Source organism: Hyperoodon ampullatus (assembly GCF_949752795.1).
Source record: "Hyperoodon ampullatus genome assembly, chromosome: 2".
In the NCBI taxonomy this organism is placed as follows: domain Eukaryota; kingdom Metazoa; phylum Chordata; class Mammalia; order Artiodactyla; family Ziphiidae; genus Hyperoodon; species Hyperoodon ampullatus.
In genome coordinates this window covers 43,617,501-43,689,589 of record NC_136915.1, presented here as the reverse complement: position 1 = coordinate 43,689,589, position 72,089 = coordinate 43,617,501, and the positions used below count along the sequence as shown (strand labels likewise).

The 72,089-nt window shown below is 36.6% G+C and overlaps 1 protein-coding gene across 1 annotated transcript; it reads right to left on the bottom strand.

Annotated features, from left to right (window-relative positions):
* Window positions 1-33,090: 33,090 nt before the first annotated feature.
* Window positions 33,091-60,071, bottom strand: LOC307064287 (uncharacterized protein C1orf185 homolog; the record flags this gene model as incomplete). The annotated part of the gene is made up of 5 exons (XM_079720768.1): window positions 33,091-33,485; window positions 34,693-34,729; window positions 49,305-49,440; window positions 53,372-53,477; window positions 60,020-60,071. The coding sequence occupies 5 exons, from the start codon at window positions 60,069-60,071 to the stop codon at window positions 33,091-33,093; spliced, it is 726 nt and encodes a 241-aa protein (XP_079576894.1).
* Window positions 60,072-72,089: the final 12,018 nt, after the last annotated feature.

Genomic DNA, 72,089 nt, shown 5'->3' with positions numbered 1-72,089 from the left:
GCTCCTATGTTGGGTGCATAAATATTTACAATTGTTATATCTTCTTCTTGGATCGATCCCTTGATCATTAAGTAGTGTCCTTCTTTGTCTAATAGTCTTTATTTTAAAGTTTATCTTGTCTGATATGAGAATTGCTACTCCACCTTTCTTTTGGTTTCCATTTGCATGGAATATCTTTTTCCATCCCATTACTTTCAGTCTGTATGTGTCTCTAGGTCTGAAGTTGGTCTCTTGTAGATAGCATATATATGGGTCTTGTTTTTGTATCCATTCAGCCAGTCTGTGTCTTTTGGTGGGAGCATTTAATCCATTTACATTTAAGGTAATTATCGATATGTATGTTCCTATTCCCATTTTCTTAATTGTTTTGGTTTTGTTATTGTAGGTTTTTTCCTTCTCTTCTGTTTCCTGCCTAGAGAAGTTCCTTTAGCATTTGTTGTAAAGCTGGTTTGGTGGTGCTGAACTCTCTCAGCTTTTGCTTGTCTGTAAACATTTTAATTTCTCCATCAAACCTGAATGAGATCCTTGCTGGGTAGAGCAATCTTGGTTGTACGTTTTTCTCCTTCATCACTTTAAATATGTTCTGCCACTCCCTTCTGGCTTGCAGAGTTTCTGTTGAAAGATCAGCTTATGGGGATCCCCTTAAACTTATGGGGATTCCCTTGTGTGTTTGTTGTTTTTCCGTTGCTGCTTTTTTTTTTTTTTTTTTGCGGTACATGGGCCTCTCACTGTTGTGGCCTCTCCCATTATGGAGCACAGTCTCCGGACGCGCAGGCTCAGTGGCCATGGCTCACAGGCCCACTCACTCCATGGCATGTGGGATCTTCCCAGATCGGGGCACGAACCCATGTCCCCTGCATTGGCAGGCAGACTCTCAACCACTGCGCCACCAGGGAAGCCCCCTTGCTGCTTTTAATATATTTTCTTTGTATTTAATTTTTGATAGTTTGATTAATATGTGTCTTGACATGTTTCTCCTTGGATTTATCCTGTATGGGACTCTCTGTGCTTCCTGGACTTGATTAACTATTTCCTTTCCCATATTAGGGAAGTTTTCAACTATAATCTCTTCAAATATTTTCTCAATCCCTTTCTTTTACTCTTCTTCTTCTGGAACCCCTATAATTCGAATGTTGGTGCGTTTAATGTTGTCCCAGAGGTCTCTTAGACTGTCCTCAGTTCTTTTCATTCTTTTTTCTTTATTCTGCTCTGCAGTAGTTATTTCCACTATTTTATCTTCCAGGTCACTTATCTGTTCTCCTGCCTCAGTTATTTTTTGATCCCATCTAGAATATTTTTAATTTCATTTATTGTGTTGTTCATCATTGCTTGTTTCATCTTTAGTTCTTCTAGTTCCTTGTTAAATGTTTCTTGCATTTTCTCTATTCTATTTCCAAGATTTTGGATCATCTTTACTATCATTATTCTGAATTCTTTTTCAGGTAGACTGCCTATTTCCTCTTCATTTGTTAGCTCTGGTGGGTTTTTATCTTGCTCCTTCATCTGTTGTGTGTTTTTCTGTCTTCTCATTTTGCTTATCTTACTGTGTTTTGTGTCTCCTTTTTGCAGGCTGCTGGTTCGTAGTTTCCGTTGTTTTTGGTGTCTGTCCCCAGTGGCTTAAGTTGCTTCAGTGGGTTGTGTAGGCTTCCTGGTGGAGGGGACTAGTGCCTGTGTTCTGGTGGATGAGGCTGGATCTTGTCTTTCTGGTGGGCAGGTCCACGTCTGGTGGTGTGTTTTGGGGTGTCTGTGTACTTATTATGATTTTAGGCAGCCTTTCTGGTAATGGGTATGGTTGTGTTCCTGTCTTGCTAGTTGTTTGGCATAGGGTGTCCAGCACTGTAGCTTGCTGGTCTTTGAATGAAGCTGGGTGCTGGTGTTGAGATGGGGATCTCTGGAGATTTTTGCCATTTGATATTACGTGGAGCTGGGAGGTCTCTTGTGGACCAGTGTACTGAAGTTGGCTCTCCCACCTCAGAGGTACAGCACTGACTCCTGGCTGCAGACCAAGAGCCTTTCATCCACACGGCTCAGAATAAAAGGGAGAAAAAGAAGAAAGAAAGAAAGAAAGAAAGAAAGAAAGAAAGAAGAAAGAGAGAGAGAGAGAAAGAAAGAAAGGAAGGAAGGAAGAAAGAGGATAAAATAAAGTTAGTAAAATAAAAAATAATTATTAAGAAAAAAAATTTTTTTAAGAAAAAAAACAAAAAATGGCCTGATAGAACCCTAGGACAAATGGTGAAAGCAAAGCTATACAGACAAAATCTCACACAGAAGCATACACATACACAATCACAAAAAGAGGAAAAGGGGAAAAAATAATAAATCTTGCTCTCAAAGTCCACCTCCTCAATTGGGGATGATTCGTTGTCTATTCATGTATTCCACAGATGCAGGGTACATCAAGTTGATTGTGGATCTTTAATCCGCTGCTTCTGAGGCTGCTGGGGGAGATTTCCCTTTCTCTTCTTTGTTCGCACAGCTCCCGGGGCTCAACTTTGGATTTGGCCCCTCCTCTGCATGTAGGTTGCCGGAGGGCGTCTGTTCTTCGCTCAGACAGCACGGGGTTAAAAGAGCAGCTGCTGCAGGGGCTGTGGCTCACTCAGGCCGTGGGGAGGGAGGGGTGCAGATGCAGGGCGAGCCTGCGGCGGCGGAGGCCGGCGTGATGTTGCACGAGCCTGAGGCACGTCATGCGTTCTCCTGGGAAAGTTGTCCCTGGACCCCGGGACCCTGGCAGTGGCGGGCTGCACAGGCTCCCCGGAAGGGAGGCGTGGATAGTGACCTGTGCTCCCACACAGGCTTCTTGGTGGCGGCAGCGGCAGCCTTAGCATCTCATGCCCGTCTCTGGGGTCCGTGCTGTTAGCCGCGGCTCGCGCCCGTCTCTGGAGCTCCTTTAAGCAGCGCTCTTAATCCCCTCTCTCGCGCACCAGGAAACAGAGGTAAGAAAAAGTCTCTTGCCTCTTCGGCAGGGCCAGACTTTACCCCGGCCTCCCTCCCGGCCAGTCGTGGCGCACTAACCCCTTCAGGCTGTGTTCACGCAGCCAACCCCAGTCCTCTCCCTGCGCTCCGACCGAAGCCCGAGCCTCAGCTCCCAGCCCCACCCGCCCCGGCGGGTGAGCAGACAAGCCTCTCGAGTTGATGAGTGCCGGTCGGCACCGATCCTCTGTGCGGAAATCTCTCTGCTTTGCCCTCCGCACCCCTGTTGCTGCGCTCTCCTCCGCTACTCCGAAGCTTTACCCCTCCGCCACCCGCAGTCTCCGCCCGCGAAGGGGCTTCCTAGTGTGTGGAAACCTTTCTTCCTTCACAGCTCCCTCCCACTGGTGCAGGTTCCCTCCCTATTCTTTTCTCTCTGTTTATTCTTTTTTGTTTTGCCCTACCCAGGTACGTGGGGAGTTTCTTGCCTTTTGGGAGGTCTGAGGTCTTCTGCCAGCGTTCAGTAGGTGTTCTGTAGGAGTTGTTCCACGTGTAGATGTATTTCTGGTGTATCTGTGGGGAGGAAGGTGATCTCCACGTCTTACTCTTCCACCATCTTCCCCCTCTCCTGTAGTAGTTTTTTTAAAAAAGCAGTTTACATACTGCCAGAGTGATCCTTTATCTTTAAAGTACACAATTATATTACTCTCCTGCTTAAAACCCTCCAATGGCATCTTTATCATTCCTTTGACAAATCTAACCTTATGGGATTGTGAAGATTAAAGGAGATGATAAATAGCATAGTGCCTGGTACAATAAATTCTCATTAAATTTTTGGTATTATTTTTCACTACTGTGTCTTTTATTGTAGTGATCCTTCAGACTAGAATGTTTTCTGAACTGTCCTATTCTTACTCTAGATTTTGTCTTGTTAACTCCCTTCTTATCCTATAGGTTTCAGGATCCCAGTCATCTTGCCTCATTCACAGTCTGAATGCTCTTCTGTTACTTATCACACCATATTGTAGTAATCTGTTCACAAAGGTGTCTTTCTGACTTGAGAGCGGAGGTCAGATCTCATAAATTGTTCTGTCTCTAATGCATAGCAATAAGGTGTCCAACATTCTAGGTTTCCCTGGGACTGCTCCAGTTTTAGCACTGAAAGCCCCATGTCTGCGGAACCCCACATTTCCAGGCAAACTGAACAATTAGTCACTTTGCCACAGATCCTGAAACATAATGATATTCAATCAATTAATTTGTTTACCTAAGCAATTATCTTTGGTGAGTCACTTTTGCTTCATGGGCTTAAATTTCTCCAAATATAACTAAAAAGTTTAAACAAAATAATATTTAAGGCCCTTTTAAATGCTGACATTTTAGAATTGGATGTCACATTTATGGCCTGCCTACCTTCATCATTTTACGTTATTTACAATACTAAGGAAGTATTAACTAGGTACCCTCTATTTTTTTTTTAAAGCACTGCTAAAAATACTCATGATAAATTAAATGAAAAGAGTAAGATATGGGGCTTCCCTGGTGGCGCAGTGGTTGAGAGTCCGCCTGCCGATGCAGGGGACACGGGTTCGTGCCCCGGTCCGGGAGGATCCCACATGCCGCGGAGCGGCTGGGCCCGTGAGCCATGGCCGCTGAGCCTGCGCTCCGCGACGGGAGAGGCCACAGCAGTGAGAGGCCCGCATACCGCAAAAAAAAAAAAAAAAAAAAAAAAAAAAAGAGTAAGATATGTATGTTTTATACGTGGTGTGATCCCACTTTTGTAAAATGTGTATATTTTTATGCTTTAGAGAAGAAAAGGGAATAGAATTATGAATGCATTTTTTTTTTTTTTTTTTTTTTTTTTTTTGCGTTACACGGGCCCCTCACTGCTGTGGCCTCTTCCGTTGCGGAGCACAGGCTCCGGACGCGCAGGCTCAGCGGCCATGGCTCACGGGCCCAGCCGCTCCGCGGCATGTGGGATCTTCCCGGACCAAGGCACGAACCCGTGTCCCCTGCATCGGCAGGCGGACTCTCAACCACTGCGCCACCAGGGAAGCCCTGAATGCATTTTTTATTATGGAAAATTTTTCATACTTTTTGAATTTTTAAACATCTCTACAATGATCATTTGATTTTACAGTCAGCAAACAGTACGTACAAAACACCGGTGTTTTTGCTGATGGGGCAGTGGGTATACTTTAAATAATTATTTTTCAGAAAATTGTTACCTTTGTGTGAAGTTGTTGGCAAAAGTTAGGTAACTGATTACATGATTTCTTTAGGACAGTGCTTCTCAAACCTTAATGTAGGTCTGGGACGGGCCTGCGATTCTGCATTTCTAACAAACTTCCAGACGATGCCAGTGCTTCTGGTCTGTGGACCACATTTTCAGTAGCAGGCTCTAGTGTACATGAATTCTAATCCACATTTGACCATTAATTACAAAATTTTTACCATCCTGTGCCTTTGGTAGTGCTTCCCAAAATGATACACTGGGGTAAATATAGAAGGCTTCTCCTAATTCAGCTTTCTGAGAACTGGGGAAATCAATACTTTGGGAACCTCTGTGAACTCTGAAGTACAGTATAGTGGTTGGGAATTCCAGCCTGAGAGTTAGTTGTCTTTTGTAAACAAGAAGTCAAATGCAGCAAAACATATCAGACCAACCAAAATACCAGAGCACTATGTTGATAGATGCTACATTATTCAAAATAGATTAACTGCCCCCTCCTCTGTGTCCCTCACGGAGCTCCTAGTACAGTTGTGTTTGAAGGCAGAAATGAGTTTAAATATATAATAATAGCTAACATTTGAGTACTTTCTGTAGGTTTAAAGCACTGGTTCTCAAGTTTCAGTGTGTGTGAGACTTATCTGGAGAAGTAGCTGAAATGTAGATTCCTGAACTGTATCCTCAGAAATTCTGATTCTGGGCAGTGGAGTTGAAGAATCTGCATTTTTAACAGGCATCCTGATGATTCTAATGTAGATGTCTCTGGACAATATGTTAAGCAGCACCAGTTTTAAACGTAAGAAAAAAAATACTAGAACCTATAGTAAGAAATACACTTTACAGCATGATTTAGTTCACACACACATTTATATACATATATATCTGAAAAAAAATTTCATAAAATAATACTAACCCTCACTATGTGTTATATAGCTTGATATTTTCTATTTTATTCAATTTCATTACTAAAACATTGCCCATGACCAACTACATTGATTTCACATCATTTATCTCATTTGATCCTCACATCAGTGCTGTAAGGTAAACACCCTTAACTGCATGTTTTTTTTATCTGGAAACTTACTGTGCCCAATGTTACGCATCGGGTATATGGCAAAGGTGGAATTCAAATTCAGAATGCCTGGCCTTATATGGCCCTGACCTGCCCTCACCCTCACACAGACATTCTGAAAAAGCCCAGCAACCCTCTAATTTGGGAGTACATTCAGATAACCTCAGGTTTCCCCAGTTGAATCCTATCACCTTTGAATACGAATTTGAAATTTCTATGAGAAAAAGAATTTGTCTCAACTTGGACCAGGTGTGAACTCTGATCTGTTCTGCTGTAGTCAAAAGGATGCTGAGGAGGGGTCACCTAATACAGCCATTGCCAACAAACCCCTAAAGAAAGGGCTGAAGCTGGGTGAGATTTCAAAGAAGGGGCAAAGGGCTTGGCAGTCACATAGAAACACATTTACTGTACCTGCATTTCTCCTCCTTTGAAAAGGGGGATTTTCTGTCTCCCTCCCCAGAAAGGTTCTCACTGCAGTACCATACCACTATAATCCATGTCTCTGCCATCTCACAACCTCCTGCCAGATGTCTGCCCTCTTCATCTCCCCATACACAGCAGGGATAATACTGAAAGTTCTCACCTGAGGCAAAGGAGAATGTCAAAATGAAAAGGGCATCTTCTTCAGTCTTTGTGACTGAGGACAGTGATTGACTTTCTGTGTCAATAAATATCTTAGGATAATTCAACAGTAGCTGATTCCTCTCCATGTTTGAGATTGTCACTGTTGTCCCCTTCATATCTGGATCCAGCAGCAGGTTTTTGCCTAAGATTCTGAAAACTTGATACTGTTGACTACATCATTCAAACTTTGCATCCAAGACACTATTTTAACCTTTTGAAAAATGAAAAATTGCAAAATTTCTCTCAAAAGTTGTTGGATAAAGAAAAGAAACGTTATTAGCCTTCTTAAAAAGTATTCAAAATGGAAAATTAATGTGGCAGTTCTTTAACACATGTTCCTTTCTTCTGTTAATGTAGACACACACCTCTTATGAAGACCAGCTATGGAAGTTTGAACTATGAAACTAGAAACATAAGACTAAATAAATCAAAAGGTTATAGAAGCATATGGAATTTTTAAATGGCTAAATCCTTTTTGGACAAATCAAAGAGTGCTTTCATCTCAATCCTTTGTTTTCTTCCCACCCTGAAAGATCGACAGTTTCTTTGATTAAAAGAATTGATTGAAGTGTTTTTTAAAAGAATATTTTTAAGATTTTACTTTCTGTTATTTTCAGTATTCTTAAAAGTTTTAAAATATTTTCTGTCTTTAACATGGCAAAATAAAGATTGATCTTTAACTTGCCTTATAAATAGAATGTTAATAATGGTTATTTCTAATTAAACTCTAAAATTTTTTTAGAAATAAAAACGATCTCTAAATCCTAATTCAGCAAGCATTTTCCTTTTCTTCCCAATCTTTTCAAGGCTTTATATGCTATAATTTTGTATAATGATAATCCTGGTGAATATAAAATGTTAGATTGTATCTTTCCCCCTTGATGACAACAATAACAAAAACAATAATCTTGCTTTCTTTTGCAGAAGTTTATTTGCTTGGGCACAATCATTACAAATATTATTTCTAAGTGTTTCAGGTATTGCTATCATGACTCATACTCTTTCATATGGAAGCATTTTGATTTGTATTATTTAAGATGAGTATTATTTTAACAAACATTCGTTCGTTCATTATTATTCATATTTCCGTGAGTGAAGATAGCATCTACATGCTGCCAAAGTAATGCCAAAAGTCAACCCACAGTATTACTGTTACTTTAATAAATAAAAACTGGCATTTCTCTTAGGAAATAAATGCCTCAGGAAATAAAAGTTTCACACAAAAAATTAACAAATGAAACTCTTTTAGGAAGAAAGAGGTAAATATACATTTGAATCCTATCTTAATGGTAGATGTGGAGAGGGAATAATTGTATTTAAGGTTAAGCCTAAGCCAAAAATTGAATGTACTCAAAATTACCCTTTAAAATGCCAAGTCAAGTACTGTATACACCACTCTTTTTTTGTATACAATCCTATAGAATATCAATGTATAAGACACATATCAAATATGAAGAATATAATTCCAACAGGACTTGGAAATTTAAAAATTTAGGTACTCCACTGTTTGGAAGACTGCAAGTTAGTGAAGATTCCAACTTGTTGTTCTTCCTATAACTGATTTTATCAGTTCCTCTTTTCATCATCCAGGAAAGCATACAACTTATTTTCTTCTCTTTTTAAAAAAAATTATTTTATTTATTTTATTTTGGGCTGCGTTGGATCTTCGTTGCTGCGCGCAGGCTCTTCTCTGGTTGCGGCGAGCGGGGGCTACTCTTTGTTGTGGTGCACAGGCTTCTCATTGCAGTGGCTTCTCTTGTTGTGGAGCATGGGCTCTAGGCATGTGGGCTTCAGTAGTTGTGGCACACGGACTCAGTAGTTGTGGCTCGCGGGCTCCAGAACACAGGCTCAGTAGTTGTGGTGCATAAGCTAGTTGCTCCGCGGCATGTGGGATCTTCCCGGACCAGGGCTCAAACCCGTGTCCCCTGCATTGGCAGGCGGATTCTTAACCACTGCACCGCCAGGGAAGCCCACAACTTATTTTTAATGCAACTGCATATGCTACTATTTTGTTTGATTTCTATGGAAAAATTTGTTTTGTTACGTTTCAAAATCTCTTGTTTGCTTAATTTAGTAAGTTAAATGCCACTTTCATTGTATTTTTGTTGGTCTAGCTTTTGTATGTGTGTGTGTAAGAATAACACCAGAAAAGAGAGAAGCATGTTGGTAAAATCCTAATAAGAATAGTGTTGCCAAGACTGGAACAAAGACTCTTTTGTGTTTTTGAATAGAAGAGCTAAAAAATAAGAATCTAAAACAATAATTATTTTCCCTCGGAAATTAGAAACTCTGCAAATGAAGCATAATTCTAAAAATGCAGGAGTTACAAAAATAATCAGGGCTTCCCTGGTGGCGCAGAGGTTGAGAGTCCGCCTGCCGATGCAGGGGACGCGGGTTCGTGCCCCGGTCTGGGAGGATCCCACGTGCCGCGGAGCGGCTGGGCCCGTGAGCTATGGCCGCTGGGCCTGCGCGTCCGGAGCCTGTGCTCCGCAACGGGAGGGGCCACAACAGTGAGAGGCCCACATACCACAAAAAAAAAAAAAAAAAAAAAAAAAAAAAAAAAAAAAAATCAGATGTAACACTCAAAAATACATCTTTAGCAGTTTCCAAGAAAGGAACAAAATATTTTAATACTTGATAAACCTATCTGAGGAGACATAAACCAACGGGCAAGTTTAGATCTCCTTAAGAATATTGGCTTCCTGGGATTTTCTTTGTCACTTTGTTTTGTTAAAGCACACAATGTCATTTATGACAATCTAAATTTAGGAAAAGTGACAGGGAAATAGTATTTATCCTTTAAAATGAAAACTTTCTATATCTTGAATTTTAAAAATTTCAATTTTGACTTTGGGTATAGAAAAACTAGAAAAACATTTCAATACTCTTCTATTGTTTTCTTTCCAAAACATCTTTCTCTTTAAAAAAATATTTTATGTCACCTATTGCCTATAGAATCTTAGCATTCAAAGCTCTCCACAGTGTGGCTGCAATCTATTTTTCCAGTCTTATCTCCCATCATTCTGTCCCTTACCATACTCCGGCTCATGCCACATTAGACTACAACTTAATCTTCAAACAAGCTTCCTGTTCCCTTTGCTGCGTAATGTTGACTCTTCTGCCTGTGTTGCTCTTCTCCTACTTCACTGCCAAGTAAAACACTGGTCATAGATCAAGATTCAGCTCAGATTTCTTCTATTATACTAGAGCAAGTTCTTAAACGATTTCCCTGCAGTCCATCTTGCATATCACTTTTAAGCCAATCTTATTAAAACCATTGTTTTATCTTTTTTTTTTTTTTTTTGCGGTATGCGGGCCTCTCACCGTTGTGGCCTCTCCCGCTGCGGAGCACAGGCTCCGGACGCGCAGGCTCAGCGGCCATGGCTCACGGGCCCAGCTGCTCCGCAGCATGTAGGATCTTCCCAGGCTGGGGCACGAACCCGTGTCCCCTGCATAGGCAGGCGGACTCTCAACCACTGCGCCACCAGGGAAGCCCTGTTTCATCCTTTTATTATCAGCTACCAACTGGGGCTTCTAGTTCAAGATGGTAAACTAAACAATTATGTTATAGATGTGGGAAATACAGCATTCCTAAATACTTCAACATGTGACTCTTAAGCATGAGGACATTCTCTTACATTATCACAATAAAATTATCACACATGAAATTTAACATTGATACAATATTATTATCTTATAGTTTATATTCAAATTTCCCCAACTGTCCTGATAATATTCTTTATAGCTCTGTGTATGTGTTTATGTGTGTGTGATGTGTGTGTGTGCATGTGTGTGTGTGTGTGTGAGAGAGAGAGAGAGAGAGAGAGAGAGATCCAGGATCCAATCAGGTATCACGTTAGTTGACATGTTTCTTTATTCTCATTTAATAAAGAACAATTCCCTAGCCTTTCACTAGTCTTTCACGACATTGCCATTCTTGAAGAATACAGGCCAATTGTATTATAGACTATCCTTTAATTTGGATTTATTTTATTGTCTTCTCATGATTACACTCAGATTATTTTGGAGGGGCGTCAAGAATACTAAATAGGAATTGTTGTGTCCTCCTCTGTACAAACCTATCTGGAGGCAAACAATGTCAATTGGTCCCATTTTGGGTGATATAATTTTGATCACTTGGTTTGCTCATTTTTAGATTTTTTTCATTGTAAAAGTACTTTCTTCCCTTTTTATACATAATCTGTGAGTGATTCTTTGAGACTGCAAATCTCATGTTCTCAACGATATTAAACCTAATGTTTTAGTGTACATTGACTTGCTGCGTAAATCAATTATTGCTAAAAAGTTTGCAAAATGGTGATGTCCTAAGTTTATCATTCTTTCTGCATTTATTACTTGGCTTTCTGTCATGATCTCCTTTAAATTTTTAAAAAGTTATCAGTATGGACTCATGGATTCTTTTTTATTCAATATGTTATAGTCTATTATTATTCATTTTGATTTCAATTTTTCTTGAATTTGACCAGTGGGAGCCCCTACAAGCTGGCTCATGTATCCATTTGTCCTGGTCCCAACAATTTATGAGTACTTCATTACTTTAGGCACAAGAAAATGTTCCAGGTTCAGTTTTTACTTTCCTTGCCCCAGCCCTAGAATTAGCCACTTCTTCAAGGAATGTTGTTTCCATTGAGTGAGGAATAGTTTTTAGAAACCAATGTCTGGGCATTAACTGTGCTCGCTGTGCTTGGAATGAGGTATCAGTATTAACATATACAGTATGAACATATATAGTATGAATATGCTAATACTAATAATAGTATTAGAGGTATCAGTGTAAATAAATAAATACCCACACAAACACACAATACATATACATACATACAGATACCTCTAATTCTAACCCAATACCACACAACATGTTTTTTTTAATTTTCTTCTGTGGTCCTAACTTGCATGAAGATTAGCTAAGATCCCACTAAAGAAGTGATATTTGAAATGAAATCAGAATAATATTTAGAAGGCAGCCATGCAAAACTCTAGAAGCAGATCATTAAAAGCAGAGGGAACAACACAAAGGCCTTAGGCAGAAATGAGTGTGATATATTTGAGAAGCAGAATAGCCAGAGTGGCTGGAACATACTGAGCTACAGGAAGGTGGTTTGAAATGAAGTCAATGAGGTAGGCAGTAATAGTTGCTTCATATAAAGCCTTAAAGGATATGGTAAGGAGTTGGGAATTAATTTCAGCACAATTGAAAGACACCGAAAGTTTTTGAGAAGGTGATTGCGATAATCCGATTTATGTTTCAAAATATTACTCTGGATGTTGTATAGAGAATAAATTGTTCAAGGACAAGGGAAATAAAGCAGGGAGATATTTATAAGACTTGCAGTAATGTAGGCAAGATGAAATGATGAATTAGAGTAGCAACAGATTAAATAGAAGAGAATATCTTGAGATAAACTTTGAAGGTAGAACTAATTGGACTAATTCTGTATTCTCAAATGGTTATTATACATCTACTATGTGCTATGCATTGTGCTAAGTCCTGGGGATAGAAACACTAAAAAGAGATAAGCCCTACTTTTAATGAACTCATAATTTAGCAGTGGGGATAGATACACAAATAAATTGTTTGTATGTGTGATAAGAGATCAATTTTAGTTCTAGAACCTGAAGCCATACAAGGGTACACTTTATAAATGTCATGGGACTGTTGTACATGTTCAATAAAGTGACAGCTGTGCAATACCACTTAGTATCTCAAATCAGGAACATACTTTTGAATTGCCTAAATACAATCTGTAGAAGTAAAAACAAAATAATAAGCCATCCACAGTTAAATTGTCAAATAAAAGTTTTACACTTACTACTTGATACAACAGTAAATATCTAGAATGGGATATTGAAAGTGATTTCAGATTCTCATCCTGTTGTACTCTATTGGGAAGGTTTCTTGAGTAGTAGGTGACTGGCCAAATGTGGGTACAACCAGGACCAGAATAGCAAGTAAAGTTCTATCACAGTTTCTGTAGTTTTCACTTTTTTGTCTTTGTCAGTTAAAAATGAACAGTGGGAATTAAATATTTATATTTACATATACACAGGGTATGCTGTGAAAACATATTTGTTTACAAACATAAAAATACTTGTTAACTAGTTTAATAAGAAAATAATCTATAAAAGTATATAGCAAAAATATTAATAATCTCTGACCCTGGAAAGATCAATTCCATATTTAATATTACAAACAAAACCAGTTTTGGGTTTTTTGAATTCCTTATCTAGAAATGGTTGAAAAGAAAGGCAGAAAAAATTACTTTTAGTCTCAACATGGCTTTGAAAAGATTAAATTAAAAAACCAAGAACGGGACTTCCCTGGTGGCGCAGTGGTTAAGAATATGCCTGCTAACACAGGGGACACAGGTTTGATCCCTAGTCTGGGAAAATCCCACATGCCGCAGAGCAACTATGCCCATGTGCCACAACTACTGAAGCCCGTGTGCCTAGAGCCCGTGGTCTGCAACAAGAGAAGCCACCGCAATGAGAAGCCCGCTCACCACAATGAAGAGTGGCCCCTGCTCGCTGCAACTAGAGAAAGCCTGTGTGCAGCAACTAAGACCCAACGCAGCCAAAAATAAATAAATAAATAAATTTATTTTTAAAAAACAAGAACATTGAAACACCCAAGTCCAGAATGAGTCTAAATACTTGACCACACAGAATATTATCATCTTTAGGAGTAGGAGTAATAATAAAGGCCTTACAAGCAGTTTTTCATCTGCAAATACAGTAGACATTTTGGTATTTTGGCAACTGGCAAACAAAAGCTATAGCATCAGTGAAGTTTTGAGTTGCCTCACTTTTGTGGATTCAATTCGTGTATTTAAGGTTAACTAAAGTTGACATCAAAACTTTCAGACAGGCAAACATTCATATTTTATTTTTTTATTGGGGTATGGTTGTTTTACAATGCTGGGTTAGTTTCTATTGTACAGAGAAGTGGAGTTCCCTGTGCTATACAGCAGGTTCTCATTAGTTATCTATTTTATACATATTAGTGTATATATGTCAATCCCAATCTCCCAATTCATCTCACCCCCACTTTGCCCACTTAATGTCCATATGTTTGTTCTCTACATCTGTGTCTCTATTTCTGCCTTGCAAACCGGTTTACCTGCACCATTTTTCTATATTCCATATATATGCGTTAATATATGATATTTGTTTTTCTCTTTCTGACTTACAAAAAATCACATTTTAAATAAACTCCCTATGATTCTATTTAGAATAACAGTAGGCAATGATTTTAGAAGATAAAAGTTATTTCACAACCTATGACTTCAGCTTGGCAAACAGCTTAGGTTCCAAAACTGATCCATTTCTACTAAAATAAAAGCCCTTACAAAAGAATATGTTTGTGTATATAGAAACATATTTAAAAGGAATCAGATAACTTTAAAAATATTATATATATATTTATTTATTTTAATCAAGTTATATGTGACATACAATAATATATTAGTTTCAGATATAAAACAGTGTTTCAATATTTTTATACATTATGAAATAATCACCACAATAAGCCCAGTTACCATCTGTCACCATGCAAAGTTGTTACAATATTATTACCTATATTCCCTATGTGTACATTACATACTGTGACTTATTTATTTTATAGCTGGAATTTTGTACCTCTTAATATCCTTCACCTATTTCACCCATCCTTCCACTCCCTTCCCCTCTGGCAACCACCAGTTTTTCCTCTGTATCTATGAGTCTGTTTCTGTTTTGTTTCATTTGTTCATCTGTTTCATTTTTTAGATTCCACATATGAGTGAAATCATACAGTATCTGTCTTTCTCTGACTTATTTCACTAAACATAATACCCTCTAGGTCCATCCATATTGTCACAAATGGCAAGATTTCATTCTTTTTTATGGCTGAGTAGTATTCTATTACATATATATATATGCATGCCATATCTTCTTTACCTATTCATCTATTGATGTGCACTTAAGTTGCTTCTATATCTTCGCTATTGTAAATAATGTTGCAATGAACACTGCAGTTCATGTATCTTTTTGAATTGGCGTTTTTGTTTTCTTCAGATATATATCCAGGAGTGGAATTGCCGGATCATATGGTAGTTCTTTTCTTCGTTTTTTGAGAATCCTCCACTCTGTTTTCCATAGTGGTTACTCCAATTTACATTCCTACCAACCTTGCATGAGGGTGCCCTTTTCTCCACATCTTCACCAACACTTGTTGTTTCTTGTCCTTTTGATAACAGCCATTCTGATAGGTGTGAGGTGGTGTCTCATTGTGGTTTTGATTTGCATTTCCTGGATGATTAGTTTACCACTTTTTCAGGTGCTTGTTGGCCTTCTGTATGTCTCCTTTGAAAAATGCCTATTCAGGTCTTCTGCCCATTTTTTAATCAAATTGTTTGGGCTTTTTTGATACTGAGTTGCATGAGCTCTTTGCATATCAACCCCTTATGGGACATATCTTTTGAAAATATCTTCTCCCATTCATTAGGTTGCCTTTTCACTTTGTTGGTGGTTTCCTTTGATATGCAAAAGCTTTTTAGTTTGATGTAGTCCCACTTGTTTATTTTTCCTTTTGTTTCCCTTGCCTAAGGAGACATATCCAAAAAAAATATTGCTAAGACTGATGTCAAAGAGTGTACCACCTATATTTTCTTCTAGGACTTTTATGGTTTCAGGTCTTACATTTAAGTCTTCAATTCATTTGAGTTCATTTTATATATGGAATCAGGTAATTTTTGAAGCATCCTTAGTGTTTCCTTTAAATCTGTCTTGAAATGACCATAAGATTAGCTTCATGGAAAGGATTAACCAGCTTCTTGGTCTAAGGCTACCAGGATCATTTGTCTAAGGCTAGAAAGGTACCAACATGATGTAAACTGTAAGGAGAGAAGGAGAAGATGCAGGTTTTGCTGGCAGTGGGTAGCTAAAACTCAAATAATTCTTAGAAAATGACACGATGGCAGCTTTTCTTGTCATTTTCTTTCCTCGTTGGTGAAGAAAGACATTCCCACTCTTGAAATTTCCTTATAACCCAGACAAGTTCATGGAAACCTTTATCTACATTCATCCTAATCTTTGCTGACACCTCCACAGTATGTTACCTTAAGTTGTGGGCTAACTGCTATTCTTCCTATGTTACCTGTCTATGATGATCCAGGTCTGCTTTATTACCAATTATAATCATTGGAACTCATCATGATCCTTTACTCTGAGAGTCTGTCTTTGAAACTCACAGATTTCTTCAAAACTGCCTCTATGCACGTCTGAAAAGAGCAATAGGAAACCCTCATCAGTTCTCAGGAACTATTCTCTTATAGCTCCAAACTCCTTGTCCTATTGTACCCAGAACATCTAGCTGGGCTGCTCTGTCATCTATCACACACACACAAAGCAGATTGTTGGCTCACATCTGTTACAAAAGAGGACTGTATGAGTCGGATGGGGAGCGCCAACTTGCCCAAGCCACCCCACCATCCACCACCAACTGGTACTTCTGGCCAGAGCTGTTAGGTCAGTGCGCCACTGCCACCAGGATGCTCAGAGTCCAGCCTGGCCACTGAGCTGCCGCCTGACCTAGGTCTAGCTCTGGGGACATGTGGGGCCCGCAGGTGTCCAGGGTCTGGTGGCATTGCAGCACTCCTGGGGCTGACCAGTCAGGCCCAAGGGGTGGAGAAGCGGGGTGACCTCAGGGGCCAGGAGCGTCAGGGGCCAGGGTCTCACTCCTCTACACCTCTCTAGCATCCGCCCACAACTAATTTCAATATATGTGTGATGAACAGATAATAATAGAGTTAACAATAATAACAAGAACTGAATTCAGTACTAGATAAAATGTCGGTACAAAGGAAGAAGGAATTGACTGTGCCAGGTGCAGGGAGTGGTTATTGAAGTATTCATAAAGGGTACAGAGAGCTGTCCCTTTCTTTTTCCCATTGAGATATAATTGACATATTACATTGTGTAATATTAAGGTGTACAACATGTTGACTTGATACACTTCTATGTTGCAAAATGATTACCACCATGGCATTAGCTAATACCTCTGTCATCTCACATACTACCATTTCTTTTTTATTTATTTATTTATTTATTTATTTTTGGCTGCGTTGGGTCTTCGTTGCTGCACACGGGCTTTCTCTCCTTGCCAGGAGCGGGGACTGCTCTTTGTTGTGGTGCACGGGCTTCTCATTGCCATGGCTTTTCCTGTTGTGGAGCTTGGGCTATAGGCGCACAGGCTTCAGTAGTTGTGGCACTTCGACTTCAGTAGTTGTGGCTCGCAGGCTCAGTAGTTGTGGCACACTGGTTTAGTTGCTTTGCGGCATGTGGGATCTTCCCGGACCAGGGATTGAACCCGTGTCCCCTGCATTGGCAGGCAGATTCTTAACCACTGCGCCACCAGGGGAGTCCCTACCATTTCTTTTTTATGGTGAGAATGTTGACGATCTCTCTTAGCAACTTTCTTTTTTTTTTAAATTTTTATTAATATGTTTATTAGAAATAAGTTTACATAATGCTAACTATGAACATGGGATTGAATACATGAATTTTTTTTATTTGTTTCTGCTTTATAACAAAGTGAATCAGTCATACATATACATCTGATCCCACATCCCTTCCCTCTTGCGTTTCCCTCCCTCCCACCCTCCCTATCCCACCCCTCCAGGCGGTCACTCCTAGCAACTTTCAAGTATATAATACAAATTATTAACTATAATCATGTACATTAGATCCCCCAAACTTATTCTTCTTGTAACTGGAAGTTTTTACCCTCTGACCACAGACAGCTATCTTTTTTTTTTTTTCGGTACACGGGCCTCTCACTGTTGTGGCCTCTCCCATTGCGGAGCACAGGATCCGGACGCGCAGGCTCAGAGACCATGGCTCACGGGCCTGGCCGCTCCGCGGCATGTGGGATCTTCCTGGACCAGGGCATGAACCCTTATCCCCTGCATCGGCAGGCAGACTCTCAACCACTGCGCCACCAGGGAAGCCCGAGACCTATCTTTTAAAGGCTAAAGGAGTGGGGAGTAAAATAAGCACAGGTGCATGAAACAGCCTGATGAATTCCAGGACTGCTTAGCATGACAGGAACCTAGAGTTTAAGAATGGGATTAGTGTCAGGTGGAAGCAATTGAGGACTTTTAAGTGAGGAGAGATAATGTTATATTTGCATTTATGAAATATCACTCTGGCTTTATAAGGAAGAAGATAGATTTGAGGAATGCAAAACCAGAGTTAAGAGGGAGTTAACACTTTTAGCCCTGAGGCAGTAACAGGGACTAGATTTACCTTTCCACTTAACTAGAAAACCAGACAAAATATGTGAAACTATGTTTCAGACATTGGGCAACAGGCCTTGCAAGACTGTGAACCCTGAGAAATGGGAAATTAATGAAGCAAACCCCTTGATTTCCTCAACTTATTCCCTGGAGGAAGTTTCTACACTGCAGTGGAGGGAAGGGAAATTCAGAGTCTGGTGGTCTTGCTGAGTTGAGGAGATAGATACTGGAGTTTTTGGAGGTGAAGGCAGCTATTATTAGCCAAGCAGAGTGCCAGAGAGGAGGGAACTGCAGAAAGAAAGAGCTTTGGAGATCTGCAGAGCGTACCCCCTGAGTCTTTTGATGAGCATTAATTTGTGAATGCAAATGAGGACACTATATGAGGCTGGGGAAAGTCTGTTAGAAAGCAGTAGGCCAAACAATTCCCACATTCACCTAGGGCTGGGAATATTTTGTGTGCAAAGCTGGAGTGGGGAGGCATCATAAAACACAAGGCATCAGATAGAGTTCTCAGAAGAGGAATGTCTTAGTTGTGGAGCTTTATTAGGACTAGAGTAAAGGCTCATCTGGATGCAACCTAACAAATCTTTTTTTTTTTTTTTGAGAAAATATCAATATTTGTTTACTCTGGGAATTCACATATGACTTTTTATTATAATTTTTATGGTACTTTTCTGTATTTTAAAATACAAAAACAAGCAAACCAGATGAGATTGTTTTTCCCAAAGAACACAAGTTTGTTATCTTTTTTATTTTTTTAAATCTATAGGCTGCTGATGAAGATATTATCATGATATTCAATGAGCATCTAACAGTTTCTTGAAGCCATAGAATTTAATGGAACAGCTTTGGGAGATGTTTTGTTTCCAGCTTTATTGAATTGAATATATTATATATAATATATATATCATATACATGTAATATATATTATATATCATATTCAAATATAATAGAATATATTATAATTGAATATAATTATTGAAAACAATTTTAATATAATAAAATTGCATGTATTTAACAAAGAGCTTATGGAGCTCAATATCAAAAAAACAAGCACTCCCAACTAAAAAATGGGTGGAAGACCTAAATAGACATTTCACCAAAGAAGACATACAGATGGCCAACAAACACATGAAAAGATGCTCAACATCACCAATTATTAGAGAAATGAAAATCAAAACTACAATGAGATATCACCTAACACTGGTCAGAATGGCCATTATCAAAAAATCTAGAAACAATAAATGCTGGAAAGGGTGTGGTGAAAAGGGAACCCTCCTGCACTGTTGGTGGGAATGTAAATTGATACAACCACTATGGAGAACAGTATGGAGGTTCCTTAAAAATTTAAAAATAGAACTACCATATGACCCAGCAATCTCACTACTGGGCATATACCCTGAGAAAACCATAACTCTAAAAGAGAGACATGTACCACTATGGTCATTGCAGCACTATTTACAATAGCCGGGAGATGGAAGCAACCTAAATGTCCATCGACAGATGAATGGATAAAGTAGATGTGGCACATATATATAATGGAATATTACTCAGCCATAAAAAGAAATGAAACTGAGTTATTTGCAGGGAGATAGATGGACCTAGAGTCTGTCATACAGAGTGAAGTAAGTCAGAAAGAGAAAAACAAATACCATATGCTAACACATATATATGAAATCTAAAAAAAAATGGTACTGATGAACATAATGACAGGGCAGGAATAAAGACGTAGACATAGAGAATGGACTTGAGGACACAGAGTGGGGAGGGGGAAGCTGGGGTGAAGTGAGAGTAGCATCGACATATATACACTACCAAATGTAAAATAGCTAGTGGGAAGCAGCAGCATAGCACAGGGAGATCAGATTGGTGCTTTGTGACCGCCTAGAGGGTTGGGATAGGGAGGGTGGGAGCGAGGCTCAAGAGGGAGAGGATATGGGGATATATGTCTGCATATGGTTGATTCACTTTGTTGTAGAAACTAACACAGTATTGTGAAGCAATTATACTGCAGTAAAGATCTATTAGAAAACTGTATATATTTAAAGTGTATATGATAGATTTGACATATAAATATTGATACATTGTGAAATATTTACCACAATTAATTTAATCAACATGTCCATCACCTTAATAGTTACCCTTTTTTGAGTGTGTATGGTGAGAAAGCTTAAGATCTTCTCTCTTAGCAAATTTCAAGTATACAATACAGTATTATTAACTACAGTCACCATGCTGTACACTAGATTTTTAGAGCTTATTCACCTTATAACATAAGTTTGTACCTTTTGACCAACATCTCACCATTTCCCCAATCCTTGGCAACTGCCATTCTACTCTCTCTTTCTATAAATGTGACTTTTTTTTCTTTAGAGTCCAAGTATAAGTGATACCACATAGTAATTGGATTTCTCTACCTGGCTTATTTCACTTAGCATAATGGCCTCCAGGTTTATCCATGTTGTGGCAAATGGCAAGATTTTCTTATTTTTTGTAACTGAATAATATTCCATTATTGTGTGTGTGTGTGTGTGTGTGTGTATATATGTATATATACACCATATTTTCTTTGTCCATTCATTCATTAATGAGTACTTAGGTTGTTTCCATATCTTGGCTATTGTAAATAATGCTGCAATGAACATGGAGGCACAGATAGCTCTTCAAGACATTTATTTTTAGATATATATCCAGAATTGGGGTTGTTGGATCATGTGGTAGTTCTATTTTTAATTTTTTGAGGAAACTACATGCTGCTTTCCATAATGGCTGTAATAATTTACATTATTATTACTCTACCAACAGTGCACGAGTTCTCTATTCTCCATATCTCCACCAACATTTGTTTTGTGTTGTTTTTTTGATAATAGCCCTTCTAATAGGAGTGAGGTGATATCTCACTGTGGTTTTGACTTGCATTTTCCTGATGATAAGTTTTGCTGAGCATCTTTTCATGTAAGATTGGCCACTTGTGTGTCTTCCATTCCACAGGTTGCCTTTTCATTTTGTTATTGGTTTCTTTTGCTGTGCAAAATCCTGTTCGTTTGATGTAGTGTCACTTGTTTGCTTTTGCTTTTGTTGCCTGTGCTTTTGGTGTCAAATACAAAATACCATTGCCAAGACCAACATCAAGGAATTTTTTCCCTGTGTTTTCTTCTAGGAGTTTTGACAGTTTCCAGTCTTACATTAAGTCTTTAATCTTTGTGAGTGGTGTAAGATAGAGGTCTGGTTTCATTCTTTTGCATGTGAATATCCAGTTTTCCCAACACTATTCATTAAAGAGACTATCCTTTCCCCATTGTATGTTCTTTGTGCCCTTGTCAATGATTAGTTGGTGGGCTCATTTGTGGCTCCTCTATTTCATTCCATTGTTCTAAGTGTCTGTTTTTATGCCAGTACCATAGTGTCTTGATTACTATAGCCTTGTAATATAATTTGATATCAGGAAGTGTGATACCTCCACCTTTGTTTTCTTTCTTAAGATTGATTTGGTTATTTAGAGTCTTTTGTGGTTCCATATAAATTTTAGGGTTTTTTTTCTGTGTCTGTGAAAAATGCCATTGGAATTTTAATAAAGGTTACATTGAATCTATAGATCACTTTGGGGAGCATGGGTGTTTTATTGATATTAATTCTTCCAATCCATTTGTGTCTTGTTCAGTTTTTTTCATCAGTGTCTTACAGTTTTCAGTGTACAAGTCTTTCACCTCCTTGGTCATGTTTATTCCTAAGTATTTTATTGTCTTTAATGTGACTGTAAATGGAACTGCTTTCTTAATGTCTCTTTCAGATAGTTTGTCATTAGCATATCAAAATGCAAGTGACTTTTTTTTTTGAATGTTCATAGCAGTTTTATTCATAATAGTAAAAAACTGGAAACAAGTCAGATGTCCTTCAGTGGGTGAGCAGTTAAACAAACTGCAGTGCATCCATACCACAGAGCGCTGCTCAGCAATAAAAAGGAGCAACCTATTTATACAAGCAACAACTTGGATGAATCTCCAGGGAATTACAAGGAGTGAAAAAAGCCAATCTCAAAGGTTATATACTTTATGATTCCAATTACATGACATTCTTTTTTATAAATTTATTTATTTATTTATTTATTTATGTTTGGCTGTGTTGGGTCTTCATTTCTGTGTGAGGGCTTTCTCTAGTTGCGGCGAGCGGGGGCCGCTCTTCATCACGGTGCGCGGGCCTCTTACTGTTGCAGCCTCTCTTGTTGCGGAGCACAGGCTCCAGACGCGCAGGCTCAGTAGTTGTGGCTCACGGGCCCAGTTGCTCCGCGGCATGTGGGATCTTCCCAGACCAGGGCTTGAACCCGTGTCCCCTGCATTGGCAGGCAGACTCTCAGCCACTGTGCCACCAGGGAAGCCCTACATGACATTCCTCCAGGGCCTCGAAGATCGTCTGCGCCATTTTGGAGCCGCCGCCGCTGGAGTCCGAAGCCGGGCTGCAAGTGACTTTTGTATGTTGATTTTATATCCTGCAACTTTACTGAATCTGTTTATTAGTTCTAACAGTTTTTTTGGTAGTCTTTAGGGTTTTCTATATATAATATCATGTCATCTACAAATAGAGAAAATTTCACTCTTCCTTTCCCATTTAGATAACTTTATTTCTTTTTCTTGCCTAATTTCTCTGGCCAGGACTTCTAGACCTATGCTGAATAAAAGTGGTGAGAGTGGGCATCATTGTGTTATTCCTGATCTTACAGTAAAAGCTTTCAGCTTTTCACCATTGAGTACGATGTTAGCTGTGAGCTTGTAGTATATGGTCTTTATTATGTTGAGGTACATTCCCTCAATACTCACTTTGGTGACAATTTTTATCATGAATGGATGTTGAATTTTATTAAATGCTTCTTCTGCATCGATTGAGATGATCATATGATTTTAATCCTTAATTTTGTTAATGTGATGTATCACGTTTACTGATTTGTGGATATTGAACCATCTTTGCATCCCCAGAATAAATTCCATTTGATTATGGTTTATGATTATTTTAATGTATTGTTGAATTTGGTTGGCTAATATTTTGCTGAGGATTTTTGCATCTATGTGCATCAGGGATGTTGGTCTGTAATTTTCTTTTCTTGTAATATCCTTGTCTGGCTTTGGTAACAGGGTGATGCTGGCCTTGAAAGTTGACTATGGAAGTGTTCCATCTACTTTAAATTTTTTGGAAGAGTTTGAGAAGGATTGGCATTAATTTCTCTGTAAATGTTTGGTACAATTTACCAGGTATACCAACTTGTCCTGGACTTTTCCTTTTTTGGGAGACTTTTGATTACTAATTTAATCTTCTTACTAGTTACAGGTCTATTCATACTTTCTATTTCTTCATGATTCAGTCTTTTCAAAAATTAAATAAAATTTTATTTTATTTAAAAATTTTTATTGAGGCATAGTTGATTTATAATATTATTATATTAGTTTCAGGTGTACAACATAGTGATTAAAAATTTTTATCTATTTGATGTTGGCATGTTATATTTCTAGGAATTTATCTGTTTCTGTTAGGTTGTCCAATTTGTTGTCATATAATTTTTCATAATGGTCTTTTATGCTCCTTTGTATTTCTGCAGTATCAGTAGTAATGTCTTCTCTTTCATTTTCGATTTCATTGATTTGAATCTTCTCTTTTTTCTTAGTTAGTCAAGATGAAAGTTTGTCAATTTTGTTTGTTCTTCTTTAAAACGGCTCCGTTTCATTGATTTTTTTTTCCTACTATTTTTCTGGTCCATATATTGATAGTTTTTCTATGCTGATCTTTGTTATTTTCTTTCTTCTGCTATCTTTGGCCTTAGTTTGTTCTTTTTCTAGTTCCTTGAGGTGTAAAATTAGCTAAATAAACTAAAATATGTATTCCTCTGATGATGGATGGATAATTTCAAATGACGTCTTTGAATTCACAGATTTTTTTTCAGCTTGATTAAGTCTATTGTTGATGCTCTCTATCACATTTTTTATTTTATTCATTCTATTCTTCAGCTGCAGAATTTAAAAAATAATTTCTCTTTCTTTGCTAAACCTCTTATTTTGTTCACATACTGTTTTCCTGATTTCATTGAGTTGTGTGATCTCTTGTAGCTGAGTTTCCTTAAAACAATTATTTTGAGGGACTTCCCTGGAGGTCCAGTGATTAAGACTCCATTCTTCCACTTCAGGGGGCACAGGTTTGATCCCTGGTCAGGGAATTAAGATTCTACATGCCATGCAGCTTGGCCAAAAAACAAACATAAACAATTATTTTGAATTATTTGCCAGGCAAGTTGTTGATCTCCATTTCTTTGGGGCTGGTTACTAGAAAATTATTGTGTTCCTTTGGTGGTATACTATTTCTTTGATTTTTTCATATTTCTTGAAGTCTTGCATTGTTTTCTTCACATTTGAAGAAGTCAGCTCCTCCAATATTTACTGACTGGCTTCAGGAGGGAGATACCTTCATTTGTTAGTCCAGCAAGGAATTCTGAGGCTTTTACAGATCTTTTCTATGGATGTGCCCAGTCTACACTTCTTGCTCTCTCTTAGGGGAGAATTCTTAAGACTGCATGCCTTTTCTCAATCTTGCGAAGATAGACTGGGTGCTGAGGGCCTCCTTTTTTTCCCCCTTGGACAGTGCCCTGAAATACTCAAGTTTATGAGCATTCTCCCAGTCCCACAGAGATGGGATCACTTTCTCTGCTTGTTTGCTAGACATCTGCAAGGGCTAGCTCTCATTGTCCATAGGAGCTCATGCTGGGAACCAGCCATGGGGAGGTCGTGAGTATAGGGGAGATGCACAGAGTTGAGGGTTCTCATGAGCCAGTTAAGATAAGGCATTCCCAGTGTCTCATGGTTGGCCTTTTAGATATAATCCAAAGATCAGTTGGTAGGAAGAAGCATGAAGCTGTTAGTTGTGTCCCTTTGATATATTCCAAGTGTCCCTGTGCTCCCCTCCTCTCCCAATCACACAGCCTTGCAGATCACCTCAGTAACCTGAGTTAGGCAAGAAAGAAGTGGACCCCTTGGGCAGCATCCAGAACAGCTGGGAGAGGCAGGCACTCACTCACATGCTCTCCCTTTCTCCTGCAGGAAAAATTACAGGCTGTGGGGGTCTTCCTGGCACCAAGTCCTGCCACCTTGAGGTAGAGGTGACATGGGCAAAGTGAAACTCTTTCTCTAACCCTCTTCAATATATTTATTTTCAGACATTTTTTTCTTTGATGGTGTTTTGGAACTTCTCCACTGAATTCCTGGACTCTCACAAATATACCTTCATCTGTGGGTGATTGCTTAAATTGATGTGGAGCCCCAAATCTGCAAATAAATGCCCCTGCAATCCAGGGCGCAATATTTTTTTAAATTTATTTTTATTTATTTAAAAAATTTTTTCTAGTTTTATTGAAATGTAATTGACATATTAGTTTAAGGTGTACAGCATAATGATTTCATACATGTATGTATTGCAAAACGGTTGCCACAATAAGTAACATCCATCAACACACAGTGTTAGTTTTTTTTTCTTGTGATGAGAACTTTTAAGGTCTACTCTCTTAGCAACATTCAGATATATAATACAGTGTTGTTAACTAAAGTCACCATGTTGTACACTATATCCCAGAAATTATTTATCTCATAAGTGCAAGTTTGAACCTTTTGACCAATTTCACCCATTTCCTCCACCCCTCATCCCTAGCCTCTGGCAACCACTAATCTGTCCTTTGTTTCTATGAGTTTCGCTTTTTGAAATTCCACATATAAGTGAGATCATACAGTATTTGCCTTTCTCTGACTTATTTCTCTTAGCGTGATGCTCTTGAGGTCCATCTATGTTGTCACAAATGGCTAGATGTCCACTATAGTCCTATACACTATTCCATTTTGTATATATACCAAATTTTCCTTTTCCATTCATCTGTTGATGGACACTTGTTTCAGTGTCTTAGCTATTGTAAATAATGCTACAATGAATATAAGGATGCAAATACCTCTGAGATAGTGTTTCCATTTCCTTTGGATATGTACCCAGAAGAATTGCTGGACCACATGGTAGTTCTACTTTTAATTTTTTGAGGAATCTCCATACTGTTTTCCATAATGGCTGCACCTATTTACATTCCCTCCAACAGTGCACAAGTGTTCCTTTTTCTCCACATCCTTGCTAACACCTGTTATCTCTTGTTTTTTTGATGACAACCATTCTAAAAGGTGTGAGGTGACATCTCATTGTGGTTTTGATTTCAGTTTCTCTGATGATTAGTTACACTGAGGAACTATTCATGTGTCTGTTGGCCATTTGTATGTCTTCTTTGGGAAAATATTTGTTTTGGTCCTCTGCCACGGCTCACTCTTGAACTGTTACATAGTTGAAAATCCAAGTTATCCAGAGCAAACAGACACTGAAAGAGCAAAACAGACACTTCAGCTGTTGTCTACCACAGTGGAGACAGATTTAACCTATAAAGACTAACTTGATCTGAATAAGAGGAAAAGCTCTAGCTGGATAAATAGGTCTAATTTGAATCACTACAATATAATTGAGTGGTGGCTCCTCAACCACATCCCAGATTTAAGCTTGTTCTCAGACCCAGAGCCCTTTGGATAAAAGATGACCTTTGACGAATCACCTTGCTGCTCTCCTAAAAATTGACACTGTAAATCTTCCTCCTAGGCTTCCCCCCAAAATATTTGCAATCATTTGCCAGTGTGATGGTGCATTAGGCTAAGGGAAATAACCAGATTTTAAAAACAGATTACTAGATAATTTTTGTGAACTGACACTAATTACTGGAGTTCTAAAATGTCACAGTAGTCCACTAGTCAAATAGGGGTTTATGGAGCTCAGGTCACTAATGTAGTGGTGGTTTGGGTCCATGTCAATGGCTCCAGTAAATTCCAAACCAAATCCATGGTTCTCTCTCCAGTTCCAGAAAGCATAATTAGAATAGACATACTTAACAAAATCTCCATATAGGTTCTCTAACCCATGGAATGAGAGCTATTATGGTAGCAAAAGCCAAGTGGAAAGCACTAGAAGTGCTTCCCCATACCAAAATAATAAACCAAAAGCAATAGCACATAGAGACATTGGAGAGATTAATGTTGCTTGAAGGATGCAGGGATGGTGATTCTTGCCACATCTTCTTTCAGCTTGCCTATTTGGCCTGTGCAGAAGACAGATAGATCCTAGAAAGTGAAAGTGGATTGTTCCAAACGACTTATTCACGTAGTCCCTCTAATTACAGCTGTTTGGGTATTGTTTCATTGCTGCAAAAAATCAACACTTTCCCTTGTATCTGGTATCTGGCATTCCTTTGGCAAATACTTTTCCCCCCCTTTATTCCTGTTAGTATGACCACACGATGTAGTTTTGTTTAATCTGGAAGGATCAGCACTACCCTTCACTGTTCCACCCCAGGGTTAGATTATTTTTCTAACCTCCTGTCATAATCTAGTCCAAATGGGTCTTGATCTTCTTCATTACACAAGAATGGACACCACAGGATATTTGTGGTACCATGCTGACTGGACATAGTGAATAAGAATTAGTAACTATTCTAGATAATTTGATAAGATATATGCACATCAGAGGGCGGAAAGAAGTTCCACAAAATTCAAGGGCCTGTTGTCTCAGTAAATTCTAGGCATCCAGTGGTCTGGAGCATGTCCAGATGCTCCAAGATGAAAAACTAGTTGCTGCATCTGACTCCTCCAACCACTAAGAAAGAGGCACAATGGATATTGGAGGCAACATAAACCTCATTTGGGTGTGCTACTTTGACTCACTGAATAACTTGGAAGAGTTCCAATTCTGAGTATTGCCCATAAGAATAGAAGGCTCTGCAGTAGGTACAGGTTACCAAGTTAGTTTTTCTGTCCCTTGGGCCATATGGTCCAGCAGATCCATGTTACTTGAAGTGTCTGGCAGATAGGGATACTGTATGAAGATTTTAGCAGGCAAATATAGGTTGATCAGAGTTTATAGGATTCCAAACAAAGCTATGTTATCACCTGCCAATAATTATTCCCCTTTTGGAAACACCACCTAGCTTGCCATTAGACTAGTAGAGACTTACCATATGACCATGGCCACCAAGTTACCTTTGAGTTGAGCTGCTCACCATGAACTGGATGTTCTCTGATTCACTAATATGTAAAGTTAGGCATACAGATCTACACTAGATCAAAAATGGCATTAAAACATATAAAATTGAATTTGAGTGGATTCTGAAGGCACAAAGGAATTGTATGAGGAAATGGTTAATATACTTGTGGCTCTTACTGCTGCTGCATGGTCTTCTCTCTTTCAACATATATCTATGACTTGTCACCAATTGACTGAAGAAGAAAATCCTTGACCCTGGTTCACAGATAGTTCTGCATGGTATGTCAGCATCAGCTAAAAATTCACAGCTGGAGTACCATAGCCCTGCTCATGTATGGCTCTGATGGGCAGTAGTGAAAGACAGTCTCAGTAGGCATAACTCTGAGCAGTGACCTATCTGTATAGCTTGGAAGAACAAATGTTCAGACTGTATAGATTTTCACTGATTCATTGGCAGTGGCTAATGATTTGGCTGGATGGTTGCAGACTTGTAAGGAGTACAAGGAGTCTAAGGAAGATATATGTAGGTAAATTTCTCTGAATGGGCACAGAATGTGAAGATAAATTTGAGTCCCTTGTAAATGCTCCCCAAAGGGCAATATCAGAAAAAGACGTTAATAATCAAGTGGACAAGATTATCTGTTCCATGGATGTTAGTCAGCCTCTTCCAACAGCTACCCTTGTCTTTGCCCAATGGACTCATGAATAAACTTGCCATGTTGGAAGGGATGAAAGTTACTCATGGACTTAGGAACATGGACTTCCACTCACTAAGGCTGACATGACTACAGCCACTTCTGAGAGCCCCATCTGCCAACAGCAGAGACTAACACTGATTTCCCATTCCCTGGGGGGAGTATGAGTCAGCCACTTGATAACAGGTTGATTACATCAGACCACTTCTACCAAGAGAAAGACATCACCTGTGTTCTCACTGGAATATACACTCACTTTGGATATGGATTTGCCTTTCTAGACTACTGTGCTTCTCCCATTACCACCATCCCTGGATTTCCGGGTACCACATTCACCATAATGGTATCTGAAAAGATTGTTTCTGACCAGAAAATAATTTTACTTAACATCAAATGAGGTATGTCAGTAGGGTCATGCTCATGGAATTAACTCTTCTTACCATTTTCCCCATTACCCAAAGCAAGAACCGATAGAATGGTGTGGAGGTTGGTGGGGGGCACTTTTTGAAGATCCAGTTTTAGTGGCAATACTTTTCATGGCCCAGATAATATCCTCCAGGATGTGGTATATGTTCAGGTACTAAGATATGGTGCTGTTTGTCTCTTGGCTAGGATTCTCAGGTCCAAGAGAGAAAGGGTGAAAATGAGAGTGACTCTTCTATTACTCCTGGTCATCCAGTAGTGAATACTTTACTTTCTGTCTCAGCTGTGACCATGTGACAAGTTACAAAAATGATGGTAGTAGTTACAGGCATTTCACTCCTACTTTGAAATGAATATATATCAGTTCTTTTTCTTTTCTTCCCCTATCTCATTCCCCTACTAGCACATGTGAATTGTGGCTAACCTTGTATTTCATTATTTAGGTTACAGAGTATCCATGGAGATCTGTCTCACTAGAAGAGAAACATCACTCAAAGATGGATAAAGTGACATAGGGGGCTTTGTATCCTCCACTGGGGAGAGTGTTGGTGTATTGTTTATTATAGGAGGGATCTTGCATCATGGAACGTAAGAACATGATTGATATTTTGTTATACAGAAGTTTTAAATATTGTTAAAGTGTAAATGAATGCCAAACTGATGAGTGGACTGAGGCAGTTTGTACTCTGTTAACTCATTAAGCTCGAATTATGTTACCCAGTATCCTTTTCCCTGTATGATTCCAGGTTAGAGTTGGCCAAGAGAGGAATCTGTGCAACATCTGGAAGGCAGAATTTAAGCAGAAGCCATTTCTCTGTGAAGGTCATCATGCTTAGATGTGGCAACAACAGAGAGGACAGTGGTTTCCAAGTTGCCCTCACTCTGTTGTGTTTCCAGTCCTTCTTCCCAATGTCCAGCTTTTCCTCCTAACTGCTGACCCTATTGACAAACTATGGCCCCAGGGTCACCACCAGAGAGCTGGCAAAATACTGTCAAGGCAGTAGCTACTCAGAGGCACATCTTCCTGTAGATATTCTCACAAGCCTTTCCCCCACCCCTCTCCCCCCACTCCACAGTCTCACTGTGGCAGTTGGACAAGTGGCTTCTCAGATCATCTGACTGGTGACTTCTCTGATTCTCCGACTTCTAAACTTACTTCACTTCCCCAGCTTCTCCTACAGCATGTAAGATATAATTCCTGTAATAAATCCCTTTTCTCATATATGATAGTGGTTCATTTTCCCCCATCAAAACTTGACTGGTATGAATAGAGAAATTCCTGATGGACTTTGAGCCTGTTCTGTCTGTTCCTGAGGCCCAGTTACAACCTTGTGTTTCTTGTATTTAGCTGCTTAACCATTATTTGATTCTATTTACAAAATAAAAAATTTTTCCTAAGATAATTTGCGTTGGTTTCCAGGTATTTGTGATAAAAAAAAAACTGTAACCAACACCCTATGGCAATGTTAATTACGGATCTCTTGTATTTCTTCATGCCTGTGAGCAGACACACAGACTGCCAAACTCTTTTCAAGGGTGTTTATGTAGCAAAGAGTTTTGGAATATATTGTGGCTTCCTATGGTACAAAGGGCACGTATGCTTACTGCCCATTATAAAATATCTGTTTCCCTCACTCAGTGTTCCTTTCCCGTTATGCAATCCACTGTACAGGTATTATTTGGGCCTCTTCCTACTGCCCCGTGGGAACTGGGGCTCAGGAAATGAGGCAAAAATGATGATACTTTGGCTATTGCTATTGCTATGACTGTCCTTTGTCGCTGACCTAAGAGACATGAAACTGTTGCAGGTTAACTTGTCAGATGGTATGGATGGTGAAATCTCAGATCCTTCATAGTTCTTGAAAATAAGATTATTTTAGACTGGTGTAATTTCATATGAACTGCTCATTAGGCTTTTCGAATAGAACAATGTATATACCTATGATACAAAGTAACATTTTAATAAACAAGTAAATGTATTAGGTTTTGAAGAAATAAACTCAGTTTATTCTATCACTACAGTGTAACAATTATTTTAAAAGCATAGATCTCTTTCTCATTTGTAATGACAAGAATTTGGTTAGGATGCTTTGGTTATAGTAACAGAAACAAAATTCTACTTTATGCAAAAAAGGTAATTTATTTAAAAATTACAAGGGTATCTTACCAAAGCTAAGAAAAACAGTTAAAAACAGGGCTCAGGGATGGTGGCTAGAAATCAAATCTTGTTAGCTTAAGCAAAAAGGGGAATTTATAATTAGGATACAAGGTTGCCTTACTAAGCCAAGGGCGGGAAACATGAAGGGCTGGAACAAGGGAATGGAGCACTGTTAGAAAGCCAGGAATCACATTCTCCTGATCTCTCATCTCTATTCTTCACTTTGCAAATATTTCACTGCTCTCTCACTGCAGATTTCCTGTTTTTTTTTTTCTTTTTAAACCACAGGGTGGGACATGGCAACTCATAGCTACCTAATTTATGTTTCCTCTATTCCAGAGATGAGTCAGACCAAGGCTAGAATCTCTTGTCTTCAACCCCAAATTCCTAGGGAAGTTTTAGAATCTTACCAGATTTAGAGATGACTTTCTTCTCTGAGGTAGTAAGACAGAAGTTGGTAGAACACCAAGAGACAGAGACCAATTCAAAATACTTTTTAATCACTCCTTACAAACCTTGAGCTGAAACAGCTTATTTTGATTTAGGAATGGATATAGAGAGATGTTCTCACAACCCATGAGACGTTCTCACAATTATAACCAGTAGAAATGACCAGGTGCTTCAACAGAGAGAGGTGTTCTAATACTTTTTAATATTCCCCCTAGGAGGGAAGTGATCGGCCTGGATAATGCTACTACCATATTTGAGACAAGTTTCTTTTCATTTATTGTAATAGGCATGATTTATCTCTTGGGAAGATATGCACAGGTCCTGGTATGAGTATTTTAAGCACAAAAGGTAATATTATATTTTGTTAATTGTTTTTCCCAAGAGAAAGAAAAACAGAGACTAATTACATGAAGAGTATTTGTGAGAAAGAGATGAAAACAGATTAATTACAGGGTGGGTGTCAGAAATCCCTCAGCACCATAAATAGAAATTTGACCAAGGGTCTCTCAAATTAGAGAGGAATTCTGGTTCATCTAGCTTGCGTCACATGTCTATGAACATAACTGCTCACATCATCATTGTGGGGTAAGGGCTGGAGGTCTATTCTGAGAAACAGACATGGGAAAGGGCAAAGAAAATTATTTTCTGTATTCTTCACAGTGTTCCAGGCTCCCCTAGAGGAGCAAAGTTATATTGCTTACGAAAGTCATGGCATAATAAGATTTAAACGGTAGGTGATTTATGTATTTAAAATTCAGAATAGCTGACAGAAGTATTCTGCCCAGCCTTACCCACATTGAAATAAAACTGAAAATGTCAAAGTATAAAGAAATGCTGCAAATGTTTTATTAAAAATGTATTTGTGCTGAAGATTTCTTAAAGTATTTCTCCTATGTGTTGAAATACATTCCTATTATTTATTATGTCCTTTGATGAGATACAAGGAGTTAAACTTAATGTTTATGATATTGCTTTAGTTCTTCCTGTAATTTTGTTTCTAGAAGTAATTGGTAAGGGAAGTAGGACCACTCTATGGTAAAGATCAAGAAAAGCAATATTAGCATGGACATGTTAAGAGACTCAGAAGCTGGTAATTCAGTTTTAACTTTACGTGATTTCAGTGTACACAAAGTTTCAAAAGAAAAAAGTCATTCAATATTATGTTGAAGGTTTTGTATTTCAACCTCTGTATTTCTTCGTGTAAATCTTCCCTTAATGTTGTCATCTTTTTGATCATCATAAAGTGTCATATTTAGTACATTTCCAGTACATTCTTCTAATGGAATGGTTGACAAGTATGAAAATATTTTCTCCATTACAGGCTCCCCGAGAAAAGGCACTGGAGGGCTCTTTTTCACTAGGGAATCATCAGAAAACCAGTCATCAGCTACTTCTATACTTTGGCTGTAATAAGAATCAGATGGTAACGTTGATAAGCTTAAGGTAGCACTGCTGGGATTTGTTGCCGAGGTAGTCTCTGAGGGGTCACAAATGACCTTTTTTGTTGCAAGGCAGAATTCATCTTTAGAATAACCTTTAATTGCTGTAAAAAAATTAGATTTACTATGAATATTACATATTCATGAGCCAAATCTTAATTATAAGGATAATGTTACTTTCTAAAATTCAAACTCTTCTTAGGGTTTTAATGAACAGGATGATGCAACAGTGAAAATGCTAAGTTGCTATCATCATCCATACAATGTTAAGTATGTAATGGGGAATCAGCAATATTTTCATGATAATCAAGAGTACAAAAATCTATTCTAAATAAAATCAACCTGTTTTAACAGGAGACGATTCTAAACAGGCTAGAAAACTCAGTTCTGGAATGTCCCTTAAAATCAGAGATGGCAGACAGTTTCTTAACTATTTATAGCTAAATACTATCTTATTTAAAAAATAAATTTTAAAATGCCTCCTTAAGCAGGTAGATTACAAAATGTTTGATCCACAGTGGGAAGGGCCTATGGGTTGGCTTTATACCAATTAAAGTAACAACTAACATTCATATAGTGCCTTACAATTTACAAAGCAGTTCGATATACTTCCAGATCTCATTTATCCTCTCAGTTATTCTTCAAGGTAGTTATTAGCCCTACTTCACAAAAGATATGACTGAGACTGAGACTTAAAGGAATGTCACCAAAATCAGATACAAAATGGACTTCAATCTAGATTTGTGTTACTCTAAGTCCCATGCTTCTCCCACTACATTAGTTATGCTGCACAGTTGTAAATAAAAAATGTTAAGTTTTAGAAAAGATCACATTTACACAATATACTAAAATATCCTTTATAATATTTTACATGTTAATTTTTGATATGAATATATAACATTAATTGTTAAAGCTGTTTTAAATACCTTATTACATTTTATATTCAGCACTTCTAAAATTATGTAGGAGGGTAATGATTTGAGGTACTAAGTCAATATCTAAAGGGTTACAAAACACTCATGTCTTTTAACTCTCCATCATTACTATATGGCATTGACTGTGATACCTTTATATAAAGAAGGGACAAAAATTAAAATTTCACATTTTAATTTAAGACAAGACATTATAAATTTTGTTTTCTAAAAAATATATGCCCATTCATATATTAATAAATGTTTCCCTTGAATTTTTATGATTTCTAAAAATATTTAGATATTTAGGATATATTTAGGATAGCCTCTTGATTCTTTAAAATGTGAATTGCTGGAAGTTGATTACAATTTATTCTAATAAATTGTTGAGAGAAAGTACCTTTTATATGTGCTGTTTCCTTTTTTCTTTGCTCCTCCTACATAAAAAAAACGTTATTTGTTTTAAAAATTAAGTTTTTAAACAATTTGATATATATTTATATAAGAATAATATATTTTAACATCATAATAAATTTTTGATAGAATCATATTTTCCACGATCTGAATTTATTTTACCAAACTATATAGACAGGAAAGAAAAAGTGTTGAGGTATCATCTGAAAAGAATGTGAATTGGTTCAAGAAGGCAGTCTCCAGGATAGGGAATGAAGGGTGAAATAGAGTTCAACAGGATTATTTCTCTCCATTCTCACTAACTTAGAGTCACTTGGTTAAAACTAGAGAGGGCTAAAAAGTAATTACAATTCCTAGACTTGCTCATTCTATTAACTAATAACAACAAAAAAGTGAATTCTGGCAGAAGGCTTTTATAAAAATGTGACTATTCTTTTGAAGCAAGTAAAACATTTGATCAAACAATACATTCCAGATGTGTTCTGGGAAGTGTGGTGGTGTAGTAGTTCTCAAGCAGGGCATCAGAATCACCTGATGTGTTTATTAAAATGCTGATTCTTGGACATAGTATCAGACCCTACTAAAACAGATTTTCTGGCAGTAGGGTTTAGGAGTATGCAGTGTAACACACTCCTCAAGCAGTTCTGATTCAGTTTTTCCTTAGACCACTAGATAAATAATGAGCTAGTGCATAGGGTGTTTGGTATGTGGTGGGTGAAGACAGAGAGATAACACTGTCTCTTGTGTTATAGGGGAACAGTGTGGGTATTCTATGCTGATTTTCATTGTCTTGTTCACCGAAAAAGGCTTGCTTAGGATATACATATATATAGGGTATACATATATATGAGATATACATATATATAGGATAACACATAAGTACTTTTTCTTTTACAACTTACTTTACTTTTTGATCATTTTCATCTTTTATTAATATAAATGCCAGTATAGGCTCCTGACTTACCTTGCCTGGATTTAGGACCAATTCAATTTGTGACTCCTGTACAAATTATATTAGAACATTGCTTCTCACACTTTCATGTGCCTATGTATCACCTGGGGGAGCTTGTTAAAATGCATATTCTAACTCAGTAGGTTTGGGGTGGGGTCTGAGATTTTGCATTTCTAAAAGGCTCCCAGGTAATGCTGATATTGTTGGTCTGGGAACCACAGAGTAAGGTCCTAGACTGATTAAAATTCTACCCAAAGTAAGGGAATGACAAAATGGGCATTCTTATATATTGCTATATATAAATAGGTATAATTTTTCTGGAGGGCAACTTAACAAATCCATTTCTAGAAATTTATTATGCCAGGTAAATAATTTTGGATTTGTATAAATATTCAGTTACCAGAATGTGCCTCACAACACTGTTTAGCATTTTTAAAACCTACAATTTAAAATTCTAAAAGTAAGGAAATCTTTAAATATGTTAGGATATGTGGATATTAATACAATGAGTATTCTTTCAAAATGATACTATAGTATCAGAAGTAAGTAAAGACTCAAAAAATGATGGGGACATATAAAAAAGACAGAGGAATAATCTTAAACAAGTGGCTCACTGGTTAAATTTAGGAAAATTTGAGCATCAAAATAATGATAGTAATGGATTATAATCTGCTGAATAAAATAGAAATCCATGAGTCTATACTAATAATAAATAAATAAAATAAGGAAGAGGGTAGGGCTTCTTTCTCACAGTAGAAAGCCAAGTGACAAATATGGATGGGAGTGGCAGAATTAGAAAATCATCATATTGTTACAGTTTTGTAAAGATTATCTCAAGTAATAATAATTTATATAGCTAATAAGTAGAGTTTGATGAAGAGGAGGATAGTTACATGTTTTCAAAGTGTCACCACACACCTTGTTTATTATCTGTAAGGGTAAAAACAGAAATAATTCAGTGAAGAAAGAACAGACATCATCTTGATTATGTGATCAACTAAAATCACCAGTGAAGAGCAGATGTACACTGTACGCCTTCAGATGTGATAAACTGCAATGAAAAGTCACACTGAGGAACAGTCTATGATCTATAAAATAACTGGCTTGTATTCTTCAAAAATGTCAATATCATTGAAAGACAAAGAAAGGAAATTTTAAAATATTTTGAACTAAATAATTATGAAAAAAACATAAAATTTGTGGGATGTAACAAAAGAAGGCCTTAGAGGAAAATTTGAATATTAAATGTTTATATTATAAAAGAACAAAAGTCTAAGAATAATAAAGCATAAAACTCCAGGCAAGACTGATTCAGGAAAAGAGAAATATAATCAGGAATAAAAAGAGAACCATCACTAAAGATACTATAGATTTTAGAAGCATAATAAGAAGAAACTACTAAAAACTTTCTGCCAATAAACGAAACAATTTAGGTACAATGGACAAATTTACTGAAAAAAATTTCTAAACATACAAAATAGAAATATTTTGTATGTTCCACATCTGTTAAAGGAGTTAAATTCATAGTCAAAAATTTTATTGGGGGCTTCCCTGGTGGCGCAGTGGTTGAGAGTCCGCCTGCCGATGCAGGGGACACGGGTTCGTGCCCCGGTCTGGGAAGATCCCACATGCCGCGGAGCGGCTGGGCCCGTGAGCCATGGCCGCTGAGCCTGCGCGTCCGGAGACTGTGCTCCGCAAGGGGAGAGGCCACAACAGTGAGAGGCCCGCATACCGCAAAAAAAAAAAAAAAAAAAAAATTTTATTGGGCTTCCCTGGTGGCGCAGTGGTTGAGAGTCCACCTGCCGATGCAGGGGACACGGGTTCGTGCCCCGGTCCGGGAAGATCCCACATGCCACGGAACGGCTGGGCCCGTGAGCCATGGCTGCTGAGCCTGGGCGTCTGGAGCCTGTACTCCGCAACGGGAGAGGCCACAACAGTGAGAGGCCCGCATACCGCAAAAAAAAAAAAAAAAAAAAAATTTTCTCTTGAAGAAAATTCCAGACCTTGATGACTTCATTGGTGAATTCTAGAAAAAAGTTTGAGAAAGCAAAATAGCCCATTCTACACAAAACTTTTTCAGAAAGTAGAGGAGCAGGAACCATTTCCCTATTGCTTTGTGACGAGAAAGAACTGTGATACTGAAATCTAACCAGATATTACAAAATAAGAAAATTATAAAATAATATCCCTTGTTAACATAGATGCAAAAATTATTTAAAATATATTAGTAAATCAAACCCAGTGGGGTTTATTCCAGGAATACAGGGTTGATTTAACATTTGAAATTCAATGTAATTCACATTAACAAAATAAAAGAGAAAACCCATGTGAACAATTTTAAAAGATGCAGGAAAAGCATTTGGCAATATCAGCAACCCTTCATGGCAAAACAAACAGACAAACCTCTCAGGAAACTAGGAATAGAAGGGAATTTCCTCAATCTGACTATATGCATCTACAAAAATTCTATAGCTAATTTCCTATTTAATGATGAAAAGCTGAATGTATTCTAAGATCAGAATATCAAAAGGATATCTGTTCTCAGTACTTCTGTTCATCATTATACTGGAGGTCCTATCCAATGCAGTAAGATGAGAAAATAAAATAAAAGCATAAACATTGGAAAAGAAATAAAACTGATGTTTTTCACAGATCTCATGCTTGTACATGAAGAAAACTTTTGTGGTCCTCAAAAAAACTACTAGAAGTAATAAATAAATTTATTTATAAAGGTCATAGAACACAGGTCAACTGTAGTAAAGATGGCAATTCATTACAAACTAATGTATAAACTAAAGGTAACTCTTGGGACTTCCCTGGCATTCCAGCGGTTAAGACTCCATGCTTCCACTGCAGAGGGCATGGGTTCGATCCCTGGTCGGGAAACTAAGGCCCCCATGTGGTGTGGGGTATGCTGCATGGTGCAGCCAAAAAAGAAAAAAAAAAAGGTAATTTTCATCATGATCTCAACAAGATTTTTTCCAGCTAAAGTTCACCTTAAAATGTATATGGACATGCAAAAGAATAAGAAAACCTAAAACAATGTTGAAAAAGAAGAATGAAATTGGAGAAATCATACTGCTCAATTTTATAATTTACTATACAGTTAGAGTGTGATATTGGTAGAGATAGACACACAGGTCAATAAACCAGATAGAGAATGCAGAAACAGACTAACACATATATGCCCAACAGATTTTTCACAAAAGTTGAAAAAACAATTCAATGGAAGAGGATAGCCTTTTCAATAAATAGTGCTGGAATAATATGACATCAATAGCTCCCCAAAATGAACTTTGATTTAAACCTCACACTTTATACAAAAATTAACTAAAAATGGATCAGAGATAGAAATATAAAATGTAAAACGATAATAGCCAAAAAAATCTTGAAAAAGAAGAACAAAGTTGGAGAACTTACTGATATCAAAACTTACTACAAAGCTATAGCAATGAAGACAGTGTGGTATTTGTATAAGGATAGATATATAGATCAATGGAATAGAACTGAGATTCCAGAAATAAATGCTCATATTTACAATCAGTTGATTTTTGACACAAGTGCTAAGACAATTTCATAGGAAAAGAATACTCTTTTCAACAAATGGTGTTGGGACAACTAGGTTTATACATGCAAATAAGTGAAGTTGGACCCATACCTCATACTATATACAAAAAACTAACTCAAAATGGAGCAAACACTTAAATATCAGAGCTAAAACTATTAAATTCTTAGAAGAAAACAGAGGTGTAAATCTTTATGACCTCAATTAAGGAATGATTATAGATATGACACCAAAGACACAAGCAACAAAAGAAAAAAATAGGTAAACTGGACTCAAGAAAATTAAAAACATTGTTTCTTCAAACAACACCATAAGAAGAAAAGACAACCCATGAAATGGGAGAAAATTTTTACAAATCATATATCTGATATAGGATATGTATCTAGAATATATAAAGAATACTTAAAACTCAACAACAAAAAGACAAATAGCCCAAATAAAAAAAATGGACGAAGCTTTGAATAGATATTTCTCTAAAGAAGATATACAAATATCCAATAAGCACATGAAAGTATTTTCAACGTCATTAGGCTTTAAGGAAATGCATATCAAAACCATGACAAGACACCATTTGATGCCCACTAGGATAACTATAATAAAAAAAGACAGGTTAAAAACAAGGGTTAACAAGGGTGCCACAAAATATAATCTTCATATACTGCCTGTGGGGATATAAAATGGTGCAGGCACTTTGGAAAACAGTCTGGCAATTCTTCAAAGATTAAACATAGAGTTACCATATGACACAGCATTTCCATTCCTTGGTATATACCCAAGAGAAATGAAAACATATACCTGCACAAAAACTTGTATACAAATATACATAGTAACATTATTCATAATAGTCAAGAAGTGGAAACAACTCAAATGTCCTTCAACTGATAAATGGATAAACAAAATGTGATATATCCACACACAATGGAAAATTATTCATCCATGAAAAAGAATAAAATATTGATATATGCAATAACACAGATGGACCTTGAAAAGATTATGCTAAATGAAAAGGCAGATACAAGAGACCTTATATTGTATATTTCTATTTATAAGAAATTCCAGAATAGGCAAATCTATAGGTACAGAAAGTATAGATTAGTGGTTGTCTAGGCCTAGGAGGGTTGGAGGAAAATGGAGGGGCAGTGATTACTAAACATACAGGGTTTCTTTTTGAGGTGATAAAGGTGTCCTAAACTTATTGTGAAGATGGTTCTATAACTCTGTGAATATCTATCTAAAAACTACTGAATTAGACACTTTAAAAAGGCAAATTGTATGGTATGTGAACTATATCTCAATAAAGCTATTAAATATAAAACGAAGCAACCTAAAACTAAGAAACTTTTGGAAGAGAACTTAGAAACAAATCCCTGTGACCTAGGGTTAGACTAAGAGTTATTGGACATGACACTTAAAGTATGATTCAAAAAGGAAAAATATACAACTCAACAACAAGGAAGCAAACAACCCAATGAAAAACGGGCAGAAGGCCTAAACAGAAATTTCTCCAAAGAAGAAATACAGATGGCTAATAGGAACATGAAAGATGCTCAACAGTGCTAATATTAGAGAAATGCAAATCAATTACAATGAGGTACCACCTCTCACCAGTCAGAATGACCATCATTTAAAAGTCTACAAATAACAAATGCTGGAGAGGGTATGGAGAAAAGGGAACCTTCCTACACGGTTGGTGGGAATGTAAGTCGGTACAGCCAATATGGAGAACAGTATGGAGGTTCCTCAGAAAACTAAAAATAGAATTACCATATGATCCAGCAATCCCACTCCTGGGCATGTATCTGGGCAAAACTATGATTCAAAAAAATACATATACCCCTATGTTCATAGCAGTACTATTCACAATAGCCAAGACATGGAAACAACCTAAATGTCCATTGACAGATGAATAGATAAAGAAAATGTGGTATATATATATATACAATGGAATACTACTCAGCCATAAAAAAGAACAAAATATAAAGCCATTTGCAGCAACATGGATGCAACTAGAGATTATCATACTAAGTGAAGTAGTCAGAAAGAGAAAGACAAATACCATATGATATCACTTAGATGTGGAATGTAAAATATGACACAAATGAACCTATCTATGAAACAGAAACAGAATCACAGACATAGAGAACAGACTAGTGGTTAACAAGGGGGAGGGGATTGGGGGAGGGGTGGAGTGAGAGGTTGAGGTTAGCAGATGTAAGCTTTCATATGTAGAATGGATTAACAACAAGGTCCTACTGTACAGCACAGAGAAGTATATTCAATATGCTATGGTAAACTGTAACGGAAAAGAATATATAAAAAAAGAATGTCTATATATGTATAAATGAATCACTTTGCTGTACAGCAGATTAATACAACATTGTAAATCAACCATCTTCAATAAAAACAAAACAAAACAAAAAGGTAAAATGGATAAATTGGACTTTACCAAAATTAAAACTTATGCTGTTTTTCATTTTGAGAGGATGAAAACACAAGTCATCAAATGGGAGAAAATATTTGTAAATCACATATCTGACAAAAAGACTTGTATCCAGAATATACTCTCTAAATTAAATAGAAAGATAATCCAAGTAGAAAATGCACAAGAGACTTGAAGAGACTCTTCACCAAAGAAGATATATGGATGGCAAAAAATTAAAAATATGAAAAGCTGTTCAACATCACTACCCGTTAAAGAAATGCAAATTAAAATCACTAAACACATTTAAATGGCTAAAGTTTAAAATGCTGCTAAGTACCTACCCAGTGATAAAGAGGATGCAAAAACATGATTCTCTTATACGTTACTGGTGGATATGTAATATGGTACAATCTGGAAATCAATCTGGAAATTTCTTTAAAAATTAAACATATTTACCACATGATACAGAAACTGCATTCCTGGACATTTATTTTAGAGAAAGTAAAACTAATGTTTTCCAAAAAGCCTATACACAAACGATCATGGCATCCTTATTTTGTAATAGCTCCTAAATGGAAACAACCCAAATATTCCTCAATGGATAAATGGTTAAACAAACTGTGATATCTCCACACAATGTTACACTACTCAGTAATAAAAAAGGAAAAAACTATTGATACATGCAGTGATATGGAGGGATCTTAAGGGCATTATGCTAAGTGAAAAAAAGCCAAGCTCAAAAGGCCATATGCTATAAGATTCCATTTATATAACATTCTAGAAATGAAGAAATTATAGCAATGGAGAACAGATCAGTGGTTGCCAGAGGTTAGGGAAAGGGAGTGGGGGAGTGACTATAAAGGGTAGTATGAGGGAGTTCCTTTATGGTGATGGAACAATTCTTCTGTATGTTGACTGTCGTGGTGGTTATACAAACCTATACATATGATAAAATGTCATAGAATTATATATAAAAACAACAAAAAGTGAGTACATGCATAAACTGGTAATCTTTGAGTTAGGTCTGTAGCCTAAATTTCCTGGTTTTGATAATGTATACTCATAATAAAGTATACAGTATACTTTTCATAAAGTATACTTATATAAGATGTCATTGGGGGAAGCAGGTGATGGGCATACAGGACATCTTTGTAATTTTTCTGCAACTTTTTCGTCTGTAATTCAGAATAAGATAAATCAATTGTATTTATATTTACTAACAACAAACAGTTGGGAAATAAAATGTTTAAATCAATACTATTTACCATAGCATAAAAATAACTATAAATAAAACTAAAACACATGTGAAGGACTTCTATACTGAAAACCACAAACTAAAAAGAACACCTCAACAAATTAAATTAATAAATTTAAATTGAAGAAGTCAATAGAAGTAGAGTGGGACTTTCCTGGTGGCACAGTGGTTAAGAATCTGCCCGCCAATGCAGGGGACACGGGTTTGATCCCTTGTCTGGGAAGATCCCACATGCTGCAGAGCAACTAAGCCTGTGTGCCACAACTACTGAGCCTGCGATCTACAGCCTGTGAGCTGCAACTACTGAGCCCACGTGCCACAACTACTGAAGCCCGCGTGCTCTAGAGCCCACGTGCCACAACTACTGAGCCCGCATACTGCAACTACTGAAGCCCACATGCCTAGAGCCCGTGCTCCGCAACAAGAGAAGCCACCGCAATGAGAAGCCCATGCACTGCAATGAAGCATAGTCCCCGCTCACTACAACTAGAGAAAGCCTGTGCGCAGCAACAAAGACCCAATGCAGCAAAAAAAAAAAAAAAAAAAAAAATCACTAGAAAAAAAAAGTAGAGGAATATTATCCTCATAGAAGAATCAATATTAATATATCCATTCTCCCTAAATTGATTTATAGATTCAATGGCAGTCCAATAAAAATTCAAGCAGGCCGTTTTGAAAAACTAAACAAGCTGCTTTCTAAATTATATGGAAAAACAAAGCACCTAGAATAGTCAAAATATTCTTGAACAAAGAAGAATAAAGTTGATTCCATGACATAAAGCTACAATAATCAAGACAGTATAGTATTGTTTAAGGACAAATAGTTCACTGAAAAAAAATATAGAGTTCAGCAAATAAACCAACACATATACAATAGACTGATTTTCATTCAAAGTGACTAATTGGTTCAATGGGGAAAGAATGTCTTTTCAACAGAATTTTCTGGAACAACTGGATATCATCATAGAAAATGATGAAACTTTACTTCTACCTTATAGACCTAAACATAGAACTCAACACTATATAGCAAAGATAAAAGAAAATATAGAATATTTTTGCAAACTTAGATAAATATTTGTTAGGATACAAATTTCTTTTAAAAGAAAAAAATCATAGATTGGTCTTTATCAACATTAAAAATTTCTGCCTAACAACTGATACCATTATAAAAATGAACAGACAAGCCATGGTCTGGAAAAAAATATTCACAACATATATATCTTACAATAGACTAATTCCAAATTGTATTAAGAACTCCTACAAGTCATTAAGTTAAAAAACAAACAAAACAAAACCACTAAAAAAATTTTAAAAATAAGCAAAAACTTGAAAAGGCAGGTCACAAAAAAATATGCAACTGGCCAATGAACACATGAAAAGGTGCTCAACATCTTTCGTTATCAGAAAAATGTAAATTTAAAGCATACTGAAATGCCATTACACACCCATTAAAATGGCTAAAATGTAAAAATACTAATAACACCAAATGTTGGCAAGGATGTGAAGCAAGTGGAACACTCATTTATTGTTGACAGGAGTGAAATAAGGTATAACCACTTTGGAAACTTGTTTGGCAGTTTCTTATAAGAATACACATATGTCTACCCAAGCCCCACCAATTCCACGGTCAGGTATTTTTCCAAGAAAAATGAAAATATATGTTTACTAAAAGTACATAAATATTTACAGCAGTCTTATTCATACTAGTCAAAAACTGGAAACAACACTAATGTCCATCAATAAGAGAATATATAAACATGTTATTGTATATTCATACAATGGAATACTACTTATTAATAGAAAGAACAAAGTTTTAGCACATACAGTAACATGGGTGAATCCCCAAAATATGTATTAAGTGAAAGCCATATGTAAAAGATATATATCATACAATTCCATTTGTATGAAATCTAGGAACAGATTAAAACTAAACTTTGTTGATATAAATCAGAAAGTGCTTACACGGGATGGTTAGAGGAATTGACTGGAAGGGGACATGAGGGAACTTTTTTAGATGATAAAAATATTCTGTATCTTGTTTTTGGTGTTGTTTAAATGTATATATCATTGTCAGGATTTACTGAGTGGAACATTTAAGGTCTTGCATTCTATTGTAGGCAATTATACATCAATAAAATATTTTAAAAATCATATCAATTTCACTTCAGTGTTATTCTTCCCCCAAATCCATAACCCCAGTATAATAATGAGAAAAACATCAGATAAATCCAAATTGAGGAATATTTTACAAAATATATGGCCAGTACTCCTCAAAACTGTAAAGCTCAGGTAAAACAAGGAGACTGAGATACAGTCACAGAGCAGAAGAAATTAGAGACAAATGCAATGCGGTACCCTGGATTAGGTCTTGAAAGAGCAAAAGTAAATTCATGTAAGAACTGGTGAATGCAAATAAAGTCTGAAGGTTGGTTAATAGTGATGTAACGATGTTGGTTTCTTAGTTTTGACAAATGTATCATGGTAAAATGATTTTTAACGTCAGGGAAAAATGGGTAAAGTACAAGATAATTCTATACTGTATTACCTTTGCAACTTTCCTGTAAATCAAAAACCATTCCAAAATACTTTACTTAAAAATCATATCATAGGCCTTCCCTGGTGACGCAGTGGTTGAGAGTCCGCCTGCCGATGCGGGGGACACGGGTTCGTGCTCCGGTCCGGGAAGATCCCACATGCTGTGGAGCGGCTGGGCCCGTGAGCCATGGCCGCTGAGCCTGCGCGTCCAGAGCCTGTGCTCCGCAGCGGGAGAGGCCACAACAGTGAGAGGCCAGTGTACCGCAAAAACATCATATCATAAAAGCATAAACATATAAAATTTCCTGTAATAAAAGCTAGCATAGGGTAGAAGGAGGTTGGATTGGGAGTTTGGAATTAGCAGATGCAAACTGGTATATACAGAATGGATAAACAGGTCCTACTGTATAGCAGAGGTAACTATAATCAATATCCTGAGATACACCATAATGGAAAAGAATATGAAAAAGAATATATATACATATATATATATATGTATAACTGAGTCACTTTGCTGTATAGCAGAAATTAACACAACACTGTAATTCAACTATACTTCAATAAAATATAAAATTTTTAAAAAGCTAGTATAAGATGTACAAGGCTTTTATAAAGGTAATTGTAAAGCTTCATTGAAAGATATTAAAGATAACATATGTAAATACAGAGAAACAACATGTTCATGGATTAGAAAACTTATTATAGAGAATCAGCTTTTCCCAAATTGATCTAAAACTGCACTGCAGTTCCCCTCAAAATTCCAAAAGAATTTCAGTAAACGCTACTAGGCAGTTGGGCAAACATGGAAAAGAAGTGAAATTGGCTTGCTATTTACACCAAACACAGACATCAATTCTAGATTGATTAAAGATCTATGTAGTCAAAACTATAAAACTCTTAGATGGCAACATAGAAGAGTATCTTTATGACTTTGGAGTAGGGAAGGAAATAAATATTAAAGGAAAAGGCTGAGAAATTAGGTTACCTTAAAAATTAAAGAATGTTTTGTTCATCAAAACACACCATAAACCAGTGAAACAAAAACAGAAACAGATTCACAGACATAGAAAACAAACTTATGACTACCAAAGGGGAAAAGTGGGGGGGGGGAGGGATAAATTAAGAGTATGGGGTTAACAGATGTACACCACTATATATAAAATAGATAGACAACAAGGATTTAATGAATAGCACAGGGAACTATATTCAATATCTTCTAATAACCTATAATGGAAAAGAATCTGGAAAATAATACATATATTATATACATACATTATATATGTAAAAGCTGAATCGCTTTGCTGTACACCTGAAACTAACACAATATTGTAAATCAACTATACTTCAATATTAAAAAATAGTGAAAATAAAAGCCACAAAATGAAGATATCAAAATGAACATAACTGACAAAGGATTAGGCATCCATGTTAATATAATCCATTTATATTAATATAAAACATTTAACGTTTTATAATAAAAAGACTAATAGAAAAAGAGGTAAAAGATTTGAACAGACATTTTAAATAAGAGAAAACCATAATGGCCAATGAACTCTAGAAAAGAAAATCACCTAATTTTTTAGCAGGAAAATATAAATTAAAACTAAAGTGAGATATTAAGAGAATGAGAAGACAAGCCACAGGCTGGGTAAAAGTGTTTGCAAAAGACATATATGATAAAAGACTGTTATTAAAAATATACAAAGAACTCTTAAAACTCAACAATAAGAAAACAAACAACACAATTAAAAAATAAGCAAAAGATCTGAACAGACACCTCACCTAAGAAGATATACAGATGGCAAGTAAACATATGAAAAGATTATCAGCATCATATATTATTAGGGAAAGGGAAAATTAAAACAACAAAAAACTACTATATGCCTATTATAATGGCAAAAATCCAAAACACTGACATCACCAAGTGCTGGTGAGGATGTGGAGCAACAGGAACTCTCACTCGTTGCTGGGGATGCAAAATGGTACAGCCATTTTGGCAGTTTGGCAACAGAACTAAACACCTCTTACCATTTGATCCAGCAGTCATGCTCTTGGTAGTTACCCAAATGAGTTGAAAATATATGTCCACACAAAAACCTGCACATGAATGTTTATAGCAGCTTTATTCATAATTGCCAAAACTTGAAAGCAACCAAGATGTCCTTCAGTAAGTGAGTGGATAAATAAATTGAAGTAGATCCATACAAAGGAATATTATTCAGCACCAAAAAGAAATGTGCTATCAAGCCTTGAAAAGACAGAGAGAACTTTAAATGCATATTAATAAGAGAAAGAAGCCCCAAAAGGCTACATACTGTATGATTCCAACTATATGACATTCTGGAAAAGGCAAAACTATGGAACAGCTAAACAATCACTGGTTGGAGGGAAGGATGAACAGGGATGGAACAAGATTTTTAGGGTAGTAAAACTATTGTGTCTGATACTATGATGGTGCATACATCTCTGTCTCTCTGTCTTTCTGTCTCTTTGTTCCTGTTTCTCTCTGTGTGTATGTGTGTGTGTGCCTGTCTGTCTGTCTGACTCTCTCTCTCTCTATAGATATGTCAAAACCCATAGAATGTAGGATTCAAGAGTGAATACTAATGTAAACAATGGACTTTAGGTGATGATGTGTCAGTGTAGGTTCATTAGTTGTAACAAATGTACCACTCTGGAGCACGATGTTGATAGTGGAGGAGGCTGCACTTGTATGGGGGCAAGGAGTATATGAGAACTCTATTTTTTTCTCAATTTTGTTGTGAACCTAAAACTGCTTGGAAAAATTAAGTCTATTAAGAAAAACTACAGTGAGATACTATTACACATCCATCAGATTGTTAAAAATTTAGGAGCTTAAAAACATCAGTATTTGTTGATATGGAGCAATCCTAGCAATTATGCATGCCTGAGGGGAATGTATATTGACAGAACTACTTTGGAAAATAATTTGAAGTTATCTAATAATATTAAACATGCACAAACCCCATGAGCCAGTGATTCTACTGTTAGGTACATTCCTTATGGAAATTTCCTTCAAAAAAACCAACTGAAAACAATTCAAATGTCCATAACATAAAATTTGATATATTAATACAATGGAATATGATATAACAATAAAAAATGATGAACGATGGGTATATGCACCAACCTGGATGAGTCTCAGAAATGTAATAGAAAAAGGGAAGACTATATTAGACATGGAGTCCAAAACATATAAAATTTAATAATGCATTGATTAGCTATATCATAGTTTTAAATTTCTACTGGTGTCTCCCTTGTTTTACTTTGTCCATACAACTCTTTTGATGCCATATAACAGGAAGTTAATTATGTGTCTGCCTTTCCCACTTGTACTACACCAGCACTTTTAAGGTAGGGTTTGTATCTTACTATCCTCAATAGGTAGGGCCCAGAGCTCAGAATGTAATGAAGCCTTAATAAACCCTTATGAATTTCAATTAATATTTTGTAGTTAATTTCAATTAGTTGGTTTGGTTAGGTTATTTGGTTATCTGAGTATCCTCTTATCTCCAAATCTCTTTCTTCTGATAGACTTGGCAATTTTTGCTTTGTTTTTTTTATGCCATTTATCTTCATCCCTGTAACAATTCCAATGTGGGGAATACAAGTTCTCAGGCTAGAGATACAGAGAAGCAACTGTAGAAGGAGACATTTTCATTTAGTCTTTCAGTTTCCTGTAATATAAACTCTAACTAGTTTGGGTAATTTAAATTTAGCTCCTTGTTAGTGTACTTCAAATTTAAAAATAATAGTGGATAATTTAAATAATTTAAAGACAACAATGCTAATGACATGGTGTCAAAAGAAATTATTTGAAAACATTGCTATAAAATATTACACATTACCTGTAATTGGAAATTTCCAGTATGAAAATTTTGAGAAATAAAAACACACGGAGAATGAGATTTAATCTTTGCCTTTGATGGTCTTTGTCTCCATCTCTCATCAATTGTTTTAAATTTGGAATCTTGAAATATTTCTCTGAAAAATATTTTATAGAGAATATTATTAAACATGAATTATAAAACAAAATTATTCTGTTTCCAACAGTTCTACAAAAATGTTTTAAAATCAGAATATATTATATATTTATTTTTAAAAGCACAAATCAACTTATATATTCCCTTTTCATATGTTACTGATTTCATTACACCTATTGTGTCCATAGAACATAAATTAAGCTACTTCTTCGCAGGGTTAATATTTCCAGTTTGAAGATTAACCATCAGTCTTTGATAACCTTCTCTCTGGTTGTGAGATAATTAATCGACTTTAATGTCAATTAGTCTTTTCATAGATTTGCTTTTAATGGCAAAGGAAATTAAATGAAATGGAACTCAGTGGCCAATTTTATATTTAATAATGTCTCTGGCAAAAGTGAGTAGAAGGAAACTGAATTGAAACTAATGACTTACAAGGGAAGAGTACCTGTGATCTTTATGCATGCAGCCACAAGTAATTTTGAGAGAGGGTTAGAAATAATGAAGCAGCAAGTAAACTGATCAAAGCAGATCAGACAGTTAAGTATAAAGGAATGTAGTTTCTAATAGTAATGCTAAACTTAACAATTTAAAAAATAATGCTGATTGCCTTTTCTTCTTTCCTAGAAAATTTCCAAATTAATTCAAGAAATCATATTATGTTACTTATTGCATTATTAACAATTAAAATTCATTCATTTATTGAATTCAATTGACTTAACAAATATTTACTGAGTACTTACTATGCGCCATGCATTATGCTGGATGTTGTATATACAGTGGCAGGGGAAAAAAAAGCACAGCCACTATACTCATGGAACTGTCATTGTTTAAGCTCTCATGGAGCTTAAACACTAGCAAGGAAGACAGGTATGAATAAAACAATCACAAGAAAATGAAAAATTACAACTGTGGAAAGTGTTATCAAGGAAAGCTACCTGCTACTCTGTGAGTTTATAAGAAAGGGAATTGACTTGGTTAGAGAGGTCAGGGAAGGCTTTTCTGAGGATGAGATGATTGAATTAGGCATCTGAAGAAATGGGAGTAGTTATTAGATAGAATGTAGTGGAGGAGGGGAGTTGTAGGAGTAAGAATATTCTAGCCAGAGAGAATATCAAGTGCAGAGACCTAGTGCCCAGGACCCCACCAGGCTTGCTGGGGCCTGAGTGGTGGGGGGGGACACTAGTCCCATTCCCCCGATCTTCAGATCCCCTAGGGTCCCTCCCTGTTCACCTCTACTCTTCCCCCTTCTCTTGTTCCCATGTCCCCAGGACCCATGTGGATGGAGGGTCCTCAGAAGGTGGAGGACCAGACCTGGGACCCCAGCATGCTCCCCGGGGCCCAAGTGGGCAGGGGAAATGCTGGCCACATTCCCCTCTGATCCTCCAAACCCCTGAGGGTCTCTCCCTGTCCCTGTTAACCCCCTTGCTGTGAATGGGTCTCTCCAGGCATGGGAACCCCTTCCTTCTCCCAGCCACCCCTCAGGGGTGCCAGTACCATCTCACCTCCACTTCTCTTCCTCCCTCACTCCCCCCATCGTCCTACCTAGTCACTTGGGGGTTCCTCCCATCCCCTTGAGTGTCAAGGCCACCCACCAGCGTATGGTAGATTCCCTAGTTGTGAGGAGATGCAAACTCCATGTCCTCCTACTCCACCATCTTGACTCCATGTCCCCCAGTTGTATGATTTTATATACTCTCTATACATTGATAACCTAAATCTTCAGGCCTGATTTCTCCCCTGAAGTTCACACATGTATATCTGACTGTCTAACATTTTTACTTGGATGTTTCATAGGCTTTCAAACTTACATCCAAAATACAACTCCTAGTTTACCACCACTCCCTCAACTTGTTTCCCTCCCAATCACCTCCTCATCTCAATAAGTGGCATGATTAACTACTCAGTTGCTCATGATAAAAATGTGGGTATTAGCATTAACTCTTGCCATTTCACTTATCTTTCCTTACCTCATCCAATCCATCAATAAGACCTGCTAACTTTACCTGCAAAACTACCCCAATTCCAGCCCCTTCCCTTCATCTCCTCTACTTCCATATTAGTCTAAGACACAATCATCCTTAACATGGACTGTGCAGTAGCATCCTAACTTGCCTCTCCGCTTTTACTCTTGTTCCATTAACATACAGGATTCATAAAGACATAAGAAAATTCTTTTAAAAATATGAATCAGAACTCTCATACATTGCTGACGGGAATGTACATCCATCTTGGAATACTGTTTAGCAGTTTCTTATAAAGCTAATCATACTATCCACCAATTCCACTCTTACCCAAGGGGAGTGAAAGCACATGTACAAAAAGATTAGAATGTTCACAGCAGCCTTATTTCCTAAGGACTAAATGTTGGAAATGACCTAAATGTCCATTAACAGAAAAATGGATAAACAAACTGAGGTAAATTCATACAATGTAATACTGCTCATTAATCAAAAGAATGAACAGATAAATGCAACAGCATAAATGAATCTCAAAAATATTACATTAAGTGAAAAAAGCAGACATAAAAAGTCCATTTATATGAAGTTCAAGAATAGGTAAAATTAATCTATGGTGATAAAAATCAGAATAATGACTGCCTCTGGGTAGGAGGTGGGGAGAAATTCCTGGAAAGCAGGATGAGGGATCCTTAAAGGATGATAGAAAATGTCTATATCTTGACTGGGGTTGTGATTACATGGGAATATATTTGTTGAAATTCAACATCATATATTTAAAATCTGTATCTCAAATTTTTAAGTGTTATTAAAATGTAAATCATCTATAGGTGGCATTGTAGTCTTTAAAATGGGGATAATATTACTGCAACTTCATGGGGCAGTTATGAGGTCTAAATGAGATAACTACATATAAAGCACTTAGAACAGCGTGCAGTAAACACTTGATTTTAGCTATTATGATGATGATAATGTCATTCCCTTGCTTAAAACCTTCTGATGGCAGAAATAATAAAATCTAAACTCCATGTTTTAGCCTACAAATTCCTGTGTGATTTGACCCTTATCTCCCTCTTTAATCACATCATTATTTCCCTCTCACTTCAGTCTACTCACACTGACTTTCTGTTTACTGAACAATACCAAGATCATTCCTACTTGGAGTTTCTGTACTTGCTATCCCATTAGCTTAGAAAAAAGCTCTTCCACAGGGCTGTCACATGTCTGGCTTCTTTTTTTAACTTAAGTCTCAGATTAAATACTACCCACTTGAAGAGACATTCCCTGACCACTTTATTTGTTAATTATCTGTCTCCTCCCAGTGGCACTGCAAGTCTGTGAAAGAATGAATTAGTGAATAATTTCTGGTTTTCTGACTTGTGCAAGTGGATAGTATGTATTCATTTGCTGAAATAGGGAATACTGGAAGAGTGTGTGGGAAGATCGTATTACAATTTAAATATTTTAACATGAGCCAAAGCAAATACTGAACCAATTAAATAATAAAAAAACACCAAATTTTAGGGTTGAAAGGAACTGAGGTATCAAGTATCTTTTTTCCATCTCTGGTAAAAGACTACATTTAGACCATACAAGAGATTCTGTCAGCTCTCTTCTTAAATATCTCCTAAAGAGAGTCTTTTTCTCTCAGTAATGTTTTTAACCTCTAAGTTAGTAGTCAAAATTTTAAAAGTTTTCTAGCCTTCTATTATAATTCAAACCCATGTCTTCTACAGAATAAAATAGATCTCGTTATTCCTTAAAATTTTAATGCATGAAGATTGCTATTATACTGCTCGGACTATTATACTACTAGGACTTCTCTTTTCAGGCTACTCTAAACATGTAAAGTTTTCTCTCCCCAATCAAATTACAGAATGAATATCATTATAGTTATTTAAATTTAATACCATTTGAGAAAATCTTTCACTGAATTTTTAAAAGAAAAAAGTCAAATGTTCTAATAAATCTTACCTTCGTTTGCAAATCAGGAACCACAAAGCTGATGCCAAAGCCGAGAAACCAATTCCCAAAGTAACAGCACCAGCAGCCAGAAAATAGGTTAAGTGGCTTAAAAAACCTATACAAATAAATTATAAAAGATTATTTCAGGCATATACCTTCATTCTCTATGTAAAATTAAATGACATAATAGCTTAACACATAATGTAGTGTTAATAACACATAATGTGTGTTAATACACATTAACACCCATAAAAACACACATAATGTGCATTAATAACACATAATAACCCATAATGTAGTGTTTAAGACATTAATGAGGAGGTTGGGAGACCTGAATTCTGGTCCTTTGTAATTCTAATAAATTTCAAGACCCTGAGTTTGAGAATTACTCGGGGCTTCATCCTCATTAGGGCCCAGGGCACATTTCTTTGACCCTATCAAAATTTGAGACCTAGGTTTTGCTTGTTTTTATACAGCTGTCACCTCCTTGCTTCTTATCTAGCTGTCTCCCTTTCCAGTCCAGCTGTGAATTTTTATGCTACTTTTCCAGTATCATTCTTTGCAGTCCTTCAACATAAGAGGATTTCCATTTTAAGATTTTTATTATCAGTCACTACAAGGAGGTAGATGAGGGTACTAAAGAACAAATATGAGGAATTTTTAAAGATCTTAGAAATCTTTAAACATTTTATCTCTACTTTTTCTCAGGAACAGCAAAAGATCATAGCCAAAAGCTAAATAAAAACAATGTAAATAATGATATATCACAGGTTTATAACTGGAAAAGCCTACAGGAATTATATGGTATAACTCCTTCATTTTCCAGATGATAAAACTGAGGCCCAGGTGAAAGCAGTAAGTGAAGTAAGGTCATGCAGCAAATTAAGGGCAATCCTCTGTTTTTTTCTATTATCGTATCCCTGCTACCAAACATCTTAATACTGGTATGTATTAAAAAGAATTAAGAATAAAGAAAGCATGAGATATTTATAGTTAGGTTGGTCAAGTATTCATTAAGATTCTGAAATATGCTACCTAAGCATAAAGCAAGCTGTAGAAAGCTTTCACAGAAGGCTGTATAGAATTTGAAGGGCCTTAAGACAACTTAGGAGTATATTATTTGGGGGAAAAGAGGTTTAAAGTATAAAACTAATAGAAGATCTTTATGTGTGAACATATTATAAGTTCCACTAAGGGTATGACATGATAAAGACTTTGTTGTTCCCATACTTTTGTTGTTTTCTAAGTAATTTCCAACTTTCTAGATGGTGCCTCTCAAATCTTAGTTTTCTTTGGGTTCAGAAATATCTACATTTGGAAATTAATTAATGGTACAAAAAAGTAACATAAGGCTATTTATCAAAGTGATACAATATGAAAAAACACCTCCAATTTTCATTTTTATATATGAAACAATATTGATATTTTGGACCAGATAATTTGTTGTGAGGGACTGTCCTGTGCATTGTGCCAAAGATATCTCCAGGCATTACCAAATGCATTCTGAGGGGCAGAACTGTCCTCAGTTGAGGATCACAGGCATAGTGGTATAAGGAAATATCAGATAGTATTAAATGATAAAAGCAAGATAGATAAAACACATATTTGTTAAAAATTTAAAGATATAGTTGTACTCAAATATAAGATAAATATTTCTATGGACAAAAGAAGAAAAGCAACACACAGAAATAAGTAGGAGCTAAAACTACAAGCATGCTAGGCACCAAGATCTGGAAGCAGGAATTAACTAGAAGAAGCAGAGAATATCAGTGAGAGAATTCCCAGACCAAGCCATCCTCTGGCGTGGTGAATGACCAACTCAAAAAAGAACCAAGGAGGAATCCTGGAAATTATAAATTTAAAAATTTTAAGATGGAGTACATGCTTCTTTAAATACAAAGAATTAATGAAATGAAAGATAATACTGAGAGATTCACCCAATTACATAAAAAAGTGAAAAATATGATAAATTATGAGACTTGGAAAAGATTAAGAGCATATAGCATAAAACTAATAGGGGTCCCAAAAGAGAATAGAGAAGTAGCAGAGAAGCAATATTAAGAGATACAGCCTAAAAATGTTTTTTCTTTTCCTTTTTAAAAATTAATTAATTTATTTTTGGCTGCGTTGGGTCTTTGTTGCTGCATGCGGGCTTTCTCTAGTTGCGGTGAGTGGGGGCTACTCTTTGTTGCGGTGTGTGGGCTTCTCATTGCGGTGGCTTCTCTTGTTACGAAGCATGGGTTCTAGGCACACGGGCTTCAGTAGTTGTGGCACGTAGGCTCAGTAGTTGTGGCTCGTGGGCTCTAGAGCACAGGCTTAGTAGTTGTGGTGCACGGGCTTAGTTGCTCCGCAGCATGCGGGATCTTCCTGGACCGGAGATTGAACCCATGTCTCCTGCATTGGCAAGTGGATTCTTAACCACTGTGCCACCAGGGAAGCCCAGAAGGTTTTTTCTTTAAAAAACTTTTTTTCAATTTACACATACTAAAATTCACTTGTGTGTTTGTGTGTGCAGTTCTGTAAGTTTTGACAAATATAAAAAGTATTTAATCACCACCACAACCAAGTTACAGAAAACTTCCATCAGGCATACAACCAATAAATGAGGGAACAATAGTAATTAAAAAATTGCTAAAGTCCTCCTTTCCCTAGTATAGACAATGAATATCTTTAGATTTTGTTAGAAAAACAGTTAAGTATAAATGCTAATGGGCTTCCCTGGTGGCGCAGTGGTTGAGAGTCCGCCTGCCGATGCAGGGGACACGGATTCGTGCCCTGGTCTGGGAAGATCCCACATGCCACGGAGCAGCTAGGCCCGTGAGCCATGGTCGCTGAGCCTGCGCGTCTGGAGCCTGTGCTCCGCAACGGGAGAGGCCACAACAGTGAGAGGCCCGCATACCGCAAAAAAAAAAAAAAAAAAAAAAAAAAAAGCTAAATATTTAAGGGTATCATAAAAGAGGATATCTAAATGGCCAATAAATATATGAAAACTTCATTAATAATCACAGAAATGCAAATTAAACCACAATGAGTCAATACGACAACCCTGTACGATGCCTAAAATGAAAAAGATGGAAAATATCAAGTGCTGTCAAGGTGGCAGAGTAACATGAATTCTCACTCACTGTTGGTGGGAATGTAATTTTCTATAATACTTGGGAAAACTGTTTGGCACTATTATTAAAGCTGAACATATACATGCCCTATGACCCAGCAACTCTTAGACATATACCAAACTGAAGTACATATATATTTTCTTAAAAATATATGCTAGAATGTTGACAGCATCACTTTTATGTGTGTACGTTGATAGAGACACAAACTGGAAACTACCCAAAGGCCCACTGATAGTTAAACGGATAAATTTTAAAAGTTTAATTGATTTAAGGAAGCAAAATGTCCTATAACAATGGGAAAGAAGAGAGTACAACTATGCACAACAAAGTGGATAAATTTCATAAATAATGTTGGGCAAAAGAAGGCAAACAAAGACATCAGGGGGGAGTCCAGGGATGCTGGTAATTAATGTACTGTTTCTTGAACAGGGTGCTGGTTATAGAGATGTGTTCAGTGAAAATTCAAGCTTAACACTTATGACTTATGATTAAACTAGATCTATATGTATCATCATAAATAGAACTGAAAAACCTAGTGTTCAGTGAATAAAGCAATTTCCATAAATTTATATTCAATTATTCTAATCACATACTGATACCATTTATGCACATTAAAAGAAAACACAAAATGATACTTTTTAAAAAACAATGTGACAGAAGTATTAAAATACACCATACTCATGATATTAGTTGTGTCTGGGGAGGAAATGAGGGGAATGGGACTATGGATTGAATATAAACTTAAGACTTTACCTGTAATGTTTTCTTTAAAAAAATTTAAAATCTGAAGTTTATATGACCAAAAAATATTTATTTAGTAGAAGATTACATGAATGTTTGTTATTCTTTGTCCTTTTCTTTTTACTTTTCTGGTTAACAATAACTGAAATGAAAAATACACTAGAAGGAATCAATAGCAGAATAACTGAAGCAGAAGAACGAAAAGTGAGCTGGAAGATAGAATGGTGGAAATAACTGCCAAGGAGCAGAATAAAGAAAAAAGAATGAAAAAAATTGAAGACAATCTCAGAGACCACTGGGACAACACAAAATGCACCAACATTTGAATTATAGGGGTCCCAAAAGAAGAACAGAAAGAGAAAGAGTCTGAGAAAACATATGAAGAGATTATAGTTGAAAACTTCCCTAACACGGGAAAGGAAATAGCTGCCCAAGTCCAGGAAACACAAAGAGTCCCATATAGGATAAACCATAGGAGACAAACCAAGATGCATATTAATCAAACTAACAAAAATTAAATTAAAAGGAAAACAGAACAAAGGAAAACAGGGGGAAAAAAAAGCCAGAAAAATCCTTGGTAGTGGGGATGGGGGGAGTTGGTGGGGGCGGGCTTAGGCTCAGGAGCTGCATGGCTATAAAATGCCTTGGGGGGCCATGCTTAGTCTCAAGACCTGCATGGGTTGATGGGTCCCCAGAGGGGACCTAAGATATTAAATCCTAAACCAGGGTATGACCATTTCACCTTAAGATAAACAAAACTTTCTCTCTATGCACAGTAACCTCCAGCTTACAGTTGATCCTTTTCTTACCATTTGCAGCCAAAACTCTTAAAATGAGAATTTCTACTTCACAACTTCTATTCCCAAGGTCATTAATAACTTCATTAACATAAAATTGAAAGGTCACTATTGACCATTCTCTCTCTCTCTTACCTTGGCGTAAGTAAAATAAATTCACTTGGTTTTTTCCCATTTCTCTGTCTATAATGTTATTGCCTTTATAGGTTCCTCTTCCCCAGTCTGTCTATCCTTTAACCTATCTATCTATAGCTAGATATATACATATCCTTTAACATATCTACATATGGATATATATAGATATATAAAGGATATAGATAAATATAGACATGGATATAGATGTTATTTATCTGTATCTATGCCTAAGAGGTCACTTTCCAAATATAAAAGCTACAACTCAATGGCAAAAAACTAATAACTCAACTTAAAAATGGGCTAAAGACTTGAATGGACATTTCTCCAAAGAAGACACATAAATGGCCAATAGGCATATGAAAAGATGTTCAACATCTCTAACGCTTAGGGAAATGTAAATCAAAACCATAATGAGATGTAACCTCACACCAGTTAGAATGACTATTTTCAACAACAACAACAACACAAAAGAGGATACAGATATATTGGAACTCTTGTACACGGTTGGTGGAAATGCAAAGTGGTGCAGCTCCTATGGAAAACAGTTTTGAGATTCCTTATAAAATTAAAATTAGAACTACCATATGATTCAGCAATCCCACTATGGGTATTTATCCAAAAGAAATAAAAATAAGATCTCAAAGACACATTAGCACTCCAATGTTCAGTACAGCACTGTTCACAGTAGCTAAAATGTGTAAAAAAAACTAAACATCCACCAGTGTATGAATGGATAAAGAAAATGTAGTATATACATACAGCCTTAAAAAAGAATGAAATCCTGCAAAACATGACAACATGGATGAACCTGAGGGACTGAAATAAGTCAGTCACATTAGGACAAATACTGTGTAATTCCATTTATATGAGGTACAATCAAACTCATAGAAACATAGAGTGGTGGGTGCCAGGGGCTGGAGGAAGGAAGGAAATGAAGAGTTGCTAATCAATGGGCATAAAGTCTTAACTATACAAGATGGATAAGTTCTAGAGATCTGCTGTACAACACTGTTCCTATAGTTAACAGTACTGTATTACACACATAAAAATTTATGAGGGTAGATTTCATAAGTTTTTAAGTGTTCTTACCACAATAAAATAAAAAATTTTTAAAAGACAAAACAAAAAGAAAAGTCTTTCTATATACTATCAAAAACAATTGGAAGGGCAGAAGTTGAGACACAGAGGTAGAGAACAAATGTATGGACACCAAGGGGGGAAAGCTGCGGGTGGGTGGGGATGGTGATGTGATGAATTAGGTGATTGGGATTGACATGTATACACTGATGTGTATAAAATTGATGACTAATAAGAACCTGCTGCATAAAAAAATAAATAAAATAAAATTCAAAAATTCAAAAAAAAAGTGCCATAATATTTGCCTTCCTTCTGTTTAGGATAAGAAAAAACCAAAAAAAACCAAAAAACAATTGGAAACTGAAATGTTCAAAAATTACCATTTGCAACAGCATAAAAATATGAAATACTTAGGGATAAATCTGATAAAAGATGTGAAAAGCCTGTACATAAGCAACTACAAAATATTGCTAAGAGGAATTAAAGATGAAATAAATAAAAAGAGACCCATACCTTGTTCATGGGTTGAAAGACATACTACTGTTCTGATATTAATTCTCCCTAAATTGATCTATAGTTTCAATGCAATCCCAATCAAAATTCCAGTAGGCTTTTTAATAAAAATTGATAAGGTGGTTCTAAAATTCAGATGGAAATGCAAAAGACCAAGAATAGTTAAAACACCTCTAAAAAAAGAAGAAAAAGTTGGAGGGATAACTACATGATTTAAAGGCTTATTATAATTAAAATAGTAATCAAAACAGCATGGTATTGACAACCAGGGCACCTACCAGGCGCTGGTGGGGGACCTCGGAGACCTAAAGAGATGGGAGTAATCCCCATGCAACTGGGTAGGATGTTGGGGGGAAGGAAGGGGGAAGGAAAAGTGGAGGCAGAATGGGACTGGTGCCACTGAGGGGCAGCTGGGGAAGAGGAGGGGTTCCAACTCACAGTGAGGGAATCAGCTGGGACAGAGAGAGACCTTTGGGAGATTGGGGGATTGGAGGGGAATGTGGCCAGCATTTCCCATGCCAGCTCAGGCTCCGGCGAGCCTGCTGAGGTCCCGGGCCTGAACCTCTGCCCTCTGGGGACCCATCAACCCATGCAGGTCTTGAGACTAAGCATGGCCCCCCAAGGCATTTTATAGCCATGCAGCTCCTGAGCCTAAGCCCGCCCCCACCAACTCCCCCCATCCCCACTACCAAGGATTTTTCTGGCTTTTTTTTCCCCCTGTTTTCCTTTGTTCTGTTTTCCTTTGTTCTTGTTTGCTTTGTTGTTCATTCAGTTTTATTTTTTCTAATATATTTTTTATTTCTCTAATTTAATTTATTTTTTATTCTTTGTTATTGTTCTGCTCCTTTTTCCTTGTTACCTTTTTTTTTTTTTTTGCAGGGCTGCATGACTTGGGGGCCTTGGTTCCCAGGCTGGGGGACAGGCCAGAGATCCTGTGGTGGGAGCAAGAAGTCCAAACTGGTGGACTAACAGAAAAACTCAGACCCCAGGGAATATTAATTGGAATGAGGTCTCCCGGAGGTCCTCAACTCAGCACCACGACACAGCTCTATCCCACTGCCTGCAAACTCCAGTGTTGGACGTCTCAGGCCAAACAACCAACAAGACAAGAACACAGCTCTACCCATCAAAAAAATGAGACAACAAAAAAATATGTTACAGACAAAGGAGCAAGGTAAAAACCTACAAGATCAAATAAATGAAAAGGAAATAGGCAACCTACCTTGAACAGAATTCAGAGTAATGATAATAAAGAAAATCCAAAATCTCAGAAATAGAATTGAGGCACAGATTGAGAAAATACAAGAGATGTTTAACAAGGACTTAGAAGAACTAAAGAACAAACAAACAGTGATAAACAACACAATAACTGAAATGAAAAATACACTAGAAGGAATCAATAGCAGAATAACTGAAGCAGAAGAACGAAAAGTGAGCTGGAAGATAGAATGGTGGAAATAACTGCCAAGGAGCAGAATAAAGAAAAAAGAATGAAAAAAATTGAAGACAATCTCAGAGACCACTGGGACAACACAAAATGCGCCAACATTTGAATTATAGGGGTCCCAAAAGAAGAACAGAAAGAGAAAGAGTCTGAGAAAACATATGAAGAGATTATAGTTGAAAACTTCCCTAACACGGGAAAGGAAATAGCTGCCCAAGTCCAGGAAACACAAAGAGTCCCATATAGGATAAACCATAGGAGACAAACCAAGATGCATATTAATCAAACTAACAAAAATTAAATTAAAAGAAAAAATATTAAAAGCAGCAAGGGAAAATCAACACATAACATACAAGGGAATCCCCATAAGGTTATAAGCTGATTTTTCAGCAGAAACTCTGAAGGTCAGAAGGGAGTGGCAGGATATATTTAAAGTGATGAAAGGGAAAAAGCTACAACCAAGATTACTCTACCCAACAAGGATCTCATTCAAATTTAACAGAAAAATCAAAAGCTTTACAAACAAGCAGAAGCTAAGAGAATACAGCACCACCAAACCAGCTTTACAATAAACACTAAAGGAATTTCTCTAGGCAGGAAACACAAGAGAAGAAAAAGACCCACAAAAACAAACCCAAAACAATTAAGAAAATGGTAATGGGAACATACATGTTGCTAATTACCTTAAATGCACATGGATTAAATGCTCCAACCAAAAGGCACAGACTGGCTTAATGGATATAAAAACAAGACCCATATTTATGCAGCATATAAGAGATCCACTTCAGCCCTAGGGACATATACAGACTGAAAGTGAGGGGATGGAAAAGATATTCTATGCAAATGGAAATCACAAGACAGCTAGAGTAGCAATACTCATATCAGATAAAATAGACTTTAAAATAAAGACTGCTACAAGAGACAAGGAGGGATGCTACATAATGATCAAGAGATCAATCCAAGAAGATATAACAATTACAAATATTTATGCACCCAACATAGGACCACCTCAATACATAAGGCAAATATTAACAGCAATAAAAGGGGAAATCAACAGTAACACAGTAACAGTGGGGAACTTTAACACCCCACTTACACCAGTGGACAGATCATCCAGACAGAAAATAAATAAGGAAACACAAGCTTTAAATGACACAATAGACCAGATAGGTTTAACTGATATTTATAGGACATTCCACCTGAAAGTGGCAGAATTCACTTTCTCCTCAAGTGCACATGGAACATTCTCCAGGATAGATCACATCTTGGGTCACAAATCAAACCTTGGAAAATTTAAGAAAATTGAAATCATATCAAGCATCTGTTCCAACCACAGTGCTATGATATTAGAAATCGATTACAGGAAAAAAACTGTAAAAACACAAACAAATGGAGGCTAAACAGTGCTAAATAAAAAATGATCACTGAAGAAATCAAAGAGGAAATTTTAAAAATACACAGAAACAAATGATAATGAAAACATGATGATCCAAACCTATGTGACTCAGCAAAAGCAGTTCAAGTTTATAGTAATTCAATCTCTCCTCAAGAAACAAGAAAAATCTCAAATAAAAAACATAACCTTACACCTAAAGAAACTAGAGTAAAAAGAACAAACATAAAACCCAAAGTCAGTAGAAGGAAAGATATCATAAAGATTAGAGCAGAAATAAATGAAATAGAAATGAAGAAAACAATAGCAAAGAACACTAAAGCTAAAATTTGGTTCTTTGAGAAGATAAAACAACTGATAAACCTTTAGCTAGACTCATCAAAAAAAAAAAAAAAAAAACAAAGGGAGAGGACTCAAATCAATGAAATTAGAAATGGAAAAGGAGAAATTATACCTGACACTGCTGAAATACAAAGGATCATAACAGACTACTACAAGCAACTATATGTCAATAAAATGGACAACCTGGAAGAAATGGACAAATTCTTGGAAAGGTACAACTTTCCAAGACTGAACCAGGAAGAATTAGAAAATATAAACAGACTAATCACAAGTAATTAAATTGAAACCATAATTAAAAATCTTCCAACAAACAAAAGTGCAGGACCAGATGGCTTCACAGGTGAATTGTATCAAACATTTAGAGAAGAGCTAACACCTATCCTTCTCAAACTCTTCCAAAAAATTGAAGAGGGTGGAGCACTCCCAAGTTCATTCTACAAGGCCACCATCACCCTGATACCAAAACCAGACAAAGATATCACAAAAAAAGAAAATTACAGATCAATATCACTGATAAATATAGACCCAAAAATCCTCAACAAAATATTAGCAAACAGAATCCAACAACATATTCAAAGGATCATACACCATGCTCAAGTGGGATTTATCCCAGGGATGCAAGGATTCTTCAATATATGCAAATCAACCAATGTGATACACCATATTAACAAATTAAAGAATAAAAACTATATGATCATCTCAATAGATGCAGAAAAAGCTTTGGCAAAATTCAACACCCATTTATAATAAAAACTCTCCAGAAAGTGGGCATAGAGGGAACCTACGTCAATGTAATAAAGGCTGTATATGAGAAACCCACAGCAAACATCATTCACAATGGTGAAGAACTGAAAGCATTTCCTTGAAGATCAGAAACAAGACAAGGATGTCCACTCTCACCGCTTTTATTGAACATAGTTTTGGAAGTCAGCCACGGCAATCAGAGAAGAAAAGAAATAAAAGGACTACAAATTGGAAAAGAAGAAGTAAAACTGTCACTGTTTGCAGATGACAATGATACTACACATAGAAAATCCTAAAGATGTCACCAGAAAACTACTAGAACTAATCAATGAATTTGGTAAGGTTGCAGGATACAAAATTAATGCACAGAAATCTCTTGCATTCCTATACACTAACAACAAAAGATCACAAAGAGAATTGAAGGAAGCAATCCCACTTACCATTGCAATAAAAAGAATGAAATACCTAGGAATAAACCTACCTAAGGAGTCAAAAGACCTGTATGCAGAAAACTATAAAACACTGATGAAAGAAATCAAAGATGACACAGATGGGTGGAGAAATATACCATGTTCTTGGATTGGAATAATCAATATTGTGAAAATGACTATATTACCCAAAGCAATCTACAGATTCAATGCAATCCCTATCAAATTACCAAGAGCATTCTTCACAGAATTAGAACAAAAAACATTACAATTTGTATGGAAACACAAAAGATCCTGAATAGCCAAAGCAATTTTGAGAAAGAAAAACAGAGCTGGAGGAATCAGGCTCCCTGACTTCAGACTATACTACAAAGCTACAGTAATCAAGACAGTATAGTACTGGCACAAAAACAGAAATATAGATCAATGGTACAGGATAGAAAGTCCAGAGATAAACCCATGCACCTCTGGTCACCTGATCTTTGACAAAGTAGACAGGAATATACAATGGAGAAAAGACAGTCACTTCAATAAGTGGTGCTGGGAAAACTGGACAGCTACATGTAAAAGAATGAAATTAGAACACTCCCTAACACCATACACAAAAATAAACTCAAAATGGATTAAACACCTAAATGTAAGACTGGACACTATAAAACTCTTAGAGGAAAATATAGGAGAAACACACTTCGACATAAATCACAGCAAGATCTTTTTTGAACCACCTCCTAGAGTAATAAAAATAAAAACAAAAATAAATAAACGGGACCTAATTAAACTTAGTAGCAAAGGAAACCATAAAGAAGAGGAAAAGACAACCCTCAGAATGGGAGAAAACATTTTCAAATGAATCAATGGACAAAGGATTAATCTCCAAAACATACAAACAGCTCATGTAGCTCAATATCAAAAAAAAAACAAACAACTCAATCAAAAAATGGGCAGAAGACCTAAATAGACATCTCTCCAAAGAAAACATACAGATGGCCAAGAGGCACATGAAAAGATACTCAACATCACTAATTATTAGAGAAATGCAAATCAAAACTACAATGAGGTATCACCTCACACGGGTCAGAATGGCCATCATCAAAAAATCTACAAACAATAAATGCTGGAGAGGGCGTGGAGAAAAGAGAACCCTCTTGCCCTCTTGGTAGGAATGTAAATTGATACAGCCACTGTGGAGAACAGTATGATGGTTCCTTTAAAAACTAAAAATAGAACTACCATATGATCCAGCAATCCCACTACTGGGACATACCCTGAGTAAACCATAATTCAAAAGGACACATGTACCCCCGTGTTCATTGTAGCACTATTTACAATAGCCAGGACATGGAAACAACCTAAATGTCCATTGACAGACGAATAGATAAAGAAGATGTGGTACATATATACAATGTAATATTACTCAGTCATAAAAAGGAATGAAACTGAGTCATTTGAAGAGGTGTGGAAGGACCTAGAGTCTGTCATACATTGTGATGTGGGTCAGAAAGAGAAAAAAGAAATATCGTATATTAACGCACGTGTTGAATCTAGAAAAATGTTATAGATGAACCTATTTTTAGGGCAGGAATAGAGACGCAGACACAGAGAAGAGACGGGTGGACACAGGGGAAGGGAAACGTGGATGAAATGAGAGATTGGGATTGACATATATACACTACCATGTGTAAAATAGGTAGCTAGTGGCACCTGCTGTATAGCACAGGGAGCTCAGCTCGGTGCTCTGTGATGACCTAGATGGGTGGGATGGTCCATGAGAGAGGGGATATCGGTATACATACAGCTGATTGACTTTGTTGTACAGCAGAAACTAACATAACATTGTAAAGCAATTATACTCCAATTTAAAAAACACAACAAAACAAAACAACAACAACAACACAACAGCATGGTGTTGGCATGAAGACAGACAAATGATCAATGGTACAAAATAGAGATTGCAGAAATAAACCCACATATAGGAAGACAACTGAGTTTTGACCAAGTGTCAAAGACAATACAGTAGTGCTGGAACAACTGGATAACCATATGCAAAAAATAAACAGAACTATATCTCACAAAAATCTCATATAAATTTTAACTCAAAATTAATCAAAACCTAAGCATACCTAAAACTATAAATTTCTAGTAGAAAACATAGGGGAAATAACTTTGTGACATAGAGCTAGGCCAAGATTTCTTAGATATGACACCAAAAGCACAATTCAAAAAGAACAGATGGACAAATCAAATTTTAAAACATCTGCTCTTCAAAAGACATTACTAAGAGAATGAAAAGACAATCCACAGACTGGGAGATAATCTTAGTAAAGCACATATCTGATTAAGAAGTTGCATCCATAATTGGGTGATTGGGATTAACATATACACACTACTATATATCAAATAGATAACTAATAAGAACCTACTGTATAGCACAGGGATCTCTACTCAATACTCTGTAATGACCTATATGGGAAAAGAATCTAAAAAAGAGTGGATACATGTATATGTATAACTGATTCACTTTGCTGTATGGCAGAAACTAACACAACATTGTATATCGAGTATAATCCAATAAAAATTAAATTTAAAAAAGAATTTGCATCCAGAATATATAAAGAAATCTCAAAACTCAACAGTAAAAAAAAAAAAAGAAAAACTCAACAGTGACAAAATGAACAACCCAATAAAAATAAGCAAATTCTATGAACATACCCTTTACCAAACAAGATACATATATGACAAATAAGTGTATGAGAAGGTTCCCCACATAATTAGGACAGCTAAAATTAAGGATTGACCATACCAAAGATTGACAAGGAATTGGAACTCTCATACCTTGCTGGTGGGAATGTAGAATGATACAACCACTTTGGAAATAGTTTGACAGTTTCATGAAAAGTTAAACATATGCCTACCATGTGACTCAGCCATTCTATTCCTATATATTTATCCAAGAGAAAAAGAAATATACATCCATACAATTTTCATAGCAGCTTTATTTGTAACAGTCAAAAACTGTGTGTTAGGCAGAATTCTAAGTTGGTTCCAAGATTCCTGCATGTATTCTCCTGGTATAAATGCACCTACCTTCTCCCAGTTATTAAAAAAGTACTAATCCGGGTACTACTTTGAAAAGATTGTGCAGATGTTATTAAGGTCCCAAATCAGTTGAGTTTAAGATAGGGGGATGACCTGAGGGGCCTGGCCTAATCACCTGAGCCCTTTAAATCTGGGTCTAGCGGTCAGACTAGTAAAGTCAGGGATTTGAAGCATGAGGGGGATTCATGTATGAAAAGTTCTCTGCTACTGGTCTGAAGATGGAGGGAGCCATGTGGCAAAGAATGAAGACAGCCTCTAGCAGCTGAGAGAGACCCCTAACTGACAGCCAGCAAGAAAATGGGGACCACTGTTCTACAGCTAGAAGAAACTAAATTTAGTGAACAACATAAATGAGCTCGGAAGTGGCTTTTTCCCCAGAGCCACAAAAAAGAAATGCAGCCTGGCAGACACCTTGATTTCAGCCTTATAATACCGTAAGCAGAGAAGTTTGGCTACAGTGTGCCTGGACTTTTGCCCTACATAACTAAAAACTAATAAATGGGTGCTGTTTTAAGCAGCTAAGATTGTAGTAACTTGTTATGCAGCAATAGAAAACTACTACAAACTAGAAACAACTCAAGTGACAATCAACAGATAAATGGATAAACAAGTTGTAATATATTCATACAATGTAAAATTCTCATCAATAAAGAGAAATAAACTATTGATACATGCAACATGAATAAATTTTAAAATTCTGCTGAGAGAAAAAAGCCAAAAAAAGTCTACATATTATATGATATCATTTTCATAAAACTTTAAAAAGTGCAAACTAATGTACAGTGACAGAAAGCAGACGAGTGATTGCTTGGAGATGGGGGACAGAGAAGGGTGGGAAGTGGGGATTACAAAAGGGTACACAGATACTTTTGGGGTAATGAATAGGCTCATTATCTTGATTGTGATGATGTATATTTATACATATGTCAAAACTTTGTCAAAAGTGTCAAAAATGTGTTTCAATTATTCCTCAAGAAGGAGTTTTTTAAGTAAAAATTAAATTATAATATTTTAAAAGAAGAGATGAAAGAAAATTTGAACACAATGAAAATGAAATTAAATGCTACATGTTAAAAAATAAATAAATAGAAGAGTCTCTGGGAACTTTCTTTTTGTTTGTTTTTAGAACCATTTAAATTCTACAATGAAAGATGGATATGAAAACTTGCTAAAGTAATTATACTGGATATTCATTATTTGTGGATTCTGTATTTGTGAATTCATTACACACTAACATTTATTTGTAATACAAAAATAAACACTCACAGTGTTTTTGTGGTTGTTTACAGACATGCATATGGGCAGTGGTGAAAATTTTGAGTTGAAGTGCATGTTTTTAACTGAGCTCAAACAAGGCAACATTCTGCCTTTTTGCTGCAGCTCTCATACTATAAACAATAGTTCTTTTTGTGATTTATTTACTGCCATGATTTTTGCATTTTTGTAATTTTTGTTGGTGAGTTCGCTGTTTAAAATGGTCCCCAAGCATAATGCAGAACACTGTCCAGTGTTCCTAAGTGCAAGATGGCTGTGATATGCCTTAAAGAGAAAATGTGTGTGCTAGATAAATTTTGCTCAGCTATGAGTTATATTGCTGCTGTCGGCTGTGAGTTCAATGTTAATGAATCAGCACTATACCTTATGAAGTGTCTTTAAACAAAAGCAGACACAGAATAATATAATACATTCATTGTTTGATGAAAATGTTGTAATCAGAGGCTTGCAGGAACCTAACCCTGTATTTTCCCCTAGGAGTAATGTTTAAGTATTTGTTAATTCAGTTTTCACAGCAACTTTATAGAACCTAACTACCATGAATAAGGAGAAGTTTGTTTTCAATGAACTATAGATCTAGATCCTATAATCTAGGCTTATATGGATAGTCAGAGGCTTTAGAAATAATTATTTCTCTGATAACTTCTGCTTTGCCTATTTTTTATTTCAGTAAATTAAATACAATAAATTATATAGATTTTCCCACTTATTCTCCACTGTAGATACTCTAATTTTCCTCCTTTACACTTAAGTTTAAAATCCTATCTACTATCCTTAATTTCAGATGACCTCTGTCCATTTCATGCTTTAAAGCATGAATTTCCTCTTACTTAAAAGCATTTTAAAATGTTATAAACCTCCTATGTTTTCCTCTAAGAGTTTGATAGTTTCTGGCCTTACATTTAGGTCTTTAATCCATTTTGAGCTTATTTTTGTGTATGGTGTTAGGGAGTAATCTAATCTCATACTTTTACATGTACCTGTCCAGTTTTCCCAGCACCACTTATTGAAGAGGCTGTCCTTTCTCCACTGTACATTCCTGCCCCCTTTATCAAAGATAAGGTGACCATATGTGTGTGGGTTTATCTCTGGGCTTTCTATCCTGTTCCATTGATCCATATTTCTGTTTTTGTGCCAGTACCATACTGTCTTGATTACTGTAGCTTTGTAGTATAGTCTGAAGTCAGGGAGCCTGATTCCTCCAGCTCAGTTTTTCGTTCTCAAGATTGCTTTGACTATTCGGGGTCTTTTGTGATTCCATACAAATTATGAAATTTTTTGTTCTAGTTCTGTGAAAAATGCCAATGGTAGTTTGATAGGGATTGCATTGAATCTGTAGATTGCTTTGGGTAGTAGAGTCATGACATAAATCACAACAAGATCCTTTTTGACCCACCTCCTAGAGAAATGGAAATAAAAACAAAAATAAACAAATGGGACCTAACGAAACTGCAAAGCTTTTTCAGAGCAAAGGAAACCATAAACAAGACCAAATGACAACTCTCAGAATGGGAGAAAATATTTGTAAATGAAGCAACTGACAAAGGATTAATCTCCAAAATTTACAAGCAGCTCATGCAGCTCAATAACAAAAAAACAAACAACCCAATCCAAAAATGGGCAGAAGCATCCGGAGCCTGTTCTCCGCAATGGGAGAGGCCACAACAGTGAGAGACCCATGTATCGCAAAAAAAAAAAAAAAAAAAAAAAGGGCAGAAGACCTAAATAGACATTTCTCCAAAGAAGATATACAGATTGCCAAGAAACACATGAAAGAATACTCAACATCATTAATCATTAGAGAGATGCAAATCAAAACTACAATGAGATATCATCTCACACCAGTCAGAATGGCCATCATCAAAAAATCTAGAAACAATAAATGCTGGAGAGGGTGTGGAGAAAAGGGAACACTCTTGCACTGCTGGTGGGAATGTGAATTGGGACAGCCACTATGGAGAACAGTATGCAGGTTTCTTTAACAACTACAAATAGAACTACCATATGACCCAGCAATCCCACTACTGGGCATATACCCTGAGAAAACCAAAATTCAAAAAGAGTCATGTACCACAATGTTCATTGCAGCTCTATTTACAATAGCCAGGAGATGGAAACAACCTAAGTGTCCATCATCGGATGAATGGATAAAGAAGATGTGGCACATATGTACAATGGAATATTACTCAGCCATAAAAAGAAATGAAATTGAGCTATTTGTAATGAGGTAGATGGACCTAGAGTCTGTCATACAGAGTAAAGTAAGTCAGAAAGAGAAAGACAAATACTGTATTCTATCACATATATATGGAATTTAAGAAAAATAAAAAAGGTCATGACGAACCTAGGGGTAAGACGGGAATAAAGACACAGACCTACTAGAGAATGGACTTGAGGATATGGGGAGGGGGAAGGGTAAGCTGGGACAAAGTGAGAGAGTGGCATGGACATATATACACTACCAAGCGTAAAGTAGATAGCTAGTGGGAAGCAGCCGCATAGCACAGGGAGATCAGCTCGGTGCTTTGTGACCACCTAGAGGGGTAGGATAGGGAGGGTGGGAGGGAGGGAGACGCAAGAGGGAAGAGATATGGGAACATATGTATATGTATAACTGATCCACTTTGTTATAAAGCAGAAACTAACACACCATTGTAAAGCAATTATACTCCAATAAAGATGTGAAAAGAAAAGAGAAAATCTTTTTTTAAAACATAAAAAAGTTATAAACCTTATAGTTACAGGAATTGCATAAAACTCTTTCCTTATATAAAACAAGATGATATTTCAACTTTCCTTCTTAAATTTACTTTTAAATAACTTGATTCAGTTTTTACATGAATTGACAAGAAACGTTATTGTATTTGCTATAAAATATTTATTGGGGATGCAATTTGCCATATCACCAAATAGACTGTTAATAAGAATCCTATGTGAGAAATAGGATTTTCAACGGCAACAAAAGCAAAAATAAACAAGCGGGACTACATCAAACCAAAAAGCTTCTGCACAGCAAAGGAAACCATCAACAAAATGAAAAGACTTGTAAAAATTGGGGGAAAATATTTGCAAATACGATAAGGGGTTAATATCCAAAATATATAAAGAACTCATACAACTCAACAGCAAAGAACCACAATTTGGGCTTCTCTGGTGGTGCACAGGTTGGGAGTCCACCTGCCGATGCAGGGGACGCGGGTTCGTGCCCCAGTCTGGGAGGATCCCACGTGCCGCGGAGCAGCTGGGCCCGTGAGCCATGGCCGCTGAGCCTGTGCATCCGGAGCCTGTGCTCCACAATGGGAGAGGCCACGACAGTGAGAGGCCCGCGTACCGCAAAAAAAAAAAGCCAACCAAACAAACCACAATTTGAACAAAAAATGGGCAGATGATCTGAATGATGGCCAACAGGTACGTCAATAATTGTTCAACATCACTAATCATCAAGGAAATGCAAATCAAAACCACAATGGGGATATCACCTCACACCTGTCAGAATGGATATTATCAAAAAGACAAGAAATAACAAGTGTTGGTGAGGATGTGGAGAAAAGGGAACCCTTGTGCACTGTTTTGGGGAGTGTAAATTGGTGCAGTCAGTATGAAAAACAGTATGGAGTTTCCTCAAA